This window comes from Lynx canadensis, chromosome C1 (assembly GCF_007474595.2).
Source record: "Lynx canadensis isolate LIC74 chromosome C1, mLynCan4.pri.v2, whole genome shotgun sequence".
Classification (NCBI taxonomy): domain Eukaryota; kingdom Metazoa; phylum Chordata; class Mammalia; order Carnivora; family Felidae; genus Lynx; species Lynx canadensis.
Genome location: NC_044310.1, coordinates 105083982 through 105144929, shown reverse-complemented (window position 1 = coordinate 105144929; position 60948 = coordinate 105083982). Strand labels below are relative to the sequence as shown.

The following is a 60948-nucleotide window of genomic DNA, read 5'->3' as shown; positions in this document are numbered from 1 at the left end:
GTTCCCAGCGCGCCTTGCGCGGCTCTTGGCGGGAAAGCGACGGTGGGGGGATCGCACGGCCCTGTAGCGCCTCCGCGGGCAACCGTTGAAGGAAGGCGCCTGCGCGTCAGGCAAAGCGCGCGCCGCACGGTGCCAGGTTTCCCAGCGGCTGGCGCCCCTCAGACCTTACGTAATGTATTTGTTTTCTTTCCTGTTTGTTTGTGTCTTCTGCGTTTCAAGCTCTTTTTCTGTCGCTTCACAACTACTTTTAAGCTTCTTAAAGTCTTAATGGTGAAACGGGGCGGAAACGTGAGCCTGCTTCTTTTTCACGAGAGGTTCGAGATTAGGTTAACTCCAGTGACTAGTCCGGGCTTCTTCAGGGTCAATGACAGTAAAGCGTGTCCTCTGGGACCTCTTCCAGTGGAATTGTCTGCTTAAGACAAGGGAAACTGGAACCCCCAAATGAAACTTACGTGAAAATACCAGTTGTAATTGAGAAATCAGAATCAGCCAAGAAAGATCTGGAATATTTTCCATTCCGCTTTTTGGGGTGGTTCCGCAGAGTAGGACAATATGTTTTTATACCCAGAGCTGGGGTGAATGAAGTTCAGTTAAAGAACCTGACTTGAATCAGTCGTTTGAAACTATAAATGTAAAAAAAAAACAAAAAAACAAAAAAACAAACAAACAAAAAACTTCTGAGGTTATTTTAAAGAGTCTGGCAGGGGCCGTTTTCATACCTACCTAACTGTGCAATGTAGTCAGTACTCGAATACTGTGATTGATTTCTTTATGTAAACATTATTTACATGAAATTGATCACATAAAATTTATTTTTATTCACTTAAAGTTCTTTCTGACTTTACATGTAGCCAACTAGAATATTAGCGATACAAAAAAGATCTGAAGTTAAAGCTCACGTTTCTGTCACAAGGTTGAATTAAGGAAAAGACTTTCCCAGAAGATGGCCACTGCGCAATTACAGAGGACTTCCATGGTATGATTTCTTGTATTTAAAAATATTTTAATGTAGCTAATCTTATTGTTTCCTGGAGTCTTTTATAAAAGTTAGAGCCAACTGTTTGAAGAGTTTAATGAGATCAGGAAACTCCATGTTTTAAGAAAGGAAGGTATTTGCTAAACTAATATTTAGAATCCATGGAGAATTGTGTTGGATGTTTGATGCATTGCATTAAATCACTGGTTCGTATCCAATTTACACTAGGTGTTAATGAATGCTATTCTGTGGCTTTGATGAAATTATCATTCATAGCAGTCTAGTCCAAGGAAATGAATGTGCATGCCTCACAAAGATAAAATTCTCATCTTTGCAATGTTCTTGTGTTACAGGGTTATGTGTGTCAAATCTAATTAGTAACTAAAGAGTTACTACAATCTATCATGTATTATGCACTTACAGACTGTTAACCTGCAAGAGGATGTTAAGAGGATTTTTAAGCACTTTTTGCATTTTACCTTTAGGCTGCTTCCCTAAAATCACTTTCGCCTCTTAGAAGCCACCCTGACTTTCTGGGTTAGAAATTCTATGGGAAAGTACCATGGTTCACCACTATGGTTAGAAATTCTTTGGGAAAGTACCATGCTGACGCAAAGTTAGATCTACCTGAAGTTTGGGAGGATGTTATTTTTAATAAATCTAAATAAAATGTTTTAATTTTCCTGAAATTTAGAGTGCATTGGTATTTCCCAATAAGATATCAACAGAGCAGCAGTCTTTAGTGTTAGTGAAGAGGCTCCTAGCAGTTTCAGTATCCTGCATCACCTATTTGAGAGGAATATTTCCAGAATGTGCTTATGGAACAAGATATCTAGATGGTAATGTAATGTTTATTTTTTGTTTCTTTCAACTTTGTTCATGTTGATTTTAAAACCTGCTTTAAACATATTGTTTTTATTTTGGCTTGCTTTAAGACTGTATAAATTTTTGCCTAGAGATCTTTTTTTAATAATAGCTTTAGTGAGATGAAATTCACATACCTGACAATTCACTCAGTTAAAGTGCACAACTGAATGATTTTTAGTATATTCAGATTGGTGTGCAACCACTACCATAGCCAATTTTAGAACATTTCATCACCCCAAAAGGAAACTCCATACTCACTAAGTCATTCTCCCCTTCCCCCAACCTCCCCAGTCCTCGGATTCCACCAGTCTGCTTTCTGTCTCTATGGATTTACCTATTCTGGACATTCCCCATAAATGGAATCATATAATATGTGGTCCTTTGTGACCAGCTTATTTCACTTATGTTTTCAAGATTCATCCGTATGGTGACATGAATCAGTCCTTCATTCTCTTTTATTGTTGACTAATATTCTATTATATAGAATGTTTATATTGATAAGCAAACATTGATGAATGTTTGTTTCAGTTGTTTACACTTTTTTGGCCATTATAAATAATGCTACATTCATGTACACATTTTTATGTGGACTAAGTAGTTTTTAAAAAGTATATTCAATACCTTTGGAAGCACTTAATCCTAAAATTTTTCCTTAGTTTCTCAAGTTTAATTTCACCTGACATTACTCTTTAATGATGAAGTTGGTAGGTAAAAACATTCTATTATTTATTGCTTTGTATAGTAGTAGTATATATTCTTGTGTTATTTTGGGAAGTAAAAATAATACAGCCTATTTATACTACAGTAATAATTCATTACCCAGCACATAGTGTGTACCTAATTTTGTGTGCCAACTATATGGTGGGCAATATGTTAAGCACTATGTTATGTATTACAGCTTGTTAATTCATATTACAGGCCTGTGAGTTAGCTATTACTCCTATTTTTCAGATAAGGAACCTGAGACAGAGACAGAGATCTTAGTCCTTACCATTGTATTACCTGTTGCTTCCTTGCAGGTCTCTATCTCTCACAGCCAGTTAACTTCTTGGCCTTTTACAAGAATTTAATTGGGATACGGGCCCATGCAAATACTCTAAAACTCTTGGATAATGATGGTGTGAAAGCATTATATCTAACTTTTAAGTATTCTATAGCTTTTAAAAATTACATTTTTTTTGCCCATCACATGTATCCTAATCATTTTGATGCCATTTTATAATAAGGATAAAAAGATTATTTATTTCCATAAGACCTTTCTTCTTTTAAATTATGTTAATACCAATCATCTGGAAGTTCATTGCCATTGCATAATATATATCTAATACACAGCTGACGAAAATAATTTCACTTAAATTTCTAGGTGCTTGGGGTGTCTGGGTGGCTCAGTTGGTTAAGCATCTGACTCTTGATCTCAGCTCAAGTCTTGATCTCGGGGTCATGAGTTCAGGACCTGCGTTGGGCTCCGCCGTGGGCCTGAAACCTACTTAAAAAAATAAAATAAAATAAAATTTCTACTTGCTTACTAATCTTGAGTAGTTCTATATTTATATAATTTTGGTGTTTAGATCTTTGTGTGAAAATTCTGAGGGAAGATAAAAACTGTCCAGGATCTACACAGTTAGTGAAGTGGTAAGTAAAAGATTACCTAATGATATGAAATTATTTTTCTCTTAAATCATATTTTTTTTTTGTACCTTGGATACCTTTCATTGTTTAACCCAATTTTAGTAACTCCCCCTTTAACACTAGATACCATTTTTGCAGGTCTTTGGATCTTTGCATTAAATTTTTTCTTTAATTTTAAAGAAATTAAAATTCTGGCTCAATAGGTAGAGCATTTGACTTTTGATCTTGGGGTTGTAAGTTTGAGCCATACATTGGGTGTAGAGATTACTTTAAAAAAATAAAATTCTAGGGGTGCCCGAGTGTCTCATTCGGTTGGGCGTTTGATTCTTGGTTTCAGCTCAGTTCATGATCTCACGGTTCATGAATTCTAGCTCTCCATCAGGCTCTGTGCTGACAGCGCAGGGCCTAGTTGGGATTCTCTCTCTCCCTCTCTGTCTGCCCCTCCTCACCTCTCTCTCTCTCTCTCTCACACACACACACACACACACACACACACACACAGTGAATAAATAAACTTAAAAAATAAAATAAAATCTTAAAAAAGGGAGCTCTTTTTTTTTTAAGTAAGCTCCTTGCCAAATGTGTGATTTGAACTCACAACCCTGAGATCAAGAGCTGGATGCTCCACAAACTGAGCCAGCCAGATGCCCCAAGAAGGGAGCTTTAATAAGAAAATTTTGTATTATTTAGTAATGAGATAATATGGAGACTTATTAAAAGAATTATTTTCTGGAAAAGCATTCGGTCTAAAAATGAATATTTCATTATTTTTTAGGATGCTAGGATGCTATGATGCTTTACAAAAAAAATACGTAAGTCAGTATCTCATTGTCTTTTTTTCTACAGCTTATACTCTATAAATGTAACAGCAATAGCCACAAAGTAGAACATTAATTTAAACTAATTTGGGCATAGGCCAGCCCAAATTACTGAAAAGTTTGAACATTTGAATATTTTAAAGACTAATATTCAACTCAATTTGAAGCCGATAGAATTAATGCGTAACAAATTTTGCCAAGCCAGTTTTAGTTAACACTTGGTTGTGTTAATAATAACACTTATTGGGGCGCCTGGGTGGCGCAGTCGGTTAAGCGTCCGACTTCAGCCAGGTCACGATCTCGCGGTCCGTGAGTTCGAGCCCCGCGTCGGGCTCTGGGCTGATGGCTCAGAGCCTGGAGCCTGTTTCCGATTCTGTGTCTCCCTCTCTCTCTGCCCCTCGCCCGTTCATGCTCTGTCTCTCTCTGTCCCAAAAATAAATAAACGTTGAAAAAAAAAATAATAACACTTATTAACTTACAAAAACTTAGTGAATTAAAAAAAAACTCTTTTAAAATAGTTTATTAGTTTCACATGCCTTCTACAATTTTGTTTATACTAATAATTTTTTTTTAATTTTTTTAACGTTTATTTATTTTTGAGACAGGGAGAGACAGAGCATGAATGGGGGAGGGTCAGAGAGAGAGGGAGACACAGAATCTGAAACAGGCTCCAGGCTCTGAGCTATCAGCACAGAGCCGGACTCGGGGCTCGAACTCACGGACCACGAGATCATGACCTGAGCCGAAGTCGGACGCTTAACCCACTGAGCCACCCAGGCGCCCCATGTTTATACTAATAATTTAATAAATTGTTTCTTCATAAGAATTCAAAAATAAATTTCTGTGTAGTCTAGGTTAAATTGTCACAAATCAGGGGCGCCTAGGGGCGCCTGGGTGGCGCAGTCGGTTAAGCATCTGACTTCAGCCAGGTCACGATCTCGCGGTCCGTGAGTTCGAGCCCCGCGTCAGGCTCTGGGCTGATGGCTCAGAGCCTGGAGCCTGTTTCCGATTCTGTGTCTCTCTCTCTCTCTGCCCCTCCCCCCGTTCATGCTCTGTCTCTCTCTGTCCCAAAAAAAATAAATAAACGTTGAAAAAAAGAAAATTAAAAAAAAAAAAAAAAAACAAATCAGGGGCGCCTGGGTGGCTCAGTCGGTTGAGCGGCCGACTTTGGCTCAGGTCACGATCTCGCGGTCCATGAGTTCGAGCCCCGCGTCGGGCTCTGTGCTGACAGCTCAGAGCCTGGAGCCTGTTTCGGATTCTGTGTCTCCATCTCTCTGACCCTCCCCCGTTCATGCTCTCTCTCTGTCTCAAAAATAAATAAATGTTAAAAAAAAAATTTTTTTTTAATTGTCACAAATCATAAATAGGTGAAATTTCGATTAATAAGGGTTTACTGTAGATTATAAGCCTTTTTGTATACTTATGTTTATATTAACATATATAAAGAAGTCCATCTCTAAACAAAATGTAAAAAAGATATAATTTTATCCATGGTCACTAACCTCCCTTATTAAGGCATTAAGTATTTAATACTCATTAAATATTAAGTGCCTGCTATGTGCTAGACACATACTCCAGGTAGGAGCTGGGTGAACTAACAGTGGTCAGCGAAACAAAGAGAGCCCTTTCTATAGTGGGAAAACAGTCAATAAAGCAAGTAAATCAGATAATTTCCAATTGTGCTAAATGCCAATAAAATATTTAGAAAAAGTGTGTTGCAGGTAGAGAGGTGGGGTAACTTTCGATAGGATAGGAGCTTCTCTGAGTAGGTGCCATTTAAGCTGAGAATTGACTGAGAAGAAACCAGCCAGGCGTTGACTTTGGGAGAGAATATTCCTGGCAGAAGAGCAAATACAAAGAGTTGAGGGAAGTTTAGAGAGTTCAAGGAACAAAAAGAAAGCGAGTGTGAATGGAATGCAATGAGCAGTGGGGGAGGAGGAGTCGTTTAGAGGAGCCTGGAGAGACAGGCAGGGCCAGAGCTTTCAGGACTATGTAGGTGAGGGGTTTGAATTATATTTTAAGTGCCATTTGAAGGTTTTGAGTAGAAATGTAACGTCATTTGGTTTACATTTTAAATTAAAAATCACTGTGGCTACTTTCAAGACAATATACTGTGGAAGGAGAATAAGATGGGAAACAAGGAGAGTGTTGCTTAGTCCGTTAATGCAGTACTGGTGAAAAATCACTGTGGCTTAGACCAAGAGGCAGAGAAGGAAATAAATGAAAAGATTCAGGATATATTTGGCAGTAGAACTGATTCGACTTGTTGATAGATTGGTTGTGGAGTATAAGGAAAAGATCCAAATCAAGGATGACTCTTAGATTTTTGTCCAATTACTTTAGTGGGTGATTTCCTATGATTCTCTATTCCTCTGGTTTCCAAAGCTTCTTCCCTTTATTAAATGAACAGAGTCCTGAACTCTACTTTTCTCTTTTCAAAATTAGTTCTAACATTGGTAAGGTTTAATGTGTTATTTCATAATATGTATTTTCCTTGTAACTGGCAGAAATACCCATGTTTGCTTAAGTCAGTGACATGAATTTCAACCTTTAGTAAGTCAACTGGAAATATCTATTTGGGGGTGCCTGGGTGGCTCAGTCAGTTAAGCGTTGAACTCTTGATTTCAGCTCAGGTCACGATATCACAGTTGTGAGATTGAGGCCCACATTGGCTCAGATCTGGGCATGGAACCTGCTTAAAATTCTCTCTCTCCCTCTGCCCCTCCCCCAGCTTGTGTGTGCACAGGTTTCTCAAAAATAAAAGAAAGAGAGATATTTGGGGGACTAGAGAAAGATACATAATGTATTGCTTTATATACATCATATTTTCTGCAAGGTTATTTCTTACTAGGAATAAATGTTGAAATAAGGCGAAGAATTCTTATGATCCATCATGAAAAAATATTTTATGGAGTAAAAGTAAGATTTTTGTTCTTTGTTATATTTCAGCTAAGGATGGTTGTTCTAGCTGTAAGTATTTTTAAATTGTATGTTCTTTTTTAAAGACGTCAAATTTGGCCTTGCTTATTTAAATAACACTAAAACCAACAATTGATTATGTCACTTTATTCAAGTAAATGATCTATTCAGTGGGGGGGAAAGTAACAAATTAATATTTTGGGAGGTTATTTTGTATTTTGTTTTGCTGAATCCATTTAATAGTTTCATCTAAATATCCAATTTAGTTCTCCTTGAATACTTAGCCTTATATAAATAACTCAATTATAAATTATTTTTAAATAGGTATACACCAATCCAGAAGACCCTCAGGTAGGTGTACTTAGGTTAGTAAAGAAACATTATATCTTTAAAATCTAAAAATAACATAAAATTATAATAATATCCTATGCTTTTACTTGTGCTTTAATCAATACACTTTCACATATATTTTCACATTTGAACCATTTGAACCTCGTAAAGGCCTTTTGAGGTAAGACAAGGCTTGTATTGTTATCTTTAAACAGATTAATACACTTACTACCAAAGAGACTGTGTGACTGACCCTTGGCCACTAAGCCAAAAACCAATAGAAATAACCTAAAACTCCTGATTTCTGCTTCAATATAATATTCTTTTTATGGAATTTTGAAAGAGGTTGAGTTTGACAAAAATAAGATGCTTAACACTTGCACTTTGGATATTCATCCCAATTCAGTCACATCCACCTGTTCATCTGACAATTAAAGAAGGTATTACAAGAAATGACAGGGAAAACCAAACAAGAAACAAAGGGGAAAGATCTGTTGAGTGCCTACTATTATTAGGCTCTGTTCCTTGAAGCTTTATATGCATTATCTCATTTATTCATCATAACCTTCATGGGGTAACTACTATTATCATCTCCACTCTAGATAAGGAAACCTAGATACAAGGTTTCTTGCCAGAGGTCACAGTGGCAGAACAAGAATTTGGACCTAAGAAGTCCAGTTCATGACCTTGGTGCTTAACCATTGCACAGTAGCTGTTATAGTGTTCCATTCAGTCATGGAGAAGCAGCTGTTTTTAAAAAGAAAGAGCTGATCCCCATTCCTATGTGAGCACTGAAATAGAAAGAAAGCAATTAAAAAAAAAAAAAAAGCTTCGAGAGGGCTGGCAGTGTCTTTTCTTTGATACTCATGCCTGCAGTTAATGCTTAATATATGTCCATGGTGACAAAAATCATGTAAGCAAATGTTGTGAATTAGTTGATTGTTCGGAAACTAACTGCTCAGAAAATATTCATTTAGTTTCAGATGTTTTATATAGTTGAACATTTTTTACTTTCAGTAAAAGAGCAACTTTGTTGATTCACTAATATTTATTGAATGTTGGCATGCCAGGCAGTTTATTAAGTGCTCTGTATAAATTATCCTGTTTGTCAAATATTCATAACCACCAATGAGATAGGTACTATTTTCAACCCCTTTTATTAGTTGAGGAAACTGAAACTTAGGTTTAAATGACTTGCTCTTAGTCACAGTATAGCAAGGATTTAAGCCCTGTGCTTGAGCCATTCTGCTAGAATTAGAGATAATGCTGCCCCTCTCACCTATCTGCTAAGGAGTTCCTTTCTGATATATATGATATCCATTGCAATTAGTAGGGGAATGACCATCTCTCCAAGACTGAAGCACCAAATCCCAAACCAAGGGAATTATTAGGATTTGAAGATTTCAGTGGACCAATAAGGGTTAAAACATGGCAGAAAAATTACTAAATCAGCATGAAGAGTCATAGAAAAGCTGTATATAGCTACTTGGCTGCCAGTACTGTAGATCAGATACATAACTGCAATGTTTTCTATTTAAGACAATTTCAGAATGTTACCAATTTAAGTTCAAGTACAGTAATAATGGACCAGTCATGGACTTCATAAGGTATGGTTTTACAGTTTTCTTTTTGTATTACGGATTACCACTTATTCATATTAATACTATATTGCTAAACTTCAGAAGTACTGAAGTACTTCTGAAATGTCTCAAACACCCCCAGTTAACCATCCAGGAGTGGCTGTAAAAACATCCTTTGAGTAGCTGCAAGCCCAAATTCTGTGGCTTATTATATACTATTTTAATTATGAAACAGAGCCAAAGGGTAGGAAAGCTGTTGTATGCTTGAGTGATTAGAAATGTAATTAAAATCCATCACTTGTTTCCTTTAAACATCTTATATAAAATGCATATTAAATAAAATTATTAGTTTATACTGTTATTAATAATGATATTGATATTAAATCTTTCATAATAGTGACATTAAAACACGTTTATGGTAACTTTCAACTTAAAAACTTAATGCTATAATAGGAATAAGAATCTCAAATAGTAAAATACGAAGTTACTAGAAGCCATACATGCCATAAAAGAAATTAATGTGTGATTCTCTTGTAGTAAAAACCAAAGCAACGATTCCAACATGTCATCTGCTGACACCAAGAAAGCAAGTATTCTCCTCATTCGCAAGATTTATATTCTAATGCAAAATCTGGGACCTTTACCTAATGATGTTTGTTTGACTATGAAACTTTTTTACTACGATGAAGGTACTATTTGTAACACGTCCTCTTGTTACCTGTATGTTTTAGTATTGAAACAATTGGTTTCCATCCTAACTGATTTTAAGACCTAAATTGTAATATATTTTTTGAAATTATAAAATTTTCATTTAATATAAGTATTTGAAAAAGAAAGATTAGAAAAAATAGACTTTCAAATGTATATAAGCTTCTCCAGCAATATGAACATACCCATATGAGGTACAACCTCACTCATAATTAAAGAAATAAAACAGTGAGATGCTACTTTTCACTTACCAGAGCAGTAAAACTTGTAAACCATTTCTTGGCAAGGGTGTGAGGGAAAAGTAGGCACTTTTATAAATTCTCAAGGGAATGTATGTAGGTGCAAGATTTTTAGAGGACATTTTGGCAGTATCAGAATTTTAGATGCACATTCTCTTTAATCCAGAAATTCTATAGCTAGAAAAGTGTCTTGGGAATATATTTAACACAAACATGCGAGGTTATATGTTTATAAGGATACCATGCAAGCTATTATAGAGAATGTGCTAGGGCACCTGGGTGGCTCAGTCAACCAAGCATCTGACTCTTGCTTTTGGGCCAGGTCATGATCTTGTGGTTTTGTGAGTTCAAGCCCTGCACTGGGCTCTGGGCTGACAGCTTGGGGCCTGCTTGGGATTCTGTCTCTCCCTCTCTGCCCCTTCCCCACTCACGCTGTCTCTCTCAAAATAAATAATAAGCTTAAAAAAAAATGTGCTGATTAAGTTAATTTATCCAAGAAATAATACAAATGGATTAAAAAGAAAGGCTAAAAACACCTAGGTATAGAACAGTATGATCTTATTTGTGTTTTGTTAAGGATATATACATATATGAAATATATATAGAAGAACATAAAGCAACAATAGTAATAACAACTAACATTTATTGGATACTTAGAATGTGCCAGTTTTAGTCTGAGTAGTTTATATACTTTAATTCATCTAATACCCACAATTACCCTATGGGGTAGATACTATTATTTTCCGCATTTCATAGGTGAGAAAACCAAATCAGGGATGATAAATAATTTATTCAAAGTCATACAGCCAGTCAAGTGAAGAAGAAAAAAGGTTGCCTTTCTATACTATTTGCAATGTTTTCAATCTTTGTATGTTATTATTATTATATTATGTTCTCTTCAGTTTCATGAACTTCATAGTTTATACTTTGTGCAGTTACACCCCCAGATTACCAACCTCCCGGTTTTAAGGATGGTGATTGTGAAGGAGTGATATTTGAAGGGGAGCCTATGTACTTAAATGTGGGAGAAGTTCCAACACCTTTTCACACCTTCAAAGTAAAAGTGACTACTGAAAAAGAACGAATGGAAAATATTGATTCAGCTATTTTATCACCAAAACAATTAAAAACACCACTTCAGAAAATTCTCATGGACAAAGATGATCGAGAAGATGAACAGGAGCATTATATAAGTGTCAGTACATTTTAAAGAGTTATAAAATACCATAGTAACAAATGTTTGACTCAATTCTAAAGACTAATAGTTCTCGTTAATATTTGTATAAATATTGTATTATAATCGTAAACTCAAGGTTGATCTGGACTGTAAGAAAGGTATAGGCTTTTCATTTTAAAACTCTTTATCTTGGTGCAAACATTATTCTCAGAAATTTAAAGCACAGCTATTCTGGGGCTCCTGGGTGGTTCAGTCAGTTAAGTGTCCAACTTCTGCTCAGATCGTGATCTCACAGCTCATGAGTTCGAGCCCCGCATTGGGCTCTGCAGCTGACAGCTCAGAGCCTGGAGCCTGCTTCAGATTCTGTGTCTCCCTCTCTCTGCCCCTTCCCGGCTCATGTTCTGTCTCCCTCTCCTTCAAAAATAAATAAACATTAAAAAAAAAAATGTTTAAAAGAAACAACTATTCTGAATGAAGTCCTGGAGGCCCAGCCACTCACCACTTCAACTACCCTCATAGTGTACTCTGAGGAAACCCCTTGGTCTGGAGCATAATTTGCAAACCACTGAAATACTCCAATCCCCCAACTAATGTTGGAATCCTTCCTACAACACCCTTACTAGATGCTCATTTAAACCTGTGCTTGAATTCATTTGGGGCCTGCAAAATCACTGTCCTAAAGCAGGCTGGAAGTTCCTAGAAGGCAGGAAAAGTGTCATTCATCTTTGTAATCCTCCAGTGCCTACCAGACTTAGGTTTACTGTGTACATTCTCAGTTTTCAATAGAAGTATGCTAGAAGTATAAGAAGTATAAATAGAAATATAAAAAAGGCCTTTTTTTATTGTTACCTTACTCCCAGAAAATCTTCCACATGAACATGATTGTTATTTAATGTAATCTTTGTTGTTTTGTCTTATCTCATTTAATTCTAAATTATGATCTTAGTACTTATATATAGAGACTGACTTTTCTGATTTAGGCTCTGCCACATCCTTACAAATAGAAAATTCAATTTTCAAACAGTTTAGTCAAAGAAAAAGTCTTCTCAAAACCTAAATCCCAGTCTTGCTTTATAAACAAATAATGCTGGGATTTATGTATCATTCTTTAAAATATTTAAAGCTCTTTGACATATGTCACAAAAAAATGTATAATTATAAAGTAGACATTAAACTTGTTGCTATTTCTACCGTACCATGACTGATCTATTCTTCACTAACTTCCTGAAGAGGATTGGGGCATATTCAGTGTGTGCTAACATATGTATAGAAATTCCAGAGATATGGGCGCCTGGGTGGCTCAGTTAGTTGAGCGGCCGACTTCGTCTCAGGTCATGATCTCGCAGTTCGTGAGTTCAAACCCCACGTTGGGCTCTGTGCTGACAGCTCAGAGCCTGGAGCCTGCTTCGGGTTCTGTGTCTCCCTTTGTCTCTGCCCCTTCCCTGCTCATGCTCTGTCTCTGTCTTTCAAAAATGAATAAACGTTAAAAAAATTAAAAAAAAAAAAAAAGAAATTCCAGAGATACAGCAATGATGCTTGTGTAAACATGTCTAACGCAGTGCCCTCCGACAATAGTAAGAACTAAGGATTCTTAGAGCCATTATGTATTTTTGGGAAAGTTGTATATTTGTTCTTAAAGCAACCCTGCCAAAAAGAGTAGTAGTTTTTACTTTGGATAAATGTTGTAACTTGTTATAGTAATTATAGGACTTTATTTCTAGCAAACATAAGGTAGTTATACTGTTATGTTATATTTAACCTTCATAAAACAAATTTGTTCATAAATACTTTGCCCAGTTGTTTTAATTTCTTTTCAAAATGTGTCCATTTTTTTATTCATGTAATTATGTAGGATGATTTTGACATTGAAACTAAAATGGAAGAGCAGAAAAAAAACCCTGGATCTTCTGAACTTGGAGGTAAGAAGTTAATGAAAATGTAGATTGATTCACTTTCAATTCTATTTCATACCACTTTAACTCTTTTTTTTTTTTTTAAACAGAATCAAGTTTAGTTTGTGAGGAAGATGAAATTATGAGATCTAAGGAAAGTCCAGATCTTTCAATTTCTCATTGTCAGGTATAAATTTGATAATTCATCTCACTTTTAACTTGCTTTTTTTCCCCCAAAAGACTTGCTTATATAGTTATCTAGTTATTTTTCAGGTTTTGTTATTATATTCAAGGTCTTTTAGGATAAAATTAGGTTTCAAGAATGCTTTTTAACAAAACTTGAAAAGTATATATTGCAAAGTTTTGAATTTTTGTGGATTTATTTAGTAGTAAACCTAAATATTGTTCATAGAATCTCAGAATTTCAACTAGAGAGAATCTTAAGCAATTATTCTACCACCTTTTGTGCTTACAAATGGAGTATATAATACATTTTTATTGCCTTGAGAAGACATGTTTAATTTTGTTTTCCGTAGACAGTAAAATCTTGATATAACATTTAGATGAAAAGAACTTGAAAATAATGGGACTGAGTATTGTCCACCTTCCTCTGCACATCTCCTTTCTCCAATGAGGGTGAGCTAAAGTTCTTATCTTCTGGAAGAGTAGTGTAGTGCCCAATGATCATTTGGGACTTTTTCAGTTCAGTGAATGATCGACTGTATACAGGGTCAGTTTCATTATTTTTACCTTTACATTTTTTGTGACAGTAAGGACCATTCAAAATTATTGGTTTTCATTAAGATAATACCCTAGATTTTATGTTACTGAATTTTAGAGCCTAGTATTATGTTATGGAAAGTTTTTTTTATGTTATATGATTTTGTGTAATTATTTTCTTTTCTAGTTTGAACAGTTAGTCAGTAAAACATCTGAACTTGATGTATCTGAAAGCAAAACAAGAAGTGGAAAAATCTTTCAGAATAAAATGGTAAGTGTCTCTTTAGATTTGTTTTCCATTTTAACCTTGTAATTTTTCCCCACGTGTGAGTTTATTTTGCTTCTTAATCCTTTCTTTATTGGACCAATATTTAGTAAGCACCCATTATGTGTCAGGTACTTTTACTAGGTGTTGGAGATATAATATGAATAACACATTGTTCCTACTCTTAGCTAAAAGTTTAGTAACTGGAGCAGTGATATAGGGCCACGGTAGCAGTCTGAGTAGGCTACATGGAGGCACAAAGGAAAGAATGGTTACTTTGATTGAAGGTGCATGAAAGAGGAGAATTCAGGAAAGGCTTTGAGAAATGACACTATCATCCAGTCTCCCAAGGAGATTTCCTAGAATGCCAAAATATTCTCATGTTCTATCTTGTAAATGGATTGTCTTGTTAATGAGACATAAAAATTAATGTTTTGTACATATTTTGCATAAAATGAATCTCATGTTTTTAAGGAAAAACCCACTGCTTTATTTTAGTTTTCTATTTTTATTAAATGGAGATTTATATTTTATTTTAAACCTTTAAGTTACTCAAATGTTCAGGTATGAAGAAAAACCATTCTATAAAATATTATATCCAAACTCAGGAAACAAATAGCACACCCTAACAGTATATTGGCATTTCTTCCCAACTCCTCATTCAGTGACATCATGTTGATAGCTTAAAAGTGGAGATGATGAGAATATCCACAGCATGGAAATCTGCAAAGGCCTCAACTCAGGATTCGTTACTCCTAGAGAACTGGTTGTTAAACATTTACCAGCACACCATTGATTATAGTGCCATTTTTAGGTGTTCTTTTTTCTACATTCTTTTTTTTTTTTTTTTTAAGTTTTTATTTTATTTTTTTAGTAATCTCTTTTTCCAACTCAGGGCTCAAACTCATGACCCCAAGATCAAGAATCATGTGCTCTTCCAACTGAGCCAGCTAGGTGCCCCCTTTTCCATATTCTTAGTAGGAAGTTAAAACTGGCAGAAGGCAGCATGCAAACTAATATGCTGATGAAAGCAAAAGATAAAAAGTTTCAAAAGTTAGTACCCCTAGCAGCAAAATGGTCTTCTAAGCAGCTTCTACTTAAGATGAGTATCCTTTACTAGGATATAGGGAAAAAAGCAAGAGTTAAAAAAAAAAAAATTATTAGGCAGGATTTCCTTGTAATGTGACATTAAGACACTTTAGGAGCATAAATTCACTTCTAAAATTGCCCATGTTGGGGCGCCTGGGTGGCTCAGTCAGTTAAACATCCAACTTCGACTCAGGTCATGATCCTGCAGTTCATGAGTTCAAACCCTGCATCAGGCTCTGTGCTGACAGCTCAGAGCCTAGAGTCTGCTTCAGATTCTGTCTCTCTCTCTCTCTCTTTTTCAAAAATAAATATTTTAAAAAATAAAATAAGAAATAAAATTGCTCATGTTTTTGTATATGAACTCTCTGCCAAAGTATTGCTGCTTTTGAGAATCATGACTGCATTATTACTAGAAAAGGGCAAGAAATGAAAATATTTAATTGTATATACATTAAGGAAGCTATATGGAAAAGTACACTTCCCACATCAGAAAATATGCATGTCTGGGGCGCCTGGGTGGCTCAGTCGTTTGGGCATCCAACTTCGGCTCAGATCATGATCTCCTGGTTTGAGTTCAAGCCCCACGTTGGGCTCTGTGCTGACAGCTCAGAGCCTGGAGCCTGCTTCGGATTCTGTATCTCCCTCTGTCTCTGCCCCTCCCCCACTCATGCTCTGTCTCTCAAAAATGAATAAACGTTAAAAAAGTTTTAAAAAAGGAAAGAAAAGCATGTCCTTTTAGAGAATAGTAATATGACAGCTAACAATTTGTCATCGTCCAATATTCATTTTAAAAACTGCATAGATAGGGGCACCTGGGTGGCTCAGTCAGTTGAGCATTGACTTTTTTTTTTTTAACGTTTATTTATTTTTGAGAGACAGAGCATGAGAGGGGAAGGGGCAGAGAGAGAGAGAGAGAGAGAGGGAGACACAGAATCCGAAGCAGGCTCCAGGCTCTGGGCTCAAACCCACAAAACGTGAGATCATGACCTGAGCCAAAGTCAGATGCTTAACTGACTGAGCCACCCAGGTGCCCCAAGTGTTGACTCTTGATTTTGGCTTGGGTTGTGATCCCAGGGTCATGAGACAGAGCCCTGCATCGGGCTCCATGCTGAGCACTGGAGTCTGCTTAGGATTCGGTCTCTCCCCCTGTCCCTCTCCCTGGCTCACACACTTTCTCTTTCTCTCTCTCAAATAAAAATAAAATTGGGGTGCCTGGGTGGCGCAGTCAGTTAAGCGTCCGACTTCAGCCAGGTCACGATCTCGCGGTCCGTGAGTTCGAGACCCGCGTCAGGCTCTGGGCTGATGGCTCGGAGCCTGGAGCCTGTTTCCGATTCTGTGTCTCCCTCTCTCTCTGCCCCTCCCCCGTTCATGCTCTGTCTCTCTCTGTCCCAAAAATAAAATAAACGTTGAAAAAAAAATTTAAAAAAATAAAAATAAAATAAAATAAAAACTGCATAGATAGCATTATTTACAATAGCCAAAGGTGGAAAAAAACTATCAATAGACAAAATGGATAAACAAAATGTAGTATATCCATGCAATGGAATATTATTCAGCCATAAAAAGGAATGAAGTACCCATATATGCTTCAACCTGAATAAACCTTGAAAACATGCTAAATGAAAGAAACCAGTGATAAAAGTCCACATATTATTTGATTCTACTCATATGAAAGTCCAGAGTAGGAATTTCTTTTTTTTTTTTTTAATTTTTTTTTTTCAACGTTTATTTATTTTTGGGACAGAGAGAGACAGAGCATGAATGGGGGAGGGGCAGAGAGAGAGGGAGACACAGAATCGGAAACAGGCTCCAGGCTCTGAGCCACCAGCCCAGAGCCTGACGCGGGGCTCGAACTCACGGACCGCGAGATCGTGACCTGGCTGAAGTCAGACGCTTAACCGACTGCGCCACCCAGGCGCCCCCAGAGTAGGAATTTCTATAGAGACAGAATAGAATGTCTCAGAGCTAGTGGGAGAAAGGGGGAATAGGGAAGTGATTAGTATACTCTACATTTAAAGAAACCAGGTATCCTATCTTAGTCGGAAATAGGTACACTATGTATAATTTTAAAAAGAAAGAAGGGAAGGAAGGAGGGAACAAACAAACAAACCTCAGCGTTTCTTTTTGGAGTGATGAAGTATTCTAAAATTGACTGCAATGATGGTTGCACAACTCTGAATATAATTAAAATTATTGAACTGTATGCTTTTTAAAATAGATGAACTGTATGTTATCTGAATTATATCTCAGTTATATCTCAGGAAAGCTTTTTTTAAAAACTGCATATAGTTAGTTGCCTCTTGTTTTTCAAGTGTTGGTTATTCTTTGAGAAATAACCAATTGATGATTATTCTGTCTTTGTGGAGGCTGATGGAAATCAACCAGTAAAATCTTCTAAGGAAAATCGGAAGAGAAATCAACTCAAATCTGGGAAAACAGTAAGTTTTATGATAGTATATAAGTTGAAAAAAATGGCAAGTATCAAACTATCATTACTATAGATTAAACTTTAAATGCTAAATATGATAATATTCCTGGATATTACCTCAGAGTACTGATATCCAAATCTTGTGTATAAATTGGTTCTAAAAAATGAGGTGATTTTAAATAAGGTGTGCTATGGTTGTTTATTAATTTTTTCCATGTAAATATATACTGATTTCATCAATGATTTGAAATAGTTGGAGGAATGTATAAAATAAAAATCAGTGTGTCCAGAAAAATATGAATAGAATGAGAAAATTAAATATGAATAAATATGGTAGAATGAGAAAATATAAGAATATTTATGCCATTTTATTTATGTAGAGCTAACCATTTTATTTATGTAGAGCTAAAATTGGGCCAGAAATTTGATCTGAGCTTCCTAGAGATCAAAAATGAAGTAGAAATAAGATAAGTTACCAAATCAACTTGTTCCCTAAAAATATAGCATCTCCCCTCAGTACCTTAGGGGAAAGAAAAATTTTCCTGACCTAAATTTTTTAACAGTTGTTTCATATTTGGGACCTTATTGTGTACCAAGTCAGATCATATGTTTGCCATTTCTGAGATAAATATTTGTATTTTCAACTATAACTTTTAGTATTATTAGTAGGTTAAAATTAGACAACTGAATACATAAGACTGCTTTAAAGGGGTAATCTCAAAAATATAGTTAATAGTATTTTTAATTTACGTATCTTAAGAAGGGAATGAAATAACCTGATACTTCATTAATATATTAAGTTGTCTGACTTTTCCCAATGTATTAAGCCTTGATTTTTTTTTCAAAATCATTCAATTTGTATCATTAGTGAGGTGGGGTGTTGTTGTTGTTGTTGCTTTCCAGAGAAATCAAAGTTGAGTAACTCAGGGAATACTTTCAGGAATTTCCCTAATTTGTCCTCCTATTCATTCAAGATTATACATTGAATGTCTAATAGCTATCAGGCACTGCTAAGTACCAGGAATACAAAAAAAGAAAACATGATTTAAACCTTACATGGTGCGGAGCACCAGGGTGGCTCAGGAGGTTGAGCGTCCAACTTGGGCTCAGGTCATGATCTCACGGTCCGTGGGTTCGAGCCCCGCGTCGGGCTCTGTGCTGACAGCTCAGAGCCTGGAGCCTGCTTTGGATTCTGTGTCTCCCTCTCTCTCTCTCTGCCCCTCCCCTGCTCAAGCTCTGTCTCGGTCTCTCTCAAAAATAAATAAACATTTAAAAAAATTAAAAAAAAAACCTTACATGGTGCCAAGGTAGAATGTTTCTCTCTCTGCAGCTCATTATTAAATCTTTTTCCCTCTTATCCCTCCAAAATATTTTGAGGACATAATGTTAGATCTTTCTGATTTCTCCAACAGCCCTAATGAAGACCTTACATTTTACAAGTGTGTACTTTCAGCAGCCATCAGAAGATATAAATATATCAGTAATAAAATTTACCCTACTTTATTTGTTTGTTTGTTTGTTTGTTTGTTTGTTTTTAAGAAATCTTTACACCCAGTGCGGGGCTCGAACTCACAACCCCAAGATCAAGAGCGGCATGCTCCTTGGACTGAGCCAGCCAGGTGCCCCAACTTTACCCTACTTTTAAACAACTCAGATATACTATCTTAGTAGGAAATAGTTACACTATGTATACTTTTAAAAAGAAGGCAAGGAAGGAACAAACAAACTTCACAGATGTGAAAAAATTTTAAATTAAAAACATGTAAACTGGAAAGTATCCTTGTTTTCTTTTGACAGGTCCTTCATCACTTTGATACTTCTAGTCAAGAGTCAGTGCCAAAAAGAAGAAAGTTTAGTGAACCAAAGGAACATATATGAAAATTAATTCTTCTTCATGTTTGCAAAGTTCTCAACATTTAAACTAAAGGACACTGTATTACTATTTTAATGTGTATTTGCCCTACCTGTGAAAAATTATATATAGTCTTAAGCAGTTAGTACACTAAAATGAATTTTTAGGTGACTATCATATTATCTGAGACAATCCAAGAGAACTTTTGTGTAAAATCAAAAGTGCCAATGTCATAATTGATTTTGTTCATTATCTGTTCAATATTGATCTATCTTCCATTTTGATGGATACTGCCTTTAAACGTATATTAACTTTTAAGTCAATTTTAAAAACAAATAACGTTTATTTTGTTATTAAATTTTGGTAGGAATTTACTTTTTACTTACGTTAAAACTATACCACTTAACTGTCACTGTCATTAAAACCGTATTCTTCAGTACTTTGAGTACTGAATAGAGTGTATTAACATGGTAATATATAACATACCATTAAAAATTGGTTATCTTTTTAACATTTTTGTACTTGAAGACAAAAATGAGGACTGATTTTTAAGGTCTCGCATTTTTGGCAACATAAATAAAATATTGTTCAGCATCTAGACTCTTTCATGGCTTCTAATTTTTATTCAGCAGAAGATGTTTAGGCACTAATTCTATGATCATTTTGGTAGATGATACTTTGCAAGAGTTGAGCACACTTCCCAGAATCTTTAAGTGGTCGTCTGAAAGATACTGTGCTTTTAGTGAGAAACCTGGGACCTGGTTTCAGCTTTGACCGTTTCCTTTGCCTTAGAAAAGGAAGACTTAAAACTTGGTCTGTTTGCTTCTTGCAGTTTTCAGCAGCCATATTATAAAACATACATTACCCATGGGTTTGCCAGTAACAAGCGCTGATAGAGAAGGTAGGGGTGTATGCTATGGTAGAAATGTACCTATTCCTGTTTAATGTAAACCACATAAACGGACACAAACTGACCCAGATCAGGTTTTTCTGGAACAGGAAAGTTAGGGACAAGCTAATTGTCGAAAACAACCAATTTTAAAATGTGTATTTATTCTTAGCTTTTTTGGATCCCAACACGTCTCACCGAATTGTCCTAGAATACACTGCTACAGTTAACACACCTGCTACAGAGGTTGACCAACAAAAACCTTTGTTGATTGGCAGCTGGTGCTAGCTCACTGAACGCTTTGATTGGACGATTTAATGGGGGTGGGGATCTCAGCTCCCTTTCCTCTCTTCTACCAAGGTTACTTCATTGGATTGACCAGCTGTCAGGTTGACCCAAACCTGCCTCCTTTTGGTGGTGTTTGTCGGGATCGCAACACAATAGCCCGAAGAGAGCCTCCCCTCGTAAGCTCCGATTGGCTGGGCTCAACCTTGGCGGTTTCTGATTGGTCCAATGAAGAAACACCAAGGTAGGTTGCCTAGCGATCCTGAGGAAGCTGATGTGTTATTCCTTCTCTGCATCGAAGGATCAGGAAGTTTGTGCTCTCTGCGTGGCTGAGAAGTTTTTCTACCTACTAGGACGGAGGGGAAGAGGGGGAACAGGTGTCCCCCTAAAACAGAGCGCAAGCTGCAGCCTGCGTCGGGCCGTAACCCAGGAGTAACGTCAGGTAAGCAACGGAGGATATACATTTCCTAACGTCCAAAAACAGCCTCCAGATTTTTTATTTTCTGGGGAGAGGGAGGTTCTTATTTAGTTAGTTTTTGGCCATTTTTTTTTTTCAAATAGTGTTTTTAACTTGTAAATGTCGAGAGAGTGTTAGTTCCTCAAAATTCCCCTTAATTTTTTTTTTTTTCTCTGAAGACCTAAAGTTTTTTGGATTGGGTTAGGAAATAAACCCTATTCACAGTACCAAATAAGGCTAATGCCTGTAAGCATTTATTTTATGTTTTATTTTTCCCTCCTCCACTCTTCTTCCCGCCTCCCACCAAGAATTATATTTGAAATACAGCCTTGTATAAACAGTCTCTTGTAAGTCACTTCACTTGTATTTCTCTTAAAAATGTTCACATGCATTTCTGAGTATTCATTTTAATCAGTATATATTTATTGAGCAGTTACAACGTTAAAGACATTGTGCTAGTTGCTATGGAGACTATAAAAACCCAAGAAGACAATATCCCTGCCCTCAAGAAGTTTACAGTTGAGAGACAGCCATACCAAAAGAAAGACTATAATAAATACTTTAAAGGATGTAAGTATAAATAAAGTTCTGTGAAAGTACAGCTGAGAGAGAGACCAATTCTGGCCATGGGACATATATGGGTAATGGAGAAGGAGATTCACTTAAGGCTTTACCTGGGTCCTCAATAGACCTTTGAAGAATGGGTAGGTAATAGAGAGGAAGGGAAAAAGGAGAGAACACCAACATGTACAAAGGAGGAGAAGTAGCAGCATGGGACGTTTGAGAAATGGTTTGTTAACAGTACATAATTGAGAGTAATGTAATGGGAAATATTGCTAGAAGGTAGGATGGGATCCAGTCACAGAGGCTCTTGAATGCATTCTTTTTGTCTTAAAAAAGATATTCTTTTTTTTTTTTTTAATTTTTTTTTTCAATGTTTATTTATTTTTGGGACAGAGAGAGACAGAGCATGAACGGGGGAGGGGCAGAGTGAGAGGGAGACACAGAATCGGAAACAGGCTCCAGGCTCCGAGCCATCAGCCCGGAGCCTGACGCGGGGCTCGAACTCACGGACCGCGAGATCGTGACCTGGCTGAAGTCGGACGCTTAACCGACTGCGCCACCCAGGCGCCCCAAAAAAGATATTCTTTTAAATGATTGCTGATGAGGGGCGCCTGGGTGGCTCGTCGGTTAAGCGGCCGACTTCGGCTCAGGTCATGATCTCACGGTCTGTGAGTTCGAGCCCCTTGTTGGGCTCTGTGCTGACAGCTCAGAGCCTGGAGCCTGTTTCAGATTCTGTGTCTGCCCCTCCCCTGTTCACGCTCTGTCTCTCTCTGTCTCAAAAATAAATAAACGTTAAAAAAAATTTAAAAAAATAAATAAAAATAAATGATTTCTGATGAAAAATATTTATTGTATATCATCTTAAAAATGGATGTTTAGATTTATTTAAAATAAAGTACGCTAATTTTAAACTTTACCACAGATGATTTATTGCACTTTCTCTTGAACGTAGATTTTTAAAACATCTGTGGTATATGGTATAAAAGGGCACGTGCTTTGTTTTTTTGTTTGTTTGGTTTTTTTTTTTTTTTTTTTGTAATTGACAAAGAATTTGTTAATCTTTTAATATTCTCTTGCTGGTACTTTTTGTTGGCAGCTGTTTGTGTATTTGCAAGATGGCTAGCTAGGGGTAGAGATGAAAGTTTTCTGGCTATATAGAATTACTACACGTGATCTTCTAAGTATTATTCTGTAGCAGTGATTTCCAAAGGGAGTGCATGAAGTGAGTTATTAAGTTATGGGAAGAAAATATGAGAATATATGTTTATATTTAGTTTTTCTTATTTTTTAATTTTCTCTTTCGTGTATTATAATGTGCCATTGAATGCTTATACAAATTACATATAAATTATTATATGCCTTTTGGACCTGGATGCTCCACAATGTTTATGCTGTCCCATAATATTTAACTTGGGGAGGATCCATTTTGTGAAAGGAATTACCATGATGGATATATACTCCTGGGTTATAGACTATGCACGTAAAATTGGCAGACTTAAAAGATAATCATTTCTACCAGTCTTTAAAATCACTGATTTTATTTTTCTGTCAGTGCCTTCTGTGTACTTTGGGAAAGATATGTTAACCTAGTTTTTCTGGTCATTATTCCTTTATTTAAGTTTGTATATATTTCATATTTCTATACATTTGTAGTATGTTAATATGTATGTTTTTGTTTACATAAGCACATATACAGATATTTTTTTGTCACTGCCCCCCCCCCCCCCAGAAACAGGTGAGAATGACCACTTTAACTCACCGGGCCCGTCGCACTGAAGTAGGCAAGAACTCTGAAAAGAAGGTGGAAAGTGAGGAAGACACTAATCAAGACAAGAGTCCAGACAATGAGGACTCTGGTGACTCTAAGGATATTCGCCTCACCCTTATGGAAGAAGTATTGCTCCTGGGACTAAAAGATAAAGAGGTAATGCAGTTGGGTTTGGTAGCCCGTCTCAAAGACTCCTGAATGTCAGAATGTTTTTAGGAAGTAACCTGACAGAATAGTTTCATGAATGCTCAGTTGGCCTTGGAATTGTGCTCTAGCCATCTGAGGGATGGGGGAGTTTGGGGAGGATGAAATCCAGAAGTATAATTACTTGAAATGTAATTTAATTACAAAATTACTCCAAAATTCTGGAAGAGACAAGAGAGAATATAACACAGTGTAAAATTTTGGTACTTGTAGTTCCCCAGCGAGATTGAAGGTGAAATAACTTCCTATTAAACTAAGCAGGCCCACACAATGAAGTTGTCTTGAGCTGTGGAGAGGAAAATCTTTTAAACGACAAGGAACATGTATGATTAGCTGTTTTACAAAAATAAACAGTGGGTAGGTTTCTTACAATACAGTAGAAATAATTTTTTAATTCTATTTTCTGGATCTTTAGAAGTTAAATATCAATAACTGATAAGGAATATTTTAATTTAGAAAATGTTTTTAAATTAATTGCAGTTTTCCCTTATTAATAGAACATTTTATAATAGAATTAGTCTTGAGATAACAAGTCTTGTGGTACATATTTGTGGTATATATGTGTTGGCTTTCCTACTAGTACTATACATCATCTTTCATTTATAATTTAACTTTTTTTTTTAATGTTTATTTTTGAGAGAAAGAAAGAGAGCATGTGAGCGAGGAAAGGGCATAGGGAGAGGGAGACACAGAATCTGAAGGAGGCTCCAGGCTTTGGAGCCCAGTGCAGGGCTTGAACTCGTGAACTGTGAGATCATGACCTGAGCTGAAGTCGGGTGCTTAACCGACTGAGCCACCCACGTGCCTCTGTAATTTAACTTTTTATTGTGTTTCACTTTCTTCTTTAATGAAGAGGTTATGAAGAAATATAAATGTAATATTTTAAACAGTCTACTTCCTTTCCAAGAAAGTCTTTAGTAAATACAATAATAATAAAGGCACATTTATTATTGGCCTCTGTTTGGAAACTTAGCAAGTTAAAGTGTTACTTTACATTACAAAATACTAAAGTTGGGGGCGCCTGGGTGGCTCAGTCGGTTAAGCATCTGACTTTGGCTCAGGTCATGATCTCACAGTCCATGAGTTCGAGCCCCACATCGGGCTCCGTGCTGACAGCTCAGAGCCTGGAGCCTGCTTCGGATTCTGTGTCTCCCTCTCTCTCTGCCCTCCCCAGCTCATGTTCTGTCTCTCTCTGTCTCAAAAATAAATAAAAACATTAAAAAAAAATTTTTTTTTTTAAATACTAAAGTTGGGCGTGCCTGGGTGGCTCAGTTGGTTAAGGGTCTGCCTTTGGCTCAGGTTATGATCTCACGGTTCATGAGTTCAAGCCCCACATCAGGTTCTCTATTGTCAGCGCAGAGCCTGCTTCAGATCCTCTGTCTTCCTCTCTCTCTGCCCCTGCCCCACTCACTCTCTCTCTCTCTCTCTCTCTCTCTCTCTCTCTCAAAAATAAATAAGCTTAAAAAAATACGAAATTTTGCTCTGATAATTGTCCTTAGCTAGTAATGAATTGGCTACATACATCTAATAACACGTGTTCTTTTCTGCACCGATTCCTCAAATTTAGGATTACCTTTGTTTCTTTTTTCTTTTTTTTTAAAGTTTTTATTTATTTTGAGAGAAAGTGTGTGAGTGGGGGAGGAAAAGAGAGAGGAAAAGAGAGAGAATACCAAGCAGGCTGTGCACTGTGGGGCTCAAATCCACAAACCATAAGATCATGACATGAGCCAAAGTCAGACCCTTAACTATCCGAGCCACCCAGTTGCCCCCATTTTATTTTCTTTACCACTTTTCCTTTCACTATTTTTTGTCATGTCAGATTACCAACTTGAACAAAATTTATAAGACTTGTTATAGCTTGTGTATTGGTAAAACTAATATTAAAGACATCATATATGTACTTGACCAAGACATGGAAAAATCAGAAAATCTTGCCCACAAGTATATTTTCCTGTTTGCTGAGAAAGTTGATGAAGCTCTAGTTTTATAAAAATCAAACAAATGAGGGTGGCTCAGTCTGTTGAGGTCTGACTTCAGCTCAGGTCACGATCTCGCGGTGCGTGAGTTCGAGCCCTGCGTCGGGCTCTGGGCTGATGGCTCAGAGCCTGGAGCCTGCTTTCCATTCTGTGTCTCCCTCTCTCTCTGCCCCTCCCCCGTTCATGCTCTGTCTGTCTCTGTCTCAAAAATAAATAAATGTTAAAAAAAAATTAAAAAAAAAAAATCAAACAAATGAAAACACAAAATTGACTCTCCAAGAGAACATGAGAGTAGGTCTGAAGATTAGGTGGTATAAATACTGTTTTGAGATGTTTATACAGTGGCTAGGAAACCTTCACTGACTGTAGAAGAGCATTTTAGAACTAAACATCTATTTGGTTATTTTACTTTTGAATAGGAATGATTAATTTCCTGCTGACCTTAGATACTAGAATTTTTGTTTCTGTTTTGTAGAGAATCTAACTTTGGACTTCTCTTTGTGTGTTTTTAAATGTATAATAGTTAATATAAATTTAAGGAAATAGAGTAAAAAATAAAGGAACTCTGGCAAGATACCATTCAAAGATGAGCATGTAACAATTAACCTTTTGAATTGTTCTCATTTTATTTTGAAAATAGTTGACAAATTATGTTTTTACCTTTCAGTTGGCTTAGGAAGAACAAGAAATGACAAATCCTTAGGTGTAAATAAATAGGAGAGGTCAAACCTTCTGATTTATTAAAGTAGTAGTGTTGTTCCAAAATGCCAGTTATATAACTATCTCTAAAATTATTAGTTGATTTCCAGCACTAATTATTTTCTTCTCAACTCCTAAACTACTCATAGATTTATTTAATCATTATTTAGCATGATCAGGGGTACCCATTATGTGCTTAGCATTGTACAAATACTAAGGTAAATATAAAATAGTATAATATATGATCCCTGGCTTCAAGAAACTTGAATTCCAGCAGGGGAGACAAGACATCGATACCTTGTAAAACTAAAGTAACACAAAGGCACCTGGGTGGCACAGTCAGTAGAGCATAGGATTCTGGAGCTTGGGGTTGTGAGTTCAAGCCCCACATTGGGTGTGGAGATTACTAAAAAATAAAAATAAAATAAAAGCTAAGTAACCCAAAGGTCCATCCACTGCAAAATAGATAAAAATGAATTGTCCATTTATTTAAATGAACATAAATATCTTTTCTATACAGAATTAAAATGAACATTGTTATAAAACATGTATGATTCTCATGTAATGTTCAGTACTGGAAGCCAGACACAAAAGACATACTGTGTGATTTCATGTATATAAAATTTTTAAAAAACTAAACTATAGTGTTTGGGTTTGTGTATTTAGGTGATTAAAACTATAAAGAAAAGCACAAAAGGGATTACCATAGTTGTGAGCATAGTGCCTACCTTTCTTTAGGAAGTGTGGGAAGTGGGGGGGTAGGTATTAGTGGTTAGAAAAGAACACGAGCTTTCTGGGTACTAACATAGTTTCCTGTTTCTGTACTTGCGGAAAGTTTCATGGATTTTTCACTTAGAGATAAGTCATTGAGCTTTTTTCACTTTTGTTTCATGCACTCTTCTGTGTGTGTCTTATATTTCACAATTCAAAAGATTTTTAGAGAAGTAAACAACAGTAAAAATCCCAAGTTTTCCATGTTAGAACGGTAAAAAAGCCAAGAGAGTTGGAAGGAAGAGAGATCATCATGGGGGAAGAATAGGAGGTAGTAAAACAAGCTGGACCTTTAAGAAAGGTAGGGCTAATGTAACTGGAGTGAAGGAAACATATTCTGGATGAGGGAACCTGCAAGTATGAGCTTGATAAGTTTGGGAGATAAGTAACCACTATGACTGAAGTAGGTGGCATTCTTGGAGAACAAGTAGAGTCAAAATTGGCAAATTAGATTCAGACTATAGAGTGTGGCAGATTTTTGAATGCTAGGTAGAGACTTTTAGACTCTTTATTTATTTATTTTTATTTTAATTCCAGTGTCGTTACATACAGTTTTATATTTAGGAGTATAACATAGTGATTCAACAATTCTGTGCATTACTCAGTGCTCATCACGATAAATGTACTGTTTATCCCTTTGACCTAATTTCACCCATCTTCCCAGCAACCTTGCCTCTGGTAACCATCAGTTCGTTCTCTATAGTTATAGATTCTTTCCTTTAAGTAATGCGATCAGCCGAATGAAAAGAGCAAAGCCCATTTCATTTTTGTGTACAAATTAATGACTTAGTGATATTTTTACTCTATGTTCTTTGTGAGTATATGTTTTGATATGTATATAATTTCTTGTTTTTGCATGGCTTTAGGTTTGTGGCACGTAAAAAAACAAAACAAAACAAAACAAAACAAAACAAAACAAAACAAAACAAAACAAAACCACCTTCTAAGTGTTAAACTTTGTATTCCAAAGTCCCAAAATTAAATTTTGCTGAAGATTTCCATAGGATTCTTTGTTTATAACCCAATACTATGCAGGGACAATAGTCCCTACTTTTGAGATCATTTATAGTCTAGTGGGATGAGAGTGGCTGGAGAGGCTGGAAGGGGGATAGGGAAAGTCAGCAGACCATTGCAGTGCATGTGATATATGTGTGACTGTGTTGTGGGGACTGAGGGAACAAAGAGGAAAGAAACCCAACCCAAGTGGGTGGTAGAGAGTGCTAGTGGGATAGGGGAGGAAAGAGATACTGGGAAAGACTTCTGGGAGGTGATAACTCTTAACCTGAATTCTGAAGATGAGCAAGAGTTAGTTTGTGAGGAGAAACAAGTTCTAGGGGGAAAAAAATCAGCTGAATGCTTGTGATAGTTTCAGTGATTTGCAACTGGAATCACAACAGATATTTAAAAACATCTCATCTCCTTTAAATGAACTCAGTTGTTTTGAAACTCAACTACCAAAACTTAGCTGGGCATTCAGTTCTGTATTTTATTGTTTAACCTTTCTAAAATTGTGAAATACAGCGTATCTAGAAAAATATATAAAACACATATCGTGGGGTCATCCTCTTGTACCCTTCCCTGATCACATGCTACTGCACTTCCTGCTACTCTGAACATGTATATATATCCTTAAACAATGTATTTTAGTTTTGCATGTTTTTAAACTGTATGTTATTCGATTATGCTGTTACGTATCTATCGATTATACTGTTACGTATTCTTTTGCTCAATATTATGTTTGAGATTCAGCCCATGTTGTTGCATATCATTTAATTTAATTCAGTTCATTGGAATATAGTATTTCAGTTATATCAGTATACCACTATTCATTCATTCTCATGGTTAACAGACATTCAGGAGTTCATTATAGACAGTGCTGATAAGAATATTCTTGTATTTATCAGTTATGTTCTTTCAAACAATGTCACTATTCATATATATAGAAAAATGATAAATCAGGGGTATCTGGGTGGCTCAGTCAGTTAAGCGTATGACTCTTGATTTTGGCTCAGGTCATGACCTCACTCACGGTTTGTGAAATCAAGCCCAGTGTGAGGCTCTGCGCTGACAGATTTTTAAATTTAAAAAAAAAAAAAAAAAAGATTCTCTCTTTTCCTCTGCTCCCTCCCCCACTCTCACTCTTTTTCTCTCTCTAAAGAAAAAAAAGGAAAGGAAAAGTTGCTGGGTCCTAAAATATTTTATTAAAATCAAAAGTTTAAAAGTCTCATTTAGGTCACTGCCTGGTCTTTTAGTTTCCTGATTGCACAAAATGAACAATAAATCCCTTGTCAGTAGTTTTTGCCATTGTAAATAGAGCAAGTGTATCAGAAAGACTTGTTTGTCAGGTTTTGTGGTTTTTTATTAACATAGGCTGTTAAAAAAAAAAACAGAACCGTTTTGTTTTTTTTATTATATCCATTCATATAACCCCCCAAATTTACTATTGGTACAAAAAGAAGAAAAATGGAAGACCAAAGTCCTATTTTAACAGTAGGAAATATAGTTTAAGCTATTTAATTGAGAGGCCTGCCTCTCCGTATACCTCCAACCCCTAACTGCACACTGTTCTCTTTCAAAATATCTGGCATGGATATTAAGATAAAAACCACCTACTTATATTTGGACCTTTGGCTGTAGCCACTGAACCTATACATTTGATGTGAGCCAGTCCATGTCTTTGTGTCCTTTTTTTGTGTGTTTATCCAACTTAAGAGTCTTCAAAACAATTTGCACTTTCTCATGCTTGATCCTGCAAGGCAAACATCATCTTCTCTTTATGAAAGCAAAATCAGATGGTTAATTGGCCAAGAAGTGATGGAATTTATGTTCAAACTGACTCCAAATACAGTTTAAGAAGGGGCATGCTTGCAAAACACGTATCACATATTTTTCTGTATTTCTTGCCGAACAAAGAAAATTGTTCAGGATTGTTAATGCTTAGTGGAAAACCAAATATTTCATCTCCTAAAATAGTTTTATATGGAGTTTATACCTCCTATAGAGATAAAATATTATTATGTCCTGCAGTAATTTTTGGCACAAGTTATTTTTCTCAAGCTTTATCCGTGGTTTTCTTATTCCAATATGTAATACCCTAGCAAAGCCCACTGTGTTTTGTTTTGTTTTGTTTTAGCAAAGCGCACTCTTAAAGACTTTGGGATCCCATAAAAATATTAAGTTGACATCAATAATGGCAGAATAAGAGAAAGTACCATTTAGCAATTCTCAATGATACAATTTTATCTTAGTTTCATCCTACTACCTCACATTTTAAGGAGGAAATATGAAAGTCCTACACATTTTTTCTATTTTCTTTCTTCTGTCAAACAAGATACCCTGGTCATAAGAAACAGTAAGTCCAGGGATGTCTGGGTGACTCAGTCGGGTAAGCATCTGACTCTTGATTTCCGCTTGGGTCATGATCTCACGGTTAGTGGGTTCGAGTCCCGCATCGGGCTATGTGCTGAGAGCCGGAGCATACTCCGGATTCTCTCTCCCTCTCTCTCTGCCCCTCCCCTGCTCATGCTCTCTCTCGCTCCCCAAATAAGTAAACTTTAAAAAAAAAAAAATAAACATATAAGAAACAATAAGTCCAATAAGAAGTTTCAATAATCCAATTTACAAAATGAAAAGTGTTTAGAGGCAGTAAATGAGGGGTGCCTGAGTGGCTCAGTTAAGCATCTGACTCTTGATTTCGGCTCAGGTCATGATCTTAGAGTTCATGAATTCGAGCCCCACATCAGGGATTCTTGGGATTCTCTCTCCCTCTCTGCCCTTCCACTCCTCACGCACTTTCTCACTCTCAAAATAAATAAATAAGCTTTAAAAGAGGCAATAAATGATATTTATTATAACCATATCTTCAGAAAGTCTAGTGTGTAAATAAATAGGCATTATATTTTTCTTCTCAGTTCACAATGACAGCCATAGATTAGATCCCATGTCATACATTTTTCTTATGGAAGGAAGAGGAGACTATTATACTAAAAAGATACAAATGAGTAGGTAGAGTTCTTTTCCTTTAATTTTATTTTTTTAGGTTTATTTCTTTTTGAGAGCGCGCGCGCGCGTGCACGAGCAGGGGAGGAGCAAAGAGAGAAGAGAAAGAGGATCCCCAAGCAAGCTCCACGCTATCAGTGTGGAGCCCGACTCGGGGCTTGGACTCGCGAACAGTGAGATCATGATCTGAGTTGAAATCAAGAGTCAGGACACTTGTGGGGGGTGGGGGGAGAAGAAAGAAAAAAAAAAGAGGACATCTTAACTAACTGTGCCGGCCAGGCACCCCTTTCTTTAACTTTAAAGCTAAGACCAAATGAATACACAAGCTTCTTTTAGATTTTTGTGCAGGAGTATGTTGTATTAAGTTTGCTAGGGCTGCCATAACAAAATACCACAGACTGGGCTTAAACAACAGAATTTTTTCCCCCATTGTTCTGGATGCTTGAAGTCCAAGATTTCGTTTCTCCTGAGGCCTCTTTACTTGGCTTACAGATGGCCATCTTCTCACTATGTCCTTATATGGTTGTTCTTCTGTACATGCATCCCCAGTGTCTCTGTGTCCAAATTTCTTCTTCTTATAAAGACCAGTCAGATTGGAGTAGGGCCTCCTTAAAAGCTTTATTTACTTAATCACCTCTTTCAAGGCACTATCTCCAAATACAGTCACATTCTGAGGTACTGGGGATTAGGGTTTCAACATATGGATTCTGGGGAGACACAGTTAACCCCATAACAATGATTTAGAAGAGTTGAGAGGAAGTGGGAAGGTTTTAGAGATAATTTTGTAATATTTACTTATATCCACCTGGAGTGCAGTTCAACCTCAGGAAGTGTCATTAAAACTGTATAATGAGGGGCGCCTGGGTGGCGCAGTCGGTTAAGCGTCGACTTCAGCCAGGTCACGATCTCGCGGTCCGTGAGTTCGAGCCCCGCGTCAGGCTCTGGGCTGATGGCTCGGAGCCTGTTTCTGATTCTGTGTCTCCCTCTCTCTCTGCCCCTCCCCCGTTCATGCTCTGTCTCTCTCTGTCCCAAAAATAAATAAACGTTGAAAAAAAAATTTTTTTTTAAAAACTGTATAATGATGTGATGTTTCCTTTAGTTCAAGTCAGGCACCATTTATTGAGCACCTGCTCTGTCCAAGCTACTGAATAAAGTAAGGAAACAGAAATAATTAAGATGTGTTTATCTTTCATCAAGAAGCATTTGAATCTGAAATGGGAGAAAAGATATGTATACAATAACCGTACTACTAGATACAGTATGTAAGTGCTGTAAGAAAGGTACAAAAAGTGCTATAAGAACATGGAAGAGAAAGACAAAAATCATGGAAGAGGAGGAAATTCCTTGGAGGTTACTCGTTACTTTCTGTGTTTGCTCTCTCCTATTCACAGCTGTCCAGAAGGTTTAAGGTGGGAATGGCAAATAGAAAAAACTACTGAGGCCTGGGTGGCTCAGTCAGTAGAGCTTCCGACTCTTGATCCCAGAGTTGTGAGTTCAAGCCTCACATTGGGAATGGAGCGTACTTAATAGAGAGAGAGAGACTGAATAAAGTGTCTTCAGGTTTTCATGTGTTCATTGGTGGATTGTGCTCACCCTTCTTTATGGTATTATTGACTTCTTTTAAAAATCGGTCTAAGAGGGGGCGCCTGGGGGCTCAGTCAGTTGAGCGTCCGACTTCAGACTTCAGCTGGGGTCATGATCTCACCGTTTGTGGGTTCGAGCCCCGCGTCGGACTCTGTGCTGACAGCTCCGAGACTGGAGCCTGCTTCAGATTGTGTCTCCCTCTCTCTCTGCCTCCGCCACCCCACCCCGCTCACATTCTGTCTGCCTGTCTCTCAAAAAGAAATAAAACATTAAAAGAATTTTTTTTAATTTAAATAAATAAATATCGGTCTAAGATTTAAAAAAATCTTTATTATTTTAAAAGTAAAATATGGGGGCGCCTGGGTGGCGCAGTCGGTTAAGCGTCCGACTTCAGCCAGGTCACGATCTCGCGGTCCGTGAGTTTGAGCCCCGAGTCAGGCTCTGGGCTGATGGCTCAGAGCCTGGAGCCTGTTTCCGATTCTGTGTCTCCCTCTCTCTCTGCCCCTCCCCCGTTCATGCTCTGTCTCTCTCTGTCCCAAAAATAAATAAACGTTGAAAAAAAAAATTAAAAAAAAAATGTGTTTATACTAAGAAATTGAGATAAAAGTCTACATGAGAGAACTTAGTGATAGGGCTGTGAAATATGGGGATATATGCATTTGTCAAAACAAACTGAACATCTGTGCATCTCATCCTATATAAATTATACCTCAATTTTTTATAAAAACTTTAAAAAAAAATTTTTTTAACATTCATCTATTTTTGAGAGACAGAACGTGAGTGGGGGAGGGGCAGAGAGAGAGGGAGACACAGAATCAGAAGAAGGCTCCAGGCTCTGAGCTGTCAGCATGGAGCCTGACGCCGGACTCGAATTCACCAACCGTGAGATCATGACCTGAGCTGAAGTTGGATGCTTAACCGACTGAGCCACCCAGGTGCCCCTATAAAAAGTTTAAAGAAGAGAATAAAATTCACCCATAATCTCACCCCTGAAAAGTAATTGCTATTAAAATATTTATAGAAAAATCCTTATAGACTTTTCTATGTACCTCTTAATAATCTTTCTTAGCAGTCTTGTAGGAGATACCTCTTATAATAAAGAAATGTTTGAAGTTCAATAATTCCTTCAGTTTCACTTCATTTTCTCTTTCTTATGTTAAATTTAAGTAAAATTATATTTATTACATTTTACTTTTAAAATAGCACAAGTAGAATGATTTATTCCATTTTTTAAAAAAGTGATAAGTGTGATGTTACTTGAATTTTACATAAAAGGGAAATTAAAGTTAAACTGAATCTTGCTTTTGTTCATCACAAAATACTATTTACTAAAAGGCCCACTAAAGATAAAAAAAAAAAAAGATCTTATGAAAAACATAAAGCTATGTATGTGTGGACCTTGTTTGGCTGTTGATTGAAACAAACCAGCTATATAAAAATATGTATTGGGGCACCTGGGTGGCTCAGTTGGTTTAGCGCCTGACTTCAGCTCAGGTCATGACCTCGCAGTCTGTGAGTTCAAGCCCCGCATCGGGCTCTGTGCTGACAGCTCAGAGCCTGGAGCCTCCTTCAGATGCTGTGTCTCCCTCTCTCTCTGCCCCCACCCCTACACACACACACACACACACACACACACACACACTCATTCTCTCTCTCTCTCTCTCTCTCTCTCAAAAATAAATAAACATTAAAAAAATATGTATTAAACAATTGATGGAATTTGAAGGCTAACTGAATATTTGATAAAATTAAGGAATTCTTGTTAATTTTTAGGTATGATATTAGTATTACAGTTTTTTTAAAAACCTGCATGTCTTGGGGAGAGTATGGTGATTTTTATAGATGATATGTTACAATGACTGGGATTTGTACTGAAATAATCTGGGGAGCACGGACATGTATAGATGAGAGATGTGTATATATTGATAGCTGTTGAAGCTAGGTCATGGGTACATAGAGGTTCATAATCTCTCTCTTTGGTGTGTGTTTGAGAATGTTAAGCCAAAGATGTTAAAAAGAAAAAAACAAGACATTTTCTTAACCACATGATTCCATTTTACATCATATCCTATTGACTCCCTGTTATGAAAGGTGATGAGATTACAAACTGTGTGCTCACAGTTTGTTCTACCTCTATTCCCCAGTATTTTGTGACAATTTATAATATATACATTCTGTCATTTCATAATTCATACAAAGCTGTTCTGTGAAGGATAGCCCCAAAATTGAAGTTGGGGAAGAAGCATATGGGGAAATTAGTGGTTAGGAGAGAAGAAATGTGTATTGTGTGTTTAAAGAAAAATCTGGTTTTACATAAGCCCAAGAGATAATAGGATGATGAAATTTATGCATCATATTAATTTTTTAAGATTTTTTTTCTTTCCAATTTTTCTGAAATATATATACACTGCTTTTTAATCAGGGAGAAAAAGCTGTTTGAAAATACAAGGTGTATCTACATTTACCTAGTTTTGTTCTTCTGAGGTTTGAACATACTATACTTACCTTTAAGTGTTTTTAAATCTATTTTAAATTATTTGAGAGTTGTGTGTGGGGCACCTGGGTGGCTCAGTTGGTTAAGCATCTGACTTCGGCTCAGGTCATGATCTCACAGTTTGTGGGTTCCAGCCCCACATCCGGCTCTGTGCTATCAGCTTAGAGCCTGGAGCCTACTTCAGATTTTGTCTCTCTCTCTCTCTCTCTCTCTCTCTCTCTCTCTCTGCCCCTCGCCCGCTCATGCTCTGTCTCTCTCTGTCTCAAAAATAAATAAAACATTAAAAAACTTTTTTTTACTTTTTTTTTTCAATATATGAAATTTATTGTCAAATTGGTTTCCATACAACACCCAGTGCTCATCCCAAAAGGTGCCCTCCTCAATACCCATCACCCACCCTCCCCTCCCTCCCACCCCCCATCAACCCTCAGTTTGTTCTCAGTAAAAAAAAGTTTTTCAATTAAAAAAAAAAAGAGTTGTGGGGGAATAGATTTAGGGCCACATACATGTTTTCAGATTTTTCCTCCCCTTAACTATCTGTTTTCTTCTTTTCTCTTTGGATACTGTGTAGCAGTGAAAATTCCTTTTTCTCATAAATAACAGATTGTGGGAAAAGAAAAACATAGAGATTTCTGCTTTTGGTGCTACAATCACTTTTAAGTTTTTTAGAGTAAGAAATTAAGGATATTCGGGGCGCCTGGGTGGCTCAGTCGGTTGAGCGTCCGACTTCGGCTCAGATCATGATCTCACGGTTTGTGAGTTCGAGCCTCACGTCAGGCTCTGTGCTAACAGCTCAGAGCCTGGAGCCTGCTTCGGATTCTGTCTCATTCTCTCTCTGCCCCTCCCCTGCTTGTGCTCTGTCTCTCAAAAATAAATAAATGTTAAAAAAAAAAAATTAAACAAAAAAAGAAATGAAGGATATTTTTCTTGGCCAGAATGTGATTTAAACCTTATGAAGGAATATTCAAAGATGACCAGTTACTTTCCTTTATTTTGAATTTCTCTTTCACTGACAAGGCATTATCATGTTTCCTTTTTAATTTTCTGAACTTTTGACGATGGTTTTATTTTAAGGAAAAAAAAACTTCAACTGAAGTTGAGAAAATTTATAACCTGATCATTATGACTAGCTTTGCATCTTTCACCCAACTTCCTTTTTTTTTAATATGAAATTTATTGTCAAATTGGTTTCCATACAACACCCAGTGCTCATCCCAACAGGTGCCCTCCTCAATGCCCATCACCTACTTTCCCCTCCCTCCCACCCTCCTCACCCAACTCCCTGAATAAGCCTGAAAGGACATCATCTTCATGAAGCTGATTGAGAAATTTTGTTCATTTGTCTGGGTTAATAGTCCAGCCTCTCAGTAATGCTGAAGTCATGTGTTAAACCAGAATAACATCCAGGTCACAGTTCCTCATTCCCCCTTATGATTAAGCAGAGTTAGGTTTTAATGCTTAATCTCTTTTATGAAATATTTCTATTGGCAGGGGCTCCTGGGGGTTCAGTTGGTTAAGCGTTCCATTCTTGATTTTGACTAAGGTCCATGATTTCAGGGTTGTGGAATCGAGCCCCTACATTGGGCCTCCTTGCTGACAGCTTGGGGCCTGCTTTGGATTCTCTCTCTCCCTCTGTCTCTCTGTGCCTCTCTCCCATGATGTGAGTTCTCTCTCTCAAAATAAATATTTAAAAAAAAAAAAGGGAAGAAAGAAAAACAGCACATTAACTCTTTTTAAGGTAATTTTTTAAAGGAAAAAAACTAGTTTTGCTTGTATAATTTTCATTTTTGATAATTCTTTTTTTTTTCTGGTAATTCTTGACATCCCCCAGAGGTTATTATACAGACACTGAGCATATAGAAAAAGATTTCAAGAAAACATAGTAAGATTCCTTCTCTTATGGAAGGTTGAAGCAGTTTTAATGTTGAATCTTCAGATTTGGTGGAAAGGAAGATTTTTTTCTGATATTTTTCCTAACAAACATGTTTGCTCAGTGTAGGTAACTTGGAAAAATTACAAAACCATTTTTTAATGTTTATTGGTTTATTTTTGAGAGAGATGGAGAGCGTAAGCAGGGGAGGGGCAGAGGCAGAGAGAATCTGAATCAGGCTCCAGGCTCCGAGCTGTCAGTGCAGAGCCGGATATGGGGCTTGAACTTATAAACCGTAAGATCATGACCTGAGCCAAAGTTAGATGCTCAACTGACTGAGCCACCCAGACGCCCCACAAAACCATTTTTTAAAGCAGGCTCATTCTTTTAAAGTAAGATATTTTGTGTAATTGTGATAATTTTGAATACACAATTATGTATTTGGCTGTTTTTGATTAAACTTTATCATAGGAATTTTCTAACATTTTTAAAAACTCCTTGTAAGCATAGTTTTTAATGATGCTTTAAGTTTCTTTGTTTTCTGTCCTCTTTTTACCCCAAGCAGGCAACTTTAAAATCTTTAACCTTTGAGTTGTTTTAAGGTGTGTCTTTAAGGAAGTTTGGATAAAAAATACTAGACCAGGTGGAAAAGCATAAAATGTTGACTGTCTGAATTTATGGAAGTCTCAATGCCCTACCTTTTATAAGAATAAAGTAACATTATCAAAAATGTAAATATGTACAATCTTTGACCCCAAAATTTCCTGTAGGCATTTATTCAACAGAAACACCAACAGTGAATATTTCTTTATAGCATTTTTGTGTGTGTCTGTGATGACAAAAAACTGTAAGCAAATGTACACCAGTAAGGGCTTGGATAGATAAATTATAGTACATCTAAAGTGCACTGCTAGGTAGCCATTACAGTGAATGAGGTAAATCTATATTAATTCATGTGAGAAGATAGCCAAAATAATGGGTGAGTGAAAAAGTTGCCACTCAGTGTGATCTCATTTCTGTAAATAATACTGAGATAGAATAGGCATATAAAATCTAGAAAATATGCACTAGACTATTAACCCCTCCAGATAAACTTCCATGTTGTAAATTACACGTTTCTTTTTTGTTGTTGTTGTTGTCGTTGTTTATTTATTTTTGAGACAGAGACAGAGCATGAACAGGGAAGGGGCAGAGAGGGAGACACAGAATCTGAGGCAGGCTCCAGGCTCTGAGCTGTCAGCACAGAGCCTAATGTGTGATCTACGAACTGTAAGATCATGACCCAAGCGAAGTCAGATGCTTAACTGACTGAGCCACCCAGGCACCCCTGTAAATTACACATTTCTATAATGTGATCTCTTTTTCCTGTCTTTTCTTTTCTTTTCTCTTATACGATCATTTATTATGTTTATAGATGTTATTATAGATGGTTTGAGAATTCACCAGTTCAGCTAGATAGATTTATTTGGGGGAATATGGACCTTAGAATTATAATTATTTTTTAAAACTCTGCATATTTTTAAGCTTTTTTTCTATTATATATGACTCGATAAAAAGAAAGTTTAAAAAAACTCATTTGAGGAGTTTTACATTAGATCCTTGGATGGGAATGATATTCAGAAACATAGTGTCTACATCCTGCTGTTCATTGTTTCTTTATTTACAGTTCTCACTTACAGTTCTGATGACAATCTGACATCACTGTTCCTGAAACAGAAATTATATGGTCAGGAAGAAATGAGAAAACAAACAAATTAGTTTCCTCTAATTGCTTTAATACTGGCTGATGTGTTTGCACACCTGTTGAGATTTATAAAATCACCAAGATTATATAAAAGTTATGCTTAAGTAAATTATGTGTTCTAAAGCAAGTTGCAGTTTAACCTTAAATCCTTAAAAAAGCCTACTCCCTCCTTAAAGAGGAGTTATAAATTATGACTCTTTTGGAGTAGCCAGATGCAGGTAATGGATGGAACTAACCCCAGCTTTGAATCTAAGATCAGGCCCTCAGGAAATGCGAGTCCGTCTAAGGGTGTTTATGGTTCAAACTGAGCTTTTGCCAGGTTAACATATTTACTTTCTTTTTTGTCTTGTTTTTTGTGTTCTGTTTTGTTTTGGGTTTTTTTTTTGTTTTTGTTTTTGTTTAAGGTTAACATATTTACTTTCAATCCTAAATTTACGCTGTCAAGAAACATTTGAGAAATACTGTGTATCAGTCAGATACTCTCTCCTTAAGGAATTTATATTCTACCGTGGACAATTGATTACAATGTGATAAAACAAATGATAAGGGAGAAGTATATATAGGCACACCCAGGCGGGGAACCTAACCTAGAGGGTGGAGTTGAAGGAAAGACATGGTTAGAGAAGGTACATGGAAGATGTGATTCCTGGAAGCCATCCTTAAGAACAAGGGGAGTTGGGGGAAGAAGGATATTGGTTCTTCTGGACAGAGAGAACAATGTGTACAAAGGCCAGTAGGCAAAAATGATACATTAAGCATACTTGAGATAGCTCTGGGGGCTCAGATAGTTCTGGGGGGGGGAGCTCAGATAGTTCTAGAGGGGGGCTCAGATAGCTCTGGGGGGCTCAGATAGTTCTGGCGGCTCAGATAGTTCTGGCTCTGTTGGAGGAGCATCCAACTCAGTCTCACAGTTGTGAGTTTGAGCCCCGTGTTGGGTGCAGAGATTACTAAAAAAGATAAACCAACTTAAAATAGTTCTGGAAAGTTAAGCCCTGGTGTTCAAGGAGAAGGGGTCAGAGAGAGACCAGTGAGCATTTTCTTAGCTTGAGTGCTATCCTAAGGAATTTGGACTGGAGGAGCATTTGAAATATTTTTAATCAAACTTAAAATCCCAGAGGTGATCAATAAACAGATGAGAAAACCAGATTGCCCTAGGACAAATTACCAAATCAGTCCTGACATCCAGGAATTGGGTAGTCAGGAATAAACTGCAGTGTTGAAATAAAACGGGGAAGCTAGGTCTAAATATGATCCCAGTTGGGGGCACCTAGCTGGCTCAGTCAGTGAAGCAAGTGACTTTTGATCTCAGGGTTGTGAGTTTGAACCCCACATTGGGTATAAAGATTACTTAAAAATAAGATCTTTTGGGGTGCCTGGGTGGCTCAGCATCTGAGGCGTCCTATTCTTGGTTTTGGCTCAGGTCATAATCTTACCATTTGTGAGTTTGAGCCCTGCACAATGTGTATCCTGCTTGGGATTCTCTCTCTCTCTGCCCCTCCTCTGCATGTGCTCTCTCTCAAAATAAATAAATAAACTTTAAAAATATATATACAATAAAATCTTTTTTAAAAAATAAATGTGGTCCCAGTTGTGTGGCAGTCCTCCAATCCCCCCCTCCCTGTGCCTGATTCTCAGCAAAAGCAAATATAGCTCTTCCTCTCTGAAAGAAGACATCTTTAATTTAGGCCTCCAGGATCTCATAGATTCACACCAAAAAAAATTGAATATGAGCCACTTCTTAATCAAATGCCAAATGTACAAAGAAGCAAATACCCACAAGAAAGAAACAGCAGAAATAGCAAATAATAGGTCATTCGTGGACCTCAGATATTAAAATGACCAGACAATATAAAATATCTATGACATTTTTAAAGAAATAAAAGAATCACAAAATGAATAACAAAAAGAACTGATCACAAGTGAGCAAGCAAATGTGAAAAATAACTACATAGAACTTTTAGAAATCAAAGTTGAAATCAAAATCTCATGGTTACACATTAGATATAGATGGGGAGAGAAAATTGGAAGCCAGATATAAAATAACTCTTCAGAAAGCAATTTAGAGACAAAGGAAATGGAAAATATGAAAGAGAGTTAAAGATATGGGGGTTAGAATAAGAAAGATTGATGTCCCACAAGGAAAAAATAAAACGGAGGAGAGTCAAATTTCTTAGAGATAAAAAGTGAGAAATTTTGAAAACTAAGAAATGGACCTATAGAAACAGGAAGCATATGCCAAACAGGATAAGGAAATTCACATAAAGTCATGTCATAGTCGAACTGCAAAACACCAAGGGAGAAGATCTTAAAGAACCTGAGAAAAAAAGACAAGTCAATCACACCTACAAGAAACCACAATCAATGAGAATGATACATTTCTCACTGCAACAATGGAAGCTAGAAGAGGAGGACTTCATATGGTCAGTGTGATAAAACTATCAACCTAGAATTTTATGTCCGGAGAAACTATCTTTAAAAAAACAGTGGTGAAATAAAGACCTTTCAGATAAAATAGAGTTTGCCTCCAACAGATTTTCACTTAAGGAAATTCTACTTTAGGAAGAAGGAAAATGGTACCAGAAAGGAGGTCTGAGATGCAAGAAGGAATGGTGAGCAAAGACATTGGTAAGCATCTGAGTAAATCAGACCTGTATAAAATAATGATAATGCCAATAATAATGTCTAACGTGAGGTGGTTAAAAAAAAAAAAAAAGAAAGAAAAAGAAAAGAAAATATTGGTCAACTAGAAGAGTGGTTAAATATTGATTTGTTTTAAAAATATGGGGCACCTGGGTGGCTCAGTCAGTTAAGCATCCAACTTCAGCTCAGGTCATGATCTCACGGTTCATGAGTTTAAGCCCTGCATCAGGTTCTGCACTGATAGCACAGAGCCTACTTGGGATTTTGTCTCCCTCTCTCTCTGCTCCCCTCCCCCTCCCCATTTGCTCTCTCTTTCAAAGTAAAATAAACTTAAAAAAAATACTAAATAAAAATAAGGTGGAGGGTGTGCCTGGGTGGCTGAATCAGTTTTAGCATCCAACTCTTGATTTTGGTTCAGGTCACAATCCCAGGTCATGAGGTCGAGCCCCGTGTTGGGCTCTGTGCTGAGCGTGGAGCCTGTTGGGATCCTCTTTCTCCCTCTCTCTCTCTCTGCCCCTCTCCTGTGTGCTTGTGTGCTCTCTCTCTCTCTCTCTCTCTCTCTCTCTCTCTCTCTCTCTGTCAAAAATAAACATTCATTTAAAAATAAATAAAATAAAAAATTTTAAATACTGATTTTTTTTTGAGAGTGTGAGAGAGACAGCATGAGTGGGGGAGGGGCAGAGAGAGAGAGAGAGAGAGCGAGAGAGGGAGGGAGACGGAGACACAGAATCCGAAGCAGGCTCCAGGCTCTGAGCTTTCAGCACAGAGCCTGATGCGGGGCTCCAACCCATGGACTGCGAGATCATGACCTGAGCCAAAGTCGGACTGAGCCACCCAGGCGTCCCTAAAATACCGATTTATGTAGCGATCCTTAAAGGTGATGCTTTAAAGCCATGCTAGAACCTCCCTGCCAACATCTCACCCAGCTTCTCTCCAAGAGGGAGTGCTACACCAAAAGGTAGAGTGTTAGACGGGTCTGATACTTTTGGTGGGTCTTCTTGTGTTAATCATAACTCCTTGCTTACAATCCTCAGGATTCAATATTGCCTTTCAGTAAAAGTTCAGAGCATCAAGACTTCCCACAGCCAACTTGATCTTATGTCCTTGAGTTAGATCTCTAAACATATTTGATGTCTCCTTCCTTTATACTTTTACTTAGAATGCTCTCTTGAAAAATAAGAATTTGAATGATTTATCTTCATCTGGAAAACCCTCCCTCACTGCTAAATTCAACCTATTTTTCAAACCTCAGTTCAAGTCCCATGAAAGTTTCTGACTAGCCCAAAAGTGGTTTATAATTTGAAAAACTATCATCTAAACCAAACATCCAGTAGTCATTTTTGCCTGTCTCCTGCTTTTTCAATTGAGCTTTTATTTAAAATTTATATTATTATAGGGGCACCTGGGTGGCTCAGTCGGTTGAGCTTCTGACTTCAGCTCAGGTCATGATCTCGCAGTCTGTGAGTTCAAGCCCGTGTCGGGCTCTGTGCTGACAGCTCAGAGCCTGGAGCCTGCTTCAGATTCTGTTTTTTCCCTCTCTCTCTGACCCTCTCCCGTTCATGCTCTGTCTCTCTCTGTCTCAAAAATAAACATTAAAAAACACATTTTAAAAATATTTAAATTTATATTATTGTAGAACTTTCTTCAAGTTTGCATGGTCTTTCCAGTTAGATTTTTAGTTTCTTAAGACAGTGGGTATTTCTTCTATGTCTTTGTACCCCTCTAGCTCCTAACTAAAGGAAACCAATATTTAAGTGCCTACTATAAGCCAGGTTCTCTACTAAATGCTTTCTTATACAGGACACCTGATTTATTCCTCACAGCAAACTTATAAAGATAGATATTAGTGTCCACATTTTATAGATGAGGACATTGCACTTGAGAAATAACATACCCAAAGCATTTACGTAGTCAGTGGCAGAGCTGGATTTCTACCACATCATCCATCAAAATGGCTTGCAAATAATCCATGTCTTGGAGGAGTAAAAGGCTCAGATGGTTTATACATTTTTCTGCTAATATTGATACTCTGAAATTTAGAATGTCATGAAAACAGATTTCAAAAAAGCTAAAATTCTTTTCAAAAATTACAAATTGACCTGCCAATTATTAACTAGGAGCTGAACCCTGGGAATTCACAAAGAGCTTGAAGTCAGAAAATCTTATTTCGGGCGTTTAGACGAAGAGAATTAAAGAGAGATTCTGTTACTTTATGCTTTGAGTACATGTAATGTGACATGAAATGAATCACAATGAAATGAACCATCCTTAAGGTGCCTGCTGCTAGCCCATAACCCTTTCAGAACATTCTTTTCTTTTTATTCCCCTTCTCTAGGGTTACACATCTTTCTGGAATGACTGCATATCATCTGGCCTGCGAGGGGGCATCCTGATAGAGCTGGCCATGCGGGGTCGAATCTATCTGGAACCCCCCACCATGCGTAAGAAGCGACTACTGGACAGAAAGGTGCAACAGCCTTGTGAACATTCTCCTGACTTATGAAAGAGCAGATACCAATGGTCCATTTTGGAGAAATGGGAAGATCTGAGTAGTGAGACAAGATAAATATCACTGACTCAGCTGTCCCATTGTCTAACAGGTTTAATTAACCTATAGCAGAGGGAGAAATTCAAGTATCCATTATCTAAAGAGTTACAAGAAGTTTATGGTTTTGTCTTTTTATGCAGATTTTTCTAAATCACATTTAGGATGCTGTTGATTGTTACTCCTCTGTATCTATATAACATTATGAAATAGAGTGTTATATAGGAGGAGGGCAAACACCTAGGTTGGGTGCAGTCTTTGTTTAATTCTGGTCATGCTCAGATAACATTAGATTTTTCTCCTTCCATTTATAGCAAGTCCTCTCCACCATACGAGCTTGACTCCCATCTCTGTTTTCTTACTACGTATTTTTTCCACTCATAACTTCATTTTCATACTCTTAACTCTACCAAAACTACATTCTTCAGTGTCACCAGCAGGCTCTATGCCCATCATGGCGCTTGAACTCACAACCCTAAGATCATGAGGCTCTACTGATGGAGCCAGCCAGGCACCCTATCACCAGCTTCTCTTTTGTCTTCAATTTATTTTTCTCTCTTAACCTATACGTGGCATTGACATTTTTTGACCACCTCCCCCTACTTGAAATTTTCTCCATTCTTGGCCTTTGTTATATTACATTTTCTTGCTTCTTGCCTGTACCCTATTTCTTTTTTTTTTTTTATTTTTTTTAATGTTTATTTATTTTTGAGAGAGAGAGAGAGTGCAAGCAGAGGAGGAGCAGAGAGGGAGACACAATACAAAGCACACTCCAGGCTCTGAGCTATCGGCACAGAGCCCGACAGGCTCAAACCCACAGACTGCAAGATCATGACCTGAGCTGAAGCTGGACGCTTAACCAACTGAGCCACCCAGGCATCCCGCCTGTACCCTATTTCTTATACTTCTCCATTCCTTAACATCTGAGTCTCAGTTTGCATCCTTTTGCATACCTTTCTTTCCTTTTGGAGATACCATTTATCTTCTAGCTTTATCTATCACCTCCATGATATTAACCTATCAAACCCCTAGGAACATATTTAACTCTTGACTAGACATTTCAACTTAGCTATCCCTTATGAGTTAAAACCAAACTTATCCACTTTTGCCCTAAAGTAGCTTCCTCTTCTTTTTTACCTTTATTAATTGTTTCACAGGTTAGTTTTCCAGACCTAAAGAGTTATTATTACATATTTTCTTCCTGATCATTTATATCCAGTTTGTCACTAGGGCCCACTTCAAATGTTATTTCTTTCTCCCCACTATCACTCCATACTAGATATTAAACTTCTTGAGAACAGGGATAGTGTGTTATGTTGTTTTGCATTTCCTACAACATTTGACCCATAATGTATATACAGTATATTGAAAGATTCTAATTTGAATTAAGGGAATGAACCAGGGTCCCTTGTTTCTTCTTTTATTTATTTATTTATTTATTTATTTATTTTTCTGTTTGGAATTCAAATCTTTTTTTTTTTCAATATATGAAATTTATTGTCAAATTGGTTTCCATACAACACCCAGTGCTCATCCCAAAACCTTGTTTCTTCTTTTAAAGGTATTGCTAAAGTCAGATAGCCCAACAGGAGATGTTTTACTGGATGAAACTCTCAAACACATCAAAGCAACTGAACCCACAGAAACCGTCCAGACATGGATAGAGCTACTCACAGGTAAGATGGCTAAAAATGGCTAAAAAAATCCCACACTTTATAATCTTTATCCTACTAGTTCAAGCAGTGGAATACAGGAATTCAAGATGCTGGGTAAGAAATGTATGGCTCACTGTTTAACTGTATTTAAAGAAGGACAGAAAAGACATGGTTAATCAATACATAAAGTTTTCCAAAGCTCTGTCTTACGTCCACCACCCCACCACATAAGCTCTTTAATAGTATTCTCCACAAGAAAAAACTTTAACATTTTTTTTAAATGTTTTTTTATTTCTGAGACAGAGAGAGACAGAGCATGAGTGGGGGAGGGGCAGAGAGAGAGGGAGACACAGAATCCGAAGCAGGCTCCAGGCTCTGAGCTGTCAACACAGAGCCCGACAAGGGGCTCGAACTCACAAACAGTGAGATCATGACCTGAACCGAAGTTGGTCGCTCAACCGACTGAGCCACCCAGGCGCCCCAAACATTTTTATTGATTCATAATTCACACCATACAGTTGACCCATGGAAAGTACACAATTAAGTGGATTTGAGTATATGCACACAATTGAACAGCCACCATCACAGTCCTAATTTACAACATTTTCATCACCCCAAAAATAAACCCCATACTCATTAGCGATTTTTCCCAAGCCTCCTGCCCAGCTCCAGGCAACCGCTAATCTACATTCTGTCTCTATTGATTTACTTATTCTCAATATTTCATATAGAGGAAATGTACAACTTTTTTTTGACCGGATTAAGGTAATATTTAAAGTTCATCCATGTTTTATCATGTACCAATACTTTATTCTCTCCCTTTTTTTTTTAAGGGTAAATTCAAAAACTTTTATATAAGTAAGCAGATCTATGGCATAAAATTTTAGGAGAATCTTCCATGGGGCACTTTGAGGTCACAGCCAGTGTCACCTTCTGGAACAGTTTTTTTTTTTTATTGAAATTTTAATCGAGGTATCTGTACATTCACATGAAGTTGTAAGAAATAGTACAGAGAGATCCCTTATACACTCTACCCAGAATCCCTCAGTGATGACCAGTTACAAAACTGTAATATAATATGACCTCTAGGATATTGACATTGATACAATCTACCAATCTTACTAGAACTTCCCCAGGTTTACCTTGACTCCTTTTTGTTACCAAATAATACTTCACTGTATAGATGTACCACATTTATTTATCAGTTCATCAGTTGATAAACATTTGGATTATTTCCACTTTTTGACTATTATGAGTAATGCTGCTGTGAACATACCTGGACATGTTTTTGTGTGGATATGTTTTAGTTACTTTGGGGTATATAGTTAACATTTTTTACTGTGGTAGAATACATATAATATAATCTTTATTGTTTCAACCATTCATAAATGTATAATTCACTGACATCAAATACATTCACAGTGTTATGTAACCATCACCTCTGTCTATACCCAAAGCTTTCTCATCATCCCAAACATCCCTCTTTCTCCCTGTCCCCCCATGCCCTGGCAACCTCTTTTCTGCTTGTTGTCTTTATGAATTTGCCTACACCAGGTAACTCATATAAGTGGAATCATACAATATTTGCCCTTCTGTTATCTGGCTTCTTTTACTAAGCATAATGTTTTCAATGTCCATTCATGTTGTAGCATGTATCAAAATCTCATTCCTTTTTCTGGCCAAATAATATTCCAGTGTATGGATATACCACATTTTGTTTGTTTATTTATTTTGAGAGAGAGTGTGCATGAGTATGAGCAGGGGAGGGACAGAGAGAGAAGGAGAGAGAGAATGTCAAACAGGTTCCACACTGACAGTGCAGAGCCCAATGCAGGGCTTGATCTCACAAACTCTGAGATCATGACCTAAGCCAAAATCTAGAGTTGAACGCTTAACCAACTGAGCCATGTGCATGCCCCACCACATTTTTTTTTATTCGTTTCATTTGTTGATGGACACTTGAGTTGTTTCCACCTTTTAGCTATTGTGGATAATGCTGCTATGTACATTAATATACAAATATCTATTCAAGTCCCTGCTAGTCGTTCTTTTGAATATATATCTGAGAGTAGAATTGCTGGCTTATATGATAGTTCTGTTTTGAGAAACCACAAAACTGTTTTCTACACAGGCTGCACCCCTTCTCGCCAACCCTGCATAAGGGTTCCAGTTTCTCCATATTGTCATCAACACGTTCTATTTTTAGCTTTGTTGAGGGTTTTTTGTTTGTTTGTTTCTTAAAGTTTATTTTGAGAGAATGAGAGAGTGGAGGAGGGGCAGAGAGAGAGAGTGAGAGAGAATCCCAAGCAGGCTCTGTGCTGTCAGCGTGGAGCCTTATACAGGGCTCAGTCCCACAAACTGATATCATGACCTGAGCCAAAATCAAGAGCTGGACATTTAACTGACAGAGCCACCCAGGTCCCCCTGTTTTGTTTTGAATTATAACCATCCTAGTAGGCATGAAGTGGTATCTCATTATGGTTTTGATTTGCATTTCCCTAATGTCCAGTGATGAGCATCTTTTCATGGGCTTATGGGCCATCTGTATATCTTCTTTGGAAAAATGTCTATTCCAGTCTTTTGCCCGTTTCTTTAATTGAGTTCTGTTGTTGTTATTGTTGAGTTTTGGAAGTTCTTTGTATATTCCGGATATTAATCTCTTATCAGATATATCATTTACAAATATGTTCTCCCATTCTGTAGGTTGTTTTCTCAACTTTTTGATGGTAGTCCTTGATGCACAAAAGTTCTTGATTTTGATTAAATCGAATCAGTTTATTTTTTCTTTTGTTCCTTCCACTTTTGGTTTTATATCCATGAAAAGACTGCCCTTTCCCCCATTGAATGGTCTTGGTAGCTTTGTTGAAAATAAGTTGATCATCAGTCTGAGGATTTATTTCTGGACTCTCTGTTCTATTGCATTGATCTGTGCTTGTCCTTATGCCTATACCGTACTATTTAACTTACTATAGCTTTGTAGTAAGTTTTGAAGTTGGGAAGTATGAGTCCCACAACTTTATTGTTTTTCAAGATTGTTTTGGCTGTCTGGGTCTCATGAAATTCCATATGAATATGAGGATCAGCTTTTCCATTTTGGTGGGAAAGGCTTTTGGAATCTTGTTAGAGATTGTGTTGAACCTGTGGATCTCTTTGAGTGATACTGACATCTCAAAAATGTCAACTCTTCCTGTTCATTAAAATGAGATGTCTTTCCACTATTAATGTCATCTTTAATGTTTTTCAGCAATGTTATATAGTTTTCAGCATATAAATCTTTCACCTCCTTGGTTAGATTTATTCCTAAATATTTAATTCTTTTAGACACTATTATAAATGGAACTGCTTTCTTAATTTCCTTTTCAGATTGTTCATTACTGGTATATAGAAACAACTGATATTTGTGTGTTTTTTTTGTACCCTGCAACTTATCTGAATTAGTTTATTAGCTCTAGTAGCACTTTTGTGTACTCTTTGGAATTTTCTCTACAGTTGGCCCTTGAGCAACGTGCGCAGGTCCACATCTTTGTTTCTTCTCTAACAGCTCTGGTTGCAGTAGGGAAAGCAGGCATCGTTATGTTGTTCATGACCTTTGAGGGAAAACTTTCAGTCTTTTACTATTAAATGTGATGTTAGCTGTGCATTTTTATACCCTTTAAGTATACCCTTTATTCTGGGGCACCTGGGTGGCTCAGTCGGTTGGGTGTCTGACTTTGGCTCAGGTCATGATCTAACGGTCTGTGAGTTCAAGCCCCACGTTGGGCTCTGCGCTGACAGCTCAGAGCCTGGAGCCTGCTTCCAATCCTGCCTCTCTCTCTCTCTCTCTCTCTCTCTGCCCTTCCCTCACTCACACTCTGTCTCTGTCTCAAAAATAAAGAAATAAAAACACTAAAAAAAAAAGTATACCCTTTAGGGGCACCTGGGTGGCCTCCGACTTCGGCTCAGGTCATGATCTCACAGTCTGTGAGTTCGAGCCCCGCGTTGGGCTCTGTGCTGACAGCTCAGAGCCTGGAGCCTGCTTTGGATTCTGTGTCTCCCTCCCTCTCTGACCCTCCCCCATTCATGCTCTGTCTCTGTCTCAAAAATAAATAAATATTTAAAAAAAATTTTTTTAAAGTAAACCTTTTATTCTGTTGAGAAATTTTCCTTTTGTTCCTAGTTTTCTGGGAGTTTTAAATCATGAAGGTGTATTCATCTTTGTCAAATGTCTTTTCTGAGTCAAGTGAGATGACTGGCTTTTTTTTTTTCTATTAATGTGATGTATTATTACATTGATTACTTGAGGCATAATTGACATACAACATTGTATTCGTTTCAGGTATAGAATACATTGATTCAGGATTAGTATATTGTGAAATGATCACAGTATGTTTACTTAACATCCATCACCATATATAGTTACACATCTTTTTTCTTGTGATGAAAACTTTTAAGATCTCTCCTAGCAACTTTCAAATATACAATACAGTGTTGTTAACTATAGTCACCATGCTGTTTATCACATCCCTAGGACGTATTTATTTTATAACTAGAAGTTTGTACCTTTTGACTACATTCACCCATTTTGCCCACCCCTGCCTCTGGCAACCACCAATCTGTTCGCTGTATCTATGAGCTTTTTTGTTTTGTTTTTGAGTTTTTTTTTTTTTTAAGATTTTATTTTTAAATAATCTCTATACCCAACGTGAGGCTAGAACTTAAAACCCTGAGATAAGAGTCACACACTCTACCAACTGAGCCAGCCAGGCATCCCTTTTGGATTTTTGTGTTTTAGATTCCATATATATAAGTGAGATCATACAGTATTTGTCTTTCTCTGTCTCACTTATTTCACTTAACATAATGCCTTCAGATTCCATCCATGTTGTTGCAAATGGAAAGATTTCTTTTTATGGCTGAATACTATTCCATTGTATATATATATATATACACATTTTCTTTAGTCATTCAACCATCGATGGACACTTAGGTTACTTCTATGTTTGGCTATTGTAAATAATGTTTCAGTGGACATCAGAGTGCATAAAGTTATTATTTTCATTTCCTTTGAATAAATACCCAGAAGTGAAATTGATATGATAGCTCTATTTTTAACTTTTTAGGAACCTCCATACTGTTTTCTATAGTGGCTGCAACAATTTACATTCCCACCAACAGTCACAAAGGTTCTCTTTTCTCCATATCCTTTCCAACACTTGTTATTTCTTGTCTTTTTGATAATAGGCATTCTAACATGTGTGAGGCGATTTTCATTGTGATTTGATTTGCACCTGATGACTAGTGATATTGAGCAATTTTTCATGTACTCGTTGGCAATCTGTATGTCTTCTTTGGAAAAAGTCTATTCAGATCCTTTGCTCAGATTTTTTTTTTATATATATATAACATTCCTGGAATAGATTTTACTTGTTCATGATAAATAATCCTTTTAATATGCTATTGGATTCAATTTGCTAATATTTAATTAAGGATTTTGCATCTATATTCATAAGGGTTATTGGTCTGTAATGCGATTTAAAGTGAGTTTCTTGTAGATAGCATATAGTTGGATCATGTTTTTTAACCCATTCTGCCAATCTTTGTCTTATGACTGAATTGCTTAATCCATTTACATTTAAATTAATTATTCATGAGGAGACACTTCTACCATTTTGCTATTTGTTTGCTGTATGACCTATAGGTTTTTGTCCCTCATTTCCTGCATTACTGTCTTCTTTTGTGTTTAGGTGATTTTTTATAGTGAAACATTTGTATTCTCTCTCATTTTATGTAGATATCATCTTGGTTGCTACATGGGATTTAGCATCCTAGAGTTAGAACAACCTAATCTGATTTTATACCAATTTCAATGACATAGAAAAACTCTGCCCTGATATAGCTCCATTCCACCCTCTTTCTGTTTTGATGTCACAGATTATTCCTTTATACATAGTATGCCCAATAACATAGATTAATAATTATTTTTGATGTATTTATCTTTTAAAGCATATAGAAAATAAAAAGTAGTGTCACAAACCAATACTAGTTTTTATAGTTGTACATATATTTACTTTTACTGGAGATATTTATTTCTTCATACTGCTTCTAGTTACTGTCTAGCTTCCCTTCATTTCTTTCTTATTTTTTTATGTTTATTTATTTTTGAGACAGAGAGAGAGTGTGTAAGCAGGGGAGAGGTGGAAGGAGGAGGAGACACAGAATCTGAAGCAGGTTCCAGGCTCTGAGCTGTCAGCACAGAGCCCAAAGCAGGGCTCAAACCCAGGAGCCATGAGATCATGACCTGAGCCAAAGTCGGACACTTAACTGACTCAGCTACCCGGGTGCCCCTAGCTTCCCTTCATTTCAACTGGCAGGGCTCCTTTTTAGTATTTCTTGTGTGGCAAGGCTAGTGGTAACAAATCCCCTTGGTTTTTGTTTATCTGGGAAAGTCTTAACTTCTCCCTCATTTTTGAAGGACAGTTTTTCTGGATATAGAATTCTCATTTGACAGGTTTTACTTTTTTCTTTTCTTTTCTTTTCTTTTCTTTTCTTTTCTTTTCTTTTATTTCAGCTCTTTGAATATATTGGCCCACTGCCTTCTGGCCTTCAAATTTTTTGATGAGAAATCTGTTATCTTACTGAGGATTCCTTGTATGTGATGACTCACTTCTCTCTTTCCTTTCTGCTTTTAGATTCTTTTTGTTTGGCTTTTAACAATTTGATCATAATGTGTCTCAGTATGGATGTTTTATCTGACATTGGGTTCATTATGCTTCTTGAATTTATAAATTCATGTCCTTCATCAAATTTGGAAAGTTTTCAGATAGTCAGAAAGTTTTCATAATTTTCTTTAGATAGTCTCTCTGCCCCTTTTCTGTCTCTCCTCCTCCTGGGACTCCCACAATGCATATATTTGACCATTTGATGGTGTACCAGAGGTCCCTTAGGCTCTGTTTACTTTTTCTCATTAAACATCCTTCTGTTCCCCAGACTATATAATTTCCATTTCCTATATTCAGGTTTGTTCATTCTTTTTCTGCCTGCTTAAATCTGCTTTTGAACCCATATACGTGGTGTTTTTCATTTCAGCCCTTGTTTTTAAGCTCCAGACTTTCTTTTTGGTTCCTTTCAATAATTTTTATCTCTTCATTAATATTCTCATTTTGTTCATATATTGTTTCCCTATGTCCATATATTCTCTTAGCTCTTTGAGCATCTTCAAGACAATTGTTTTCAAGTCTTTGTCTAGTAAAGTTGATATCTGTGCTTTCTGAGGCACACATTATGTCCACTTCTTTCGTTTCTTTGAATGTATCATAGATACATACATAGATTCTAGTAGGGCACCAGGGTGGCTCAATTGGTTAAGTGTGATTTCTGCTTGAGTCATGATCTCATGTTCATGAGTTTAAACCCCGCATCAGGCTCTGCACTATGTGGAGCCTGCTTGGGATTCTCTCCCTCCCTCTTCCTCTGCCCCTCCCCTGCTCTTGCACACTCTCTCACAATAAATAAACTTAAAAAAAATAGACTCTAGTATAATTGTTGTCTAGGTGAAGAGATGGATTTCTGGCACTTCTTACTCTATCATCATCCCTGATGTCATACCTCAGTGATTAACATTTTAAAGAACCTTATCTCTATGTCCAGTTTGCCATTAGGGCCCACTTCAAATGTTTTTTGTCTCCCCACGGTCACCCCATACTAGATTTTAAACTTCTTAAGGACAGGAATGGGGCCAGTTTTTCAAAGTGGCTACACCATTTTACATTTCCACACCAGTGTATAAGTTTCTATTCTTCAACATTCTCATCAATACTTGTTATTCTCTGTCTTCTTTATTTTATCTATCCTAATGAGCATGTAGTGGTATATTGTGATTTTTATCGGGATTTTCCTAATACTAATGATGTTGACCATCTTCATGTATTTATGGTCATTTGTATATCTTCTTTGGAGAATTGTCTTTTCATATCTTTTGCCTATTTTTCAACTGGGTTTGCCTTTTTTGCCACTGAGTTGTACTTTTCAAATATATTCTAGATACAAATCGCGTATCATATACAGGATTTGCAAAATTTTCTTCCATACAGGGGCACCTGCGTGGCTCAGTCAGTTGAGCATCCCACTTCAGCTCCGGTCATGATCTCACGGTTCGTGGATTCGAGCCCCATATCCAGCTCCACACTGAGTATGGAGCCTGCTTGGGATTCTCTGCCTCCTTCTCTCTCTGCCCCTCTCCCACTTGCACACACATGCTTGCTTGCTCTCTCTCTCTCTCTCTCTCTCTCTCTCTCTCAAACTTAAAAAAATAAAAATCATTTGACCATAAATGTATGGGTTTATTTCTGGGTTCTTCTTTTGATCCCTAGGTCTATTTTATTTATTTATTTATTTATTTATTTATTTATTTATTTATGAGAGAGAGAGAGAGAGAGAGAGAGAGAGAGGATGCGTGCGTGCACAGGCAGGGGAGGGACAGATAGACAGAGACAGAACCCAAAGCAGGCTCCAGGCTCTGAGCTGTCAGCACAGAGCCCAACACGGGGCTCAAACCCACCAACCATGAGATCATGACCTGAGCTGGATGCTTAAGTGACTGAGCCACCCAGGTGCCCCTCTCTATGTCTATTCTTATTCTCTCTCTCTCTCTCTCACTGTTTTGTTTTTTTTTTTTTAATATTTATTTCTGAGAGAGAGAGAGAATAGGTAGGGGAGGGGCACCTAGAGGAGGACAGAGGATCCAAAGCAGGCTCTGCCCTGACAGCAGAGAACCTGATGCAGGGCTTGAAATCACAAAGCACAAGATCATGACCTGAGCCAAAGTCAGACGCTTAACCAACTGAGCCACCCAGGCAACCCCTATGCACTCTCTTGATTATTGTAGTGTTTGGTTTTTTAAGTTTATTTATTCATTTCAAGAGAGACAGAGAGTGAGCAGGGAAGAGGCAGAGAGAGAGAGGGAGAGAGAGAATCCCTAGCAGGCTCCACACCATCAGCAGGAAGGCCAATGTAGGGCTCGAACTCATGAAACGTGAGTTCAGGACCTGAGGTGAAACCAAGTGTCAGATACTTAACCGACTGAGCCACATAGGCTCCCTGATTATTGTAGTTTTGTAGTAGTTTTCAAATCAGGAAATGTGAGTCCTCCAACTTTATTGTTCCTTTTCAATATTTTTTTGGCCATGCTGGGTCTTTTGCATTTCCGTATGAATTATAGAATCAGCTTGTCAGTTTCGGCAATCAAGCAAAGTAGTGGTTTTTTTTCTTTTTCGTTTTTTTTCTTTAAGTTTATTTGTTTAGAGAGGGAGAGAGAGAGAATCCCAAGCAGGCTTTGCACTGTCAGTGCGGAGCCCAACACAGGGCTCAAACTCACGAACCATGAGATCATGACCTGAGCTGAAATCAAGAGTTGAACATTTAACCGACAGAGCCACCCAGGTGCCCCTAAGGTAGGATTTTAATAGGAATTATATTGTATCTGCAGATCAATTTGGGGAATATTGCTATCTTAAAAATACTAAGTTTTCTGGGGTACCTGGGTGGCTCAGTTGGTTAAGTGTCTGACTTCAGCTCAGGTCATCATCTCGCAGCCCATAAGTTCCAGCCCCGCATTGGGCTCTGTGCTGACAGCTCAGAGCCTGGATCCTGCTTTAGATTCCGTGTCTCCCTCTCTCTCTCTGCCCTCCCCCACTCGTGCTCTGTCTCTCTCTCAAAAATAAAATAAAAATTAAAAACAATAATAATAACATCAGGTTTTCTAATCCATGAACATGGATGCCTTTCCATTTATTTAGATATTTCTTTCAACAATATTTTGTAATTTCCAATGTGTAAGTCTTATACTACTTTTGTTAAATATAGTCCTAACTATTTTGTTCTTTTTGATGCTATTATGAGTATAATTGTAAGAAAACAACTACAAAAATTGAGAAAAAATTTATTTTCAGATTGTTGCTAATGAATAGAAATTCAATTTGATTTTTTTTTATTTACTTTTTTGGGGGGGCAGAGAGGGGGAGAGAGAGAGAGAGCATCTCATGAGGGGCAGAGGGAGAGAGAGAGAATCCCACAGGGGGCAGAGGGAGAGAGAGAGGAAGAGGGAAAGAATCCTGAAGCAAGGCTCCAACTCACGAACTGTGAGATCATGACTTGAGCTGGAGTCGGATACTGAACCGACTGAGCCACCCAGGCACCCCCTGCCATTTTTATTTCTTTAAGGTCAGTAGTGATGTTTCCTCTCTAATTCCTAATGTTAGTGATTTGACTCTTCTCTCTTTTTTCTTTGTCACTTTAGGTTTGTCAATTTGTTGATCTTTTCAATGAACCAACCTTTAATTTTAATGATTTCCTCTATTGTTTTCATTGTTTCTATTTATCTCCTCTCTAATCTCTATTATTTCCTTTCTTCTGCTTCCTTCATGTTTATTGTGTTCTACTTTGTCTAGTTTTTTAAAGTAGAAGGTAGGTTATTGATTTATTTAATATCTTTTCTAGCATACCATTTGGGGTCATATCTTTCTCTCTTGGCACTGGTTTAAGCTACATCGCATAAGTTTTCATTCAACTCAGAGTTGAGTGTGATTTCTTTGACCCCATTGGTTATTTAGGAGTTTGTTGTTTAATTTCCACATATTTTTGAATTTCCCAAATTGTCTCCTGTATTTAATTTCTAGTTTAATTCTATTGTGGTTGGATAGCATACTTTGTATGTTTTCAGTCCTTTTACTAAGGCTGATTTTATGGCCTAGCAAATGGTCTATCCTGTAGAGTATGCCACGTGTACTTGAGAAGGGTATGTATTATGCTGTTAGGGTGGAATGTTCTGCAGATGTCTTGTTAGGTCTAGTTGGCTTAGCGTATTGTTCAAGTCTTCCATTTGTTTTTTCCCAAAGGTGAGACCTGGAACCCCTTCAAATTACAGTACCAACTGAGAAATGTGAGAGAACGAATTGCAAAGAACCTAGTAGAGAAGGGTATTCTAACCACAGAGAAGCAGAATTTCCTCCTATTTGACATGACTACTCATCCAGTGACCAATACAACAGAGAAACAGCGACTAGTGAAAAAACTTCAAGATAGTGTCCTAGAGCGGTGGGTGAATGACCCCCAGCGTATGGACAAACGAACACTAGCGCTCCTGGTGCTGGCCCACTCCTCTGACGTGCTAGAGAATGTCTTCTCCTCTCTGACAGATGACAGGTATGATGTGGCAATGAATCGAGCCAAGGACTTAGTAGAACTGGACCCTGAAGTGGAGGGGACAAAGCACAGTGCCACAGAGATGATCTGGGCTGTGCTGGCGGCCTTCAATAAATCCTAAAGCCAGTGGGTGGGTTTCTCCTTTTTCCCCTGCTGGCTCGTGACTGTCAGAGACACCACACGGAGTTTTGTGTGATGAGATGTTTTTCATCGTTTTTTGTTTGTATTTTTTTTTTCCTTCTCTTGAATCAGACTTATGATTTGGGGAGAGCCAACTTCAGGGCTTCTCCATAAACCTTGACCATTGTAAGCAGACTTTATTTCTCCCTAAATTTCCACTGCAGAGGTGAATAAACTAGGTGAATACACACACACACACACACACACACACACACAATTATCACTTTCTCTCATTCCTGGTTTGCTTCCATCCAGTGTGCTTTTGGATAAACAGGAATATCTAAGTGGGATTTGGAGTTCTCCAGCCACAAAATGTGAATGAGATGTAGAGCAAACCATTAATTAAGATTTCTAAGGTTTGTTTTCTATCTCTTTTTTTTTTTTAAGTGGACTCCACATCCAATATGGGACTTGAGCTCATTACCCTGAGACTAAGAGTTGTATGCTCTATCAACTGAGCCAGCCAGACGCCCTGTTTTCTATCTTAAATACACGTTTTCACAGTCTTTGTCTCTCAGACTCTACTAAGGATTGTAGTTATTGAAATAACTGTCTGGGCAGTAGAAACAAAACTAATTTTTGGAGCAGATGGTCTCTGGGATTATATGTCCCACTAATGATTTTTCAGCTTTCCTTTTCTAACCTAATGAGAATATTGCAAATTTGCTTACCTGGTTCTCACAGTCCTAGAATCAGAAATATGTTCTGTACTCTCTCTTAGCATTATCCTACTCCCTCGTTCATCAGGGCAAAAGTCTGAATGAAAAAAATGGGTCTCTCAGCCACGTCCTTCATATAATCAGCATTCCAATTTATAAGGGAGGGAGGTGGCATGAGAATTTCCACCCTTTAGCTCATGATTGTCCTGATTCCTCCAGATTTACTCTATATGTCTCTGCTCTGATCAAATTGAGGGAATTATAAATTTCAGTTGCCTAATAGCAGCATCCTGAGTCCAGACAGTGTATCTAAACTCCAGATCTTCTTGTTCCCTGTTTTTGGCTTCCTTCATAAATTGATAGATTCTGTCCGTATTTAAGGGTTCTAGAAGTAGTTTTGTCTGTATTTAGTCCATAGATAACCTCCTAGTCATTAGTCTTGTTTCAATATAACCATCTTTCTAGCCAAATCTCTCAAAACTTTTCAGTTTTTTCAATTCAGTAGTGAGTGCTAAGAGAAGATTAAGAAAAATACTATTTTGATGGGCAATTTGGTATGAAATGCATGTTGACATAAAGTCTACTATTTGGGAATATAAAGAGGACAGGCACCAAGTTGTGCTAAGTTCAGGCATTTACTATGCAAATATTTTTTTAAGATTTGTTTATTTAATCTCTACACTCAACATGGAGATCTACACTCAGCTTTTGACCATTACAGAGAAGCAGGCTGTCAAAGGGCTCATACAGACAACCCAGACCTGATATCAACTCTTCCTGATCTGAAACGAATGAATGATTGTAACTTTCATCTCCTCCCCCAAACCTGCGTAGCCCCATGGAATTCCCCAAATCAACAATCATTGTTTTTGTTTTTCACTTTCAGGTATTGCTTATATGACTAGAGATACGAATTTTAGCATGAAATGAGTTCTAAACGTGCAGCTGAGTAGAGCTTCAGTTTGGCACTCTGAAAGTACAAAAGCAGTCCATGTGTTGTCTCTACGTGGCTTAGTTTTCCTTTCTGAACCAGGTTTTGTTCTGGAAAGTGTCAGCTTGATTGGGGGGTAGAAGTCGAGTTCTTTCTTGCAACACTGGGTCAGTGTTTATTTTTATGTTGTATCTCAATGAGAATGTCTTCAGTTTGAATCTGTATAGTATTCTCTGCAAAACACCTTCTTTAATGCATAGGGTTTTCACATTTCTGTATAATAAATAATTATTGGTTTTCTGGTTTTACAACTTCAATTATTTTAACTAGAAATAAGAACTTTCCACACAAGGCCAGTAACACTCCCCCCTTTACACCAGGAGACCAGCCTGTTTCATCCTGTATAGAATATTAGAGATAGACAAATAGAATCGTAACGTATATAGGCAGGGCATACATCAAGGCTAACCTGAACACCAGCTAATGTTATAGTCTGAATAGTGTCTCCATCTCAATCAAAATAATTTACCCAATTACACCATTTTTCATCAAGAAAAGGATTATGTTCTGCCCTATTCGTATCTACTTGCAAGTGACACTGAAACTTACCTAAGAGCTGAAAGTATAAAGTTGGAAACACAGGTAACCTACCTAACTGTAACAGAGTTAACAACATGTGAAAGTGTGGCATCTCTCCCAATCAGATGGGGGCACCCAAATGTAGGGCGACCCAATCAGGTGGAAGCCTGGGGCGCAGGCTGTGGAAGGATTCACCTGAGGCAGAAGAGCCAGGATAGAAGTTTCTTGAATATACCACTAGGGAGCAAAGTAGAGACTGTCTGCCAGGAGGCAGTGGGTGGGGGCTGTTTTTAAAGTGGGGGAGGTAAGGAGATATGGGGACCGTGGAATTTTCCCTTGTTTTGGTACCTGTGCCTGGTTGTGAGTAGCCCATTGGTTAGTTAGGGCCTGTGGATATTTTGAGATGGGTCGCCTGATGGGCCTGTCTGTATTCAGTCAACTGGTCAGGCTGTGGACCCTTTGGCCTTGCTCAAGTTTCCATTGTTCAAGCCTGTTACCTAAAAGTGGCCTCTACAAAAAGAAAACTGTGCTTATAACAGGCTTATTGTTCTTCCCTTCTTTATAATGTCTACAGCACAAGGAACAATAAGAAATGTATATACTAGGATTGTTTATACTTCCTGTTCTTTTTATTTCAAACAAAACATTGTTCACATAAGTCATCCTTTATACAGTGTTTCTCAAAACATGGTGCCAAGAGCACTGCACTGAAATCACCTTGTGGGGTGGGGGTGGGGGGTACCTTACGAAAATGTAAGTTCCTAGTAAATCATTCTCTGGGGTTAGAGGCTTAGGAAGTTGCACTTTAAACACAGTCTCCAGGGGCGACTGGGTGGCTCAGTTGGTTGGGCTTCCAACTTTGGCTCAGGTCACGATCTCGCAGTTCGTGAGTTCGAGCCCTGCGTTGGGCTCTGTGCTGGCAGCTCAGAGCCTGGAACCTGCTTCTGAATCTGTGTCTTCCTCTCTCTGCCCCTTTTCCATTCATGCTCTGTCTCTCTCAAAAAATGAATAAACATTAAAAAAATGAATAAACACAGTCTCCAAAAACTTGCATGTCAAAATTTGAGAACACTGCTTGATATTTTATTGCTTGTAATTCGTTCATCCCAAAAATATTGAGTACTTACAAATTTGGCTCTTATAAGTGCCAAAACTGGCACTTGCTAGGTGCTGACAATAAAAAGTTGTGTAGGACACAATTTCGGCTCCCAAGAACTCACATTTAAGTGAGCAAATAAGGGGCACCTGGGTGGCTCACTTGGTTGAGCACCTGACTTTGGCTCAGGTCATGATCTCGCTGTCTGTGAGTTTGAGCCCCACGTCGGGCTCTGTGCTGACACCTGTTTCAGATTCTGTGTCTCCCTCTCTCTCTGATCCTCCCCCACTCATGCTCTTGTCTGTCTGTCTCTGCAAAAATAAATAAACTTAAAAAAAAAGAAAAAATTTAAAAAAATTCTGGCTAATGGGTTTTTTGTTTTTGTATAACACTTTAAATACTCTCTTATTGTATGTTTTCTGACATCAAATTTTAACAACTCTAAAAAGGATTCTAATTAAAAGATAAAAATTTTGTTCTTCCCCTTTTCCACAGTTCTTAAAAGAACTGTAGACATATATTCACTCATATGATACTTAAAAATGTTTTACTCTAAATAATAAAAAGATTGTTTTAATGCTGAAACAACTTAGGTAAAACTTATTTTTTTAATATTTTCCTATTATCTATTACATGTGTACATGAATCTCTGTTCCTGTGTCCCCAGTTCTTTCCAAGACTTTGGTCTGTCT

The 60948-nt window shown here is 37.3% G+C and overlaps 2 protein-coding genes across 3 annotated transcripts; both read left to right on the top strand.

Annotated features, from left to right (window-relative positions):
* Nucleotides 1–577: 577 nt before the first annotated feature.
* Nucleotides 578–20087, top strand: HORMAD1 (HORMA domain containing 1). The gene is made up of 14 exons (XM_032594376.1): nt 578–976; nt 1671–1815; nt 3412–3475; nt 4248–4284; nt 7240–7260; nt 7534–7560; nt 9079–9146; nt 9657–9808; nt 11002–11261; nt 13096–13162; nt 13246–13322; nt 14043–14126; nt 17576–17647; nt 19435–20087. The coding sequence occupies exons 1-14, from the start codon at nt 944–946 to the stop codon at nt 19513–19515; spliced, it is 1188 nt and encodes a 395-aa protein (XP_032450267.1). The 5' UTR covers nt 578–943; the 3' UTR covers nt 19516–20087.
* An 814-nt stretch (nt 20088–20901) lies between these two features.
* GOLPH3L (golgi phosphoprotein 3 like) lies at nt 20902–58886 on the top strand. Of its 2 annotated transcripts, XM_030328174.1 has the most exons (6): nt 20902–21105; nt 21554–21690; nt 23414–23608; nt 43769–43900; nt 45540–45654; nt 56505–58886. In XM_030328174.1, the coding sequence occupies exons 3-6, from the start codon at nt 23426–23428 to the stop codon at nt 56930–56932; spliced, it is 858 nt and encodes a 285-aa protein (XP_030184034.1). In that variant the 5' UTR covers nt 20902–21105; nt 21554–21690; nt 23414–23425; the 3' UTR covers nt 56933–58886. The 2 variants fall into 2 exon arrangements, with proteins under 2 accessions (XP_030184034.1, XP_030184033.1); XM_030328173.1 differs by lacking the exon at nt 21554–21690.
* The last annotated feature ends 2062 nt before the right edge of the window (nt 58887–60948 follow it).

Excerpts from the sequence above, each read along its gene's own strand:
- HORMAD1 (XM_032594376.1), top strand. The coding sequence starts at position 944 with ATGGCCACTGCGCAATTACAGAGGACTTCCATG. Across the intron at positions 7,261-7,533 it reads TAAGGATGGTTGTTCTAGCT|GTATACACCAATCCAGAAGA; the intron begins GTAAGTATTTTT and ends ATTTTTAAATAG. Across the intron at positions 13,323-14,042 it reads TTTCAATTTCTCATTGTCAG|TTTGAACAGTTAGTCAGTAA; the intron begins GTATAAATTTGA and ends TTTCTTTTCTAG.
- GOLPH3L (XM_030328173.1), top strand. The coding sequence starts at position 23,426 with ATGACCACTTTAACTCACCGGGCCCGTCGCACTGAAGTAGGCAAGAAC. Across the intron at positions 23,609-43,768 it reads TGGGACTAAAAGATAAAGAG|GGTTACACATCTTTCTGGAA; the intron begins GTAATGCAGTTG and ends CCCCTTCTCTAG. Across the intron at positions 45,655-56,504 it reads ATGGATAGAGCTACTCACAG|GTGAGACCTGGAACCCCTTC; the intron begins GTAAGATGGCTA and ends TTTTTCCCAAAG.